This window comes from Pan paniscus, chromosome X, assembly GCF_029289425.2.
Source record: "Pan paniscus chromosome X, NHGRI_mPanPan1-v2.0_pri, whole genome shotgun sequence".
Classification (NCBI taxonomy): Eukaryota; Metazoa; Chordata; class Mammalia; order Primates; family Hominidae; genus Pan; species Pan paniscus.
This window is the reverse complement of record NC_073272.2, coordinates 15042008-15114096: the sequence shown is the minus strand read 5'-3', so window position 1 is coordinate 15114096 and position 72089 is coordinate 15042008. Positions and strand designations below refer to the sequence as shown.

The 72089-nt window shown below is 39.2% G+C and overlaps 1 protein-coding gene and 1 long non-coding RNA gene across 2 annotated transcripts; both read left to right on the top strand.

The window, feature by feature from the left end:
• The first annotated feature begins 13952 nt into the window (after positions 1–13952).
• Positions 13953–16792, top strand: ATXN3L (ataxin 3 like). The gene is made up of 2 exons (XM_008973934.2): positions 13953–14312; positions 14577–16792. Exons 1-2 carry the CDS (start codon positions 14064–14066, stop codon positions 15144–15146), a joined length of 819 nt encoding a protein of 272 aa, XP_008972182.1. The 5' UTR covers positions 13953–14063; the 3' UTR covers positions 15147–16792.
• Positions 16793–30267: 13475 nt separating this feature from the next.
• Positions 30268–67913, top strand: LOC130541159 (uncharacterized). The gene is made up of 2 exons (XR_008955205.1): positions 30268–30706; positions 66626–67913. It is a non-coding gene; the product is annotated as an uncharacterized LOC130541159 (long non-coding RNA).
• Positions 67914–72089: the final 4176 nt, after the last annotated feature.

Sequence of the window (72089 nt, the reverse complement as noted above, 5' to 3'; positions counted from 1 at the left end):
CACTTGTAAGAGAAACTTTCCTCTCTTGAAGTGATACCTACAAAAATCTCAGTATTACAGTGATGGACAATATGATAAATTACCTGGATACTCGCATATCCATATATCACTACAATTGATAAATACACATTATGTCTAAACAAGAACACAGTAAAATCTCACTCTTACTAGTAATGTTAGGGAAAAAGTAATTTCTTAACTGCATGCATGACAAACACAAGGTTACAAGAAGAGTCTCAAAAAAATCATTAATCACCTACATATCTGAAAATAGGAAGGTTGCTAATGTGTTAATATCACATAATCTTGTACCTGTATACTAGGAAAGAACTTAACAGGATACCTGCAGGAATACATGGTAGACAAGTGTTAAGGACGCCATCCTCACTTACATGGAAATATAAAGATCTAATGGTCTGACTCTGGGAAACACACTTTCTCAATTAGCAGGTTACAGCACGGTTCCATATTAATGGAAATTGATTGTGAGCTCATTACAGAAAACTAAAAAACACATTGCTCAAGTGTGTTTAAGGAAACAATTTGTTTTACATAAAAAAAGACAAGACACAAATAATTCTGGGCACTTCCATCAGCAGGGAACCTTCAACACTACTTGGATTTGCCATGACTTCAATGTCAACAATGTAGTGGCACCATCATCTCTTGATGATGTTGAAGTCTCACGGTCAATAACGTGGTGGGAAACAGTAGGAAAACTTACCTGGATACCTGCATATCCCTCCCTCACTATAAGACTAAACACATTATAACTAAACTCTAAAATAATGACTAATGCTTAACTGCGTTGGTTGGGAAAATATAATTCCTTAACTAAATACCTGCACAAAATATGGCAACACAAAAATTAGGAAAACCATCTACAGTTACCTACATTTCTGTAGATCACATTTTTGTAGGGTGTTTAAGGCCCACATCATAATTGGCTTGGATACCAGCAATGTCCCATTGTTGATCATGATGAGGTTTCCCATGACCCCTTGACGGGAACCTGAAACCACATTATGACAAATGTGTCTGTGGACACAACTCTTCCACCAGAACCCTGCAAATAACTTGTTGACTGTCATCATTGCAGAAGACATAAATCTACATGGAATTTTGCAGTATTCCCAAGGTCTACAACCTTGAAGGACACACCATTTTTTCTTGACTACCTATCTGCAAGGATACCACAGTTACTACTATGAAGCACACCACGTTGTTATCTGTGTACATGCAAATCATTTGATACTCACAGCGTAAACCTAAGTTTTCTCTAAATTAAAAACAATATAACATGGTCACTAGAACTAGAAATACTGTCATTACTTACAAAAATCACTGTTATAAAAGCACATGGTAAACAGTTCACGTAAACAGACATCACTTACCTAGATATATGAAGATCAAATGGTCTGTGATGGGGTTAAAGTGAACATCATTACTTACCACAGATACCAGAAATGTGGCCTGATAATGACCCCTGTTCATTGGGATTTCCTCCAGGAATCTGAAAAACATATTATGACATATGTGTAAAAAACACGTAACATGTTCTAGCAGTACAACTTGCTAATAGCTTTGGTTGCATTTATCACTATGGAAAACATGAACTCTATCTGGATACTTTTAGTATTCCAGGACCAAAACTATTGTCAGACACCTTCAAAATTTCCATGTTTACTACAGCAGATGGGAATATCTCATGATAATCTGAATATGTGCAATCCAACAACGCTCACAGGGCAAAACAAATGTTTTCTTAAAATATAAAGAGGACTAATTTAACGGGCGTGAGATGGTATCTAATTGTGGTTTTGATTATTCCTCAAGGATCTAGAACCAGAAATACCATTTGACCCAGCCATCCCATTACTGGGTGTATACCCAAAGGATTATAAATCATTCTACTATAAAGACACATGCACACGTATGTTTATTGCAGCAATATTCACAATAGCAAAGACTTGGAACCAACCCAAATGCCCATCAATGATAGACTGGATAAAGAAAATGTGGCACATATACACCATGGAATACTATGCAGCCATAAAAAAGAATGAGTTCATGTCCTTTGCAGGGACATGGATGAATCTGGAAACCATCATTCTCAGCAAACTAACACAGGAACATAAAACCAAACACCACATGTTCTCACTCATAAGTGGGAGTTGAACAATGAGAACACATGGGCAGAAAGAGGGGAACATCACACACCGGGGCCTGTCAGGGGGTGGGGGGCTACAGGAGGGATAGCATTAGGAGAAATACCTAATGTAGATGACGGGTTGATGGGTGCAGCAAACCACCAAGGCACATGCATACCTATGTAACAAACCTGCACTTTCTGCACATGTATCCGAGAACTTAAAATATAATTTAAAAAAAAGATAACTGAATTTTCAAAAAAATTTATATATATATATATATATATAGAGAGAGAGAGAGAGAGAGAGAGAGAGAGAGAGAGAGGAAAAACCCTTGGCTTTGAGAAGTGATAAGGACTCTACATTTTTTTTGGTTTTTTTAGACAGAGTTTCGCTCTGTCCCAGGCTAGAGTGCAGTGGCGCTATCTCGGCTCACTGCAAGCTCCGCCTCCCGGGTTCATGCCATTCTCCTGCCTTAGCCTCCAGAGTAGCTGGGACTACAGGCGCCCGCCACCATGCCCGGCTAATTTTTTGTATTTTCAGTAGAGACGGGGTTTCACTGTGTTAGCCAGGATGGTCTCGATCTCCTGACCTTGTGATCCACCAGCCTCGGCCTCCCAAAGTGCCAGGATTACAGGCGTGGGCCACTGCGCTCAGCCAGGACTCTACATTTCTTACCGGAATATCTGAAAGAAATCATAGTAATGACAAGTGTAAGAGCCACGTTCATCTCTTATCAAGAAATACGATATTCATAGGCTGTTTTTTGGTTTAGGTTCACATCAGCACTTAGTAACATAAGTATCTGCCACTGAAAACCAAGGTTAGATTAATCTTCATCTCTGTAATAGGATCTCAAAAACACACTATGAAAAATATGTTTCAGGACACAAGTTTGTACATCAGAAAAACAGCAGATAAACTTAGCAACTTCCACAATTATGAGACATATCAAATCTACCTGCACAACTTCAGTGATACATGGTCAAAATCTATGCAGAAATCCATTATTTCTTGACTGGACACCAGGAGAAATCCTATTGGCAGAACAGGGGTGGGGAACACAGTGATAAATACCTGGCTGGTTACCTGCAATCCCTCAACACTCTCAGGGTTCAGCATATACTTTTGGTGAAACAGAAAATGTGAAAACTCGGCCTACCTGGGATTGGTAAGGACTCAATCATTTCTCTCCCAAATACCTGGGAAAGAAATCACGATGGGAAGACATGTAGGGACACATCATCACAGAACTAGGTCTCTGTAACAGTCCCACGCTGCAGGCTGTGGCACTTACCTCACCCAGCAATGTCCCACATTACCTAGGATTGAAAGGCCTGCTGTGATGCCCTGACACACATCTGAAAGACATATTATGGAAACTGCTTGGTCCACAACCTATGCTACAAGGACAATCACAAATACTCTTGTTCACTGGCATCATTTCACGACTCATCAAGGCTACCTGGATAACAGAAGAACTCTGAGGCTACAGTCTACAAGGGATACCTGCAGAAACACCACAGTCCACATCGGGGTGACAGACAATATGATCAACTACCTGGGCATTGGCATATCTGTCTATTGCGTGGAGTGTGAAATTTGCAAAAAACAAACAAACAAAGCCTTACCTCTGAATAAGCAAACAGTAAAATCTCATGCTTACTGGCATTGGGAATCACTAATTATTTTTTCCCAATGACACATATGCCAAACACAAGGTTACTCTACCAGACTCAAAACCGTCATTAATTTTATCTACATGCAGGAAACACAAAATGTCTTTCACGAGATAATGTCACAACATCTCCTACCTCTCTACAGGAAGAGAACTTTACGGGACTCCTGCAGGAAACCATGGGAAAAACAGTGTGTCAAGGAGAGTGCCCTCTTTGTCCAGGAAATCTGAAGTTCAGGTGGTCTGTACTGGCATAGGGCTCATGTGATCAATTAACCAGTTACAATCCAGGGCCCCTGAATGGCCGTTCTCAGGCTGGCCTTGATCTCATGACTAGCAGCAGCAGAAGAAATGCATCTGACAGGTGTTTTCTGGGATGCCACTTGGCGTACCTGAAAGACGAAAAAGATATGCACTACACAGCCTGGTCACTGCCATCATCTGGGAACCATCGACCTTACCTAGATCCTGGCAGAACTCCAACTTCCACCCCACTGCTGGCACCATTATTGACTCTGGACTGAGGATGTGTCAGAACTATCATTCCATCCTGTGGTCTGGTAGAGTAGGATAATTTACCTGGACACCCACATCTCCCTCAGTCAACACGGACTCAGGTTCAAGGCACATTTTCCTAAAGTTGAACATAGCAAGGACTAATGCTTACCAGTCTTGGTTGGCAAAGCATCGTTTCTTAACTGAATAACTGCAGAAAATAAAGAACAGAAAATGAGCCGAGGAACCCATGGCAGGACAGGGACAAGAGCCAGAAAGCCATCCGCATTTACCTGTGTATGGGAAGATCGGATAGTCTGTGGCCTGCTGAGGCCCACGCCGTCACCCACCTAAATACAGGCACAGTCCTCCGCTCAAGCACGAAGAGGTTTCCTGTGACCTTTCCACGGGAACCTAAAACCACATATGTGACCAATGTGTCTATGGACACAGCATTTCCACCAGGACCATGAAAACCGCCTGCTCACGATCATCATTGTGGGAGCCAAAATTGTACCTGGATGTTTGCAGGCCCTCCAAGGTCTAGGCCATTGCAGGACATGCTATTTTCTCTGGCCCGCTTCTCTGCAAAGCCACCATGGTTACTCCTGTGATGCACAGTGCCATGTGAGTTCCCTGGGCACGTGCCAATCAATCAGCACTCACAGGGTACATACCTCATACGTTCTCTCCTGGACTGAAAACAACAGGATCACATGGCAATGAGAACGGGGAGCTACTACCCTTTCTTACCAGAACACCCATAAACCCATCACATGGTAAACCGTTCAGGGAAAGGAACCTCACTGACCTAATACATTAAGATCAAATGGTCTGTGTTGAGTTTACAGCACATACCATCACTTACCCAGATAGCAGACACGTCCCCTGATCGTGTCTCTGGTTAGTCAGGATTTCCTCCCGGGAACCTGGAAAGCATAAACTGAGATATATGCCTCAGAAACACACAAGCTGTTCTAACAGGACACCTGCAAATCACGATGCTCACATCCATCACTGAAAGACTCTTACCTGGATGCTGACAGGGCCCCCAAGCTCAGGGCCGTGGTCCCAGAAGACAGCATTTCTCTCTACAGGACACCTGCAAAATGTCTACGGTCACTGCTGTGGCTGGGAAAGCCAGATCATTACCTGGTATTTGCTGTCCCACTGCACTCACAGGGTTAGTCATTGTCTCTGAAATATGCAGAGGGAAAACTCACAGTTTACTATGCCAGGGAGTCTTACCATTTTTTCCTAGGACAACTGAAGTGAAATCATGGGAACAACAGGAAGGATGGACACCATCATCACTTTCCTAGACTGCTGAACCTCACGTGGCCCGTGCGTTGCTTTCAGTCCTCATCAGTGCTGACCTCCAGACCTGTATCATACTCATTGTGATGTCACGGTCAGGGGCTGAAATAGGCATGAAACATATACGTAGAAGGACACAGGGTTTTCCACCAGGACTCCTGCAAAGAACCTTGAGTTCTTCCAGCTTTATGGGACACACCACTCGACCTGGATACTTGCAGTAATCCTAGATCGACCCTGATAGCAGAAAACCACCGTTTCACAACTGGACACTTCCACAAATCCTAGGGGCAGTATAGGGGTGGGTAATACAGTGATAAATACCTGGTTACTTGCAATCCCTCAACACTCACAGGGTCAGCATACACTTTCGGTGAAAGAGAAAATTAGAAAACCTAGCCTATCTGAGATTGGTTAAGACTCAATCATTTCTCACCTGAATACCTGGGAAAAAATCATGGCGGGATGACGTTTAGGGACACATCATCACTAAACTAGTCTCTGTGACAGTCCCACGCTGCGGGCTGTAGTTAAGGCCCGCATCAGCACTTACCTCTGCCAGCAATGTCCCATGTTACCTAGCTTTGACAGGCTTGCTGCGATATGTTAATGTAAATCTGAAATATATATTGTGAACAGTGTGACTGGTACACGTATCATTCTACCTATATACCTCCAATCTTTTCTGGTCCCTTTTATTATTTTTGTAAACATCAAAGGTACCTCAACACTTGTAGAAATTTGAGGAAAACGCCTTTTAAGAATCCTTGTACTTTCTTGATTAGATCCCTGCATAATTCCAGTTGTTAATTTCATGGTTTTGGACAATACTGTTAATCCAGATGCCTGTGGATTTGTGTAGCTCTGTAAGTGTTCAATACTCATTATCTGTCAAGACACGCAATAAATTCTCTTGATTATTTGTATTACTAGAGGCATATTTATTTTTAACTGCATAAATGTGAAAAACAAGTTTAATATTGTGTAAAACATTAATAAAGTTGATATCCGAAAATACCAAGGTGTTTTACATGTTAATACAACCTTATCTGGTAGCTGTATACTAGCCCAAAAACCTGAATGGATTACCTACAAAATACACAGTAGCTTAAGCATTAGGGATCCCTTTTTACCTACCTAGAAAATCCAACGCTCTGCATTGTGTAATTACCCCCATTACAGGACGCAAACAGTTATCACTACCTGTTTACAAGCAATGTTTCATTACTGAGCATTATGTGATTCACCTCATAGTTTTGACAAGAACCTGAAACATCATATAAGACAAATGTGTTTAAGGTCACAACTTGTTCTCCCCGGGCACTTGCCTACAACCTTGTATGCTTCCATGATTTTGGAATACACATCAACTCTACCCAGATACTTGCTTCAATTCAAGGTCAACATATCTTTGTTAGAGACACCATCATGGGTGGTGATAACTGCACAGCTGATAATATCCCATGGTTGCTACCCTGATGGGGAGCCACAAGGTATTTTCAAGGACACATGGAAATCATTGACCACTCACCTGGTTAAATGTAAATTTTCTGTGAAATACAAACTCTGTGATAACACATCTGCTAGAATTAATAAAATGCTATCATGTTTTGCCTGACTACGTACCAAAAATCAAATGGTAGAACTTACCTAGATATATAAAAATCAGATGATTCATGATTGGTTAGGGTGTGCATCATCACTTACTTAGAGCAGAAATGTTTTTATTAACATCCACTTTTAGTTTCATAACAATCAGTTCACAGGAACCTGAAACACAATGTGAATATGTGTTAAAGGATGCCATGTTTTCCAGGAGGACACTTGCAAATAACCTTGGAGAGTTCCGTCCTTATGAGACAAATCATCTGTACCTGGACATTTGCGGTATTCCAAGGACAACACTGTTGTCATATCAAACTATCATTTCTTGAGAGGAAGCCTAAAAAATTACGTGGTTTCTACTGTAGTGAAAATCACCATGATCATTGCCTGGATACATGCAATCCCTCAAACTCAAGAGAGTCTGCCATACATGTTCCCTAATATATGAAAAGTAAAGACTCACGGTTTCTAGAACTGATACAGGTTCTATGATTTCTTTCCTGAACCCCTGCCAAAAAATCATGGAAAAGGCAATAAAGAAGTGCTTGGGGCGCTGTCATCACTTACCTATGCACATGATGATCAGATGGGCTGTGCTGTGCTGTGCTTTTGTCCCACACCATCTCTTGCCTTGATACCGGCAACATCCCATCTTTCACAGACTCCCTGATTACCTTTCGCAGACTCACTATGATGTCTTGACTTGGATCTGAAAAACACATTGTGGAAAATGCATCTGGTATTGTGGAAAATGTGCTTGGTAAGTATCTTCAGATACCTGAACACCTGCAAAGTCCTTTGGTCACCTGTATCATTTCAGGACCCATCCATGCTACCTGGATGCCTGCTGAATTCCAAGTTCAAACCAAGGTAAGAAACTCCTTCATCTCTTGAAGACATATCTGCAAAATGACCAATAACCTGGTGATAGATAAGACTATAAATTACCTGGATACCTGCATATTCATCTGTTGCTCGGAGTGATAAATATGCATTATCTCTAAATAAGAATACAGGAGAATCTCATGTTTACTAGTATTGTTAGGAACTAATTCTCTAACTGCACACATGTCGAAAACAATGTTAATATATGTGTCTTAAGGATATCACTAACTGCTCAGGTATCTGAAAATTAGAAGCTCTCTCATGAGTCAATGTCATATGATCACTTACCTGGACACCAGCAACGTCTCCTGTTAACAAACATATTTAGGTCCTTTGTGATCTCTGGATAGGCATCTGAAAAGCATAATTTGAGATATGTGTTGAAGAACACAACCTTTTCTATCAGGATGCCTGAAAATAACCTTGATAACTGCCATCATGCAGAAACCATCTACTCTACCTGAATATCTGAAGTACTCCAAGGAAGTGCTGTTGCCAGATAAAAACATCATTTCCTGACTATACTCTCAAAATTCCCATGGCTACTAGTGGAGGAGGAGCACCACGATAGTTATCTAGACATGTGCAGTTCTTCATCACTAAAAGGGTTGAGCATACATTCTCGACAGAATAAAAAAGTGAAAATTCATGGTTCCTCATATTGTTAAGGGCTATCTCATGCTTAGCTGAATAGTTGCGATAAACACATAGTCAAAAAAATGTGACACCATCATTACCTATATACACGAAGATCAGATGGCCTAAGATCAGATGGCCTGTACTGTGGTTTAGGCTCACATCAGCACTTACCTGGGCACCAGGTGAATCCCTGTGAATGACCATTTTGAAGTTCATCATGTTCTCTGGACTGAAACCTGAAGAACAAATTTTTACAAATGTTCCTATGCACACAATTTTTTCCTCCTGAACAGCTATGGACAAAGTTGGTGGCTTCCTCCATTGCAGGACCCATCAATTCTACCTGATTACTTGTAGTATTCTATGGTCTGCACTACTGTTAGTGAAAACACTTTCTGTTCACTGCACACTTCCAGAAGTCCCGGGGTTACATCTGACAAGCAGGACATCATAAGAATTACTTAGATATCTGCAAATCCAACACTCACTAGGCTAAACATAAGTTTACATTAATATATAAAACAAACTTAACATAGTTAATAGTAATAGTAACGAGATTATCATTTCGTACTTGAATACTTTAAAAAAAAACAAAAGCTGACAACACTAAGTAGAAGCCAACAATACCACTATGGCTCACATCATCACTTACCTGGACACCAGCAACGTCCCATGTTAACCACCATCTTTAGGTTCCCCATGCTCTCTTGACAGGAACATGAAAAACACTTTAGAAAATACATGTTAAAGGACACAATTTATTTTCTATGAGGATGCTGTCAACTAACCTTAGTTACTTCCAATATTACTGGACACATCAACTCTACTTGAATATTTGTAGTACATCAAGGTAAACACCATTTCAGATAAGACCATAATTTCTTGACTGGATAACTGCAAAGATCCCATGATTACGAATGCCGTGGGAAACACAATGGTAATTGCTATGACAATCCCTCAATACTCACAAAGCTAAAGAAATTTTCCCTAAAAGGTAAAAAGAAAGAACTCATGGGTTCTATTACTAGTAAGAACTTTTCATCACTGAATACATAAAGAAAAAAGAAACGAACACAGTAACAAGTATTTGGGACATCATTAATCACTTACCTAGATATAGGAAAATCAAGTAGACTTGCTGTGATTTAAACTTACCACATCAGTTACCTATATTCCAGCAGTGTCCCACATCAACTACCACTGTTGGGCTCACCATAATCTCCTGACAGAATCCTGAAAAACACATTATGAAAAATGTTATATTTGATATACATCTGATTATACCTGGTCACCTGCACATTCCCCTGGTCATTTCTGTCATTTTGGGACCCATCAACATTACTTGAACATTTGCAGAACTCCAATGTCAAAATCTAGTAAGAGACACTTTCCTCTCTTACATGGATACCTGCAGAAATCCCATGGTCATTATGTGGTGATGAAAAATAGGATAAATTAGCTGGATACCTACATGTCCATCTAACACTAGGATTATTAAATACACATTAGCTCTACATAACAATACAGTAAAATCTCATGCTTATTTATACTGTTAGACAAAACTAATTTCCTCTATGCAAACCAGCCAAAAAACAAGATTAGTATCAGAGTTCTCAGCACCATTGTTAATTACCAGGATATCTCAAAATAGGAAGGTCTCTACTACATAAAAGTCGTATTAGTTCTTACCTCTATACTAGTAAAGCCCTTGCCTGATAGCTGAAAATAAAAACATGGTAATACAAGTACTAGGGACACCATCATCACTGACCTAGGTATGTGCAGATTAGATGTTCTGTAGTGTGAAAGACCCACATCAACACCTACCATGTTAACAACCATTGTTAGGTTCACCACCATCTCTTGACAGGAATTTGAAAAACATGTTTTGAAATATGTGTGAAAAGACACTTTTTTAAGCATGATGCTTGCAAATAACTTTTGTCACTTCCATCATTATGGGACATATACACTCTAGCTGGATATTTGCACTACTCAAGGTGAACAATGTTGCCAGATGAAGCCACTGTTTCTTGACTGGATATCTGCAAAAATCCCATGGTTACTACTGTGGTGAGGAACACTATGAAAATTATCTGGATACGGCAATGACTCAATGCCCACGGGGTTAACGATACATTTTCTAAAATATGTAAAACTAAGAACTCATGGTTCCTAACACTGGTAAGGACTATGGTTTCTTACCTCAATATCTTCAAAACAAACAAGCGAGCAAACATTGTAACAACTGTTAGGGGCACTTTCATCACTTACCTTCTTATGCCAAGGTCAAATATTTTCAGCTGTGCATTAAGCACACCTCATCACTTACCACATACTCATAATGTCCACCATTAATGGCCATTGTTAAGCTCACTATAATCTCATGAAAGGAACCTGAAAAGCATACACCTCTTATAATACCTGGACACCTGCAAATACCCTTGATCACTTCTTTTTGTGACTCATCAATGCTACATCGATAGTTCCAGAGGTGTGAAGTTAAACCCTAATAAAGACACCTCTCTCCTTTGAAGAAATACCTGCAAAAATCCCATGGTCACTAGTGGGGTGACAGACAGTGTGATATCTTACCTGGATACCTGCAGGTTTCTCAATTGCTACTAGGGTTAAGTACAAATTGTCACTAAAATTTTTTTTTAAATCTCATGCTTACTCTTACTAGGGGAGCAGGTTCATTTCTTCCCTGCAAACCTGTACCAAACCAGGTAACTATTACAGTTATGATCACCATCATCAATTTCCCAGATATCTGAAATTCAGGTCTCTAGTGTATAAATGCCACATGGTTTCTCACCTTTATATTAGCACTGACCTTACCTGAATGCCTCTTGATAAAAACAACATTCTTGTAACCACAGTATTACAGGCACCATCAACGCTTACCGAGATAACTGAAACCTGAAGCTCTCCAAAGTGTAAAGGCTCACACCATCTTTTCCCTCTCTTTTAGCTAAGTCCATGTTCACTATCATTGTTAGTTTCACCACCATCCACTGACAGCACCTAAAAAACCCATAAAGGCAGCCCATGGTTAGAGATACGTCTTTTTCTATTTAGACCATGACACATCTCATGAGAATCACTAGCAGTAGGAGAACCATCAACTTTACCTTGATACTTGCAGAATATCCAGGTCAAAACCATGGATATGTCATAATCTCTTGACTGGGTACCTGTAAAAATACCATAGTCAATACTGAGATGAGAAACAGTACGATAATTTACTTGGAAACTTACAAATCCCTCAGTCATAGCCAGATTTCAAAACATTATCTCTGCACTAGTAAGCAGTAAGGGTGTATTCTTAAATAGGAATTATGGGAACACTATAATTTCTTACCTGAATATCTGCAAAAAACCATAAAAACACGGTAACACAAATGTTAGAGGTATCATCATCACTTATGTAAACTTCTGAAGGTCACAATGTCTACCGTGTGATAAGACCCACATCATCACTTGCCTGGATACCAGCAAAGCTCCATGTTAATCCCCGTTGTTAGGGTTACCTTGATCTTTAGACTGAAACCTGAAAAAACATATTGTGACAGATGTGTTTAAGAATGCAACTTTTTCTAGCAGAACATCTGCAAATAACTTTTGTCACTTCCATCTTTACAAACCCATTAATGCTACCTGGATATTGGCAGAACCTGAAGGTCAACACATTGGTACAGGCACCATCATTTATTGTCTGGGCATCTATAAAAATCTCAAGGTCATTACTGTGGTGAAGAAAGTTATGATCACTTGCCTAGATACCTGAAAATCCCTCATTCACTCCTAAAGTTAAACACACAATATCTCTAAACTAGAAAACTGGTTAAGCTAAAGCTCATGGATTCCAATACTTACTGGTAGAGCCCGTATCATTTTTTTTTACCCGAATACCTGCAAAACACATGATACCAACACATGTTGAGGACATCATCATCACTTACCTCGATGTCTGAAGAGCAGATGGTCTGTACTGTGTTTAAGGTCCACATAATCACTTAGCTAGATTCCATGAAATTCCTACAAAAATGACCAATATGAGTTTCACCATTATCTCTTGATAGGAGCTTGCAAAACCATATGGCAGCAGTAGTGGTTAGGGATACATCTTCTATACGCACCTCAAAAAATCCCATGGTGACTAGTATTATTAGGGGAACCATGAACTCTACCTGAATCCTAAGGTTCTGAGGCCAGTGTTGTAGTTAGAGACACCATCATCTCTTGACTACCTGCTGAGAAAACATATGGTGGCAACCCTGGTCAGGATACATGTCCTTCCATCTGGACCCCTGATAATTCCATGCATACACTCACTATAATCGTTAGGGCAACCACTAAGTGTACTTGGACACTCAAGAGAAGTCCAAGGTCAACATAGTAGTTTCACACACTGTCTGTTCACTGGACTCCTGCAAAAATCCCATAGTTACTACTGTGGTGAGGAACTCTGTGATATCTTACCCAGATACCTGCTAATATCTTTGTCACTACTAAGTTTGAGAAAGATTGTCTCTGAACTAGAAAACAGTAAAATCTAATGGTTACTACTTTTGTTAGGCACACACATTTCTTACCTGAACACCTGTAAAAACACATGGATAAGAAAAGAGTTCAGGACATCATCATCAGTTTTCTAGATGTCTGAAGATCATTTGGTCACTCATGTTTTTCAGGTCCACATAATCTCTAACTAGGATACCAGCAAAGTCCCATCTTCATTGCCACTGTGAGTTTTATTGTCATCTATTGACTGGAACCTACAAAATTCTATGGCTATTATTGTGGTCAGTGACATCATGATAACTTAGCCAGACAGTTCCAAAATTCCATGGTGTCCATTCGGTTAAAGCCCATGTTATTTCTCTCCCAGTTACCTGCCAAATCTTCTGTTTAGTGCTGTGGTAAATTTCACATTTATTTACTTACTAAAACCATGCTGACAAGCATAATTAGAGAGACATTATTTTTATAGGACATCTGAAATTCCAACGGGCACTACTATGGTGCAAGTCACCATTATCATCTATGGGATAACTCCAAAATCCCATATTCACTTTAGGTTTACCATCAGCTTTTGACTGGATACTGGCAAAACCACCTTGGTCACAATAGTGCTTTGTGACATACCATCTCTTACCTGAATACCTGCAGAAACCCATGGTCTTCATAAGGTTTGAAAACCTAACATCTGTTACATGGCTATCCACAAACTGCCCAGGTAACTGCCATAGCTGGGCATACAACATCTTCCGGCATACCTACAGAAACTCATGGATACAATTAACATGGATTTCATCTTTCATGAGAAACAGGAAGGTTTCCTGTGTGCTCAGCACTGTCTGAACAATCTATTGCAAGGAGAATATTTTAGCCCTGTGGAATTAGCCTCAATTGCACATCAGCTAGATGAAGAAGAGAGGATGAGAATGGCAGAAGGAGGAGTCACCAGTGAAGAGTATCTCGCATTTTTACAGCAGCCTTCAGAAAACATGGATGATACCGGTTTCTTCTCCATTCAGGTAATAAGCAATGCCTTGAAGTTCTGGGGTTTAGAGATCATCCATTTCAATAATCCTGAATATCAGAAGCTCGGCATTGATCCTATAAATGAAAGATCTTTTATATGTAATTATAAACAACACTGGTTTACTATTAGAAAATTCGGAAAACACTGGTTTAACCTGAATTCTCTCTTGGCGGGTCCAGAATTAATATCAGATACATGCCTTGCAAATTTCTTGGCTCGATTACAACAACAAGCATATTCTGTATTTGTTGTCAAGGGTGATCTGCCAGACTGTGAAGCTGACCAACTCCTGCAGATCATCAGTGTCGAAGAGATGGATACACCAAAACTTAATAGAAAAAAATTAGTAAAAGAAAAAGAGCATAGAGTCTATAAAACAGTCCTTGAAAAAGTATCAGAAGAAAGTGATGAGTCTGGAACATCAGACCAAGATGAGGAGGATTTTCAGAGGGCCCTTGAACTAAGCCGCCAAGAAACCAATAGAGAAGATGAAGATCTCCGCAGGACTATTGAGCTAAGCATGCAAGGTAGTTCCGGAAACACATCGCAAGATCTTCCAAAGACATCACGTGTAACTCCTGCTTCAGAACAGCCGAAGAAAATAAAAGAAGACTATTTTGAAAAGCATCAGCAGGAACAGAAGCAGCAGCAACAACAGTCAGATCTGCCAGGCCACAGTTCATACCTACACGAAAGGCCAACAACAAGTTCGAGAGCAATTGAGAGTGATCTCAGTGATGACATCAATGAAGACACAATACAGGCCGCTGTCGACACCGTTTTAGAAATTATGAGAAAGAATTTGAAAATCAAAGGGGAAAAATAATGCCTTTAAAAATAATTTAGATAGTCATACTTTCCAACATTATCCTGTGTGATTATACTGTAGGATCCATTTTGGTCATCTGTCAAAGAGATGAGGAAATAAGGCTTTTAGACAGTTTGCAAACAAAATGACGAGAGAGATGTGGGACTAAATAATGATCGTTCAACTACTAGCCAAGGAGACATTCAGCAATTAATTAAATTTAAATTAGCTTTCAAAATGTTCCTTTGATTTTTGAGCCTGCAATATCTAATGTGTCTAAAATTGGGTCATTTTTCATGGATCTTTTTGTATACCAACTAATTAGCTCTTGCCATAGAACTTTTTCCATATAGTCTCTTCTATTGTAGATAATGTGGCTCATTTTGGTTGCTTTTATTTCTCATGAAACAATTTAACCTTTCAGGGAAGTGTCTCTTGTCTGTGTTGATCATAGTAACGGTTTTAGAAGGATAAACAGTCTCCCTCCAACTATGTACTGTGCGCTTAAGTATATTCTTATGTTATTTCCTCTGATCACAATTTCTGCTACCTGGTCCTTAATTATTTTCCACAAGTCTTTCGAAATATGGTAATATTTTCTGAGGTTTTGCTTTTTACGCCCTCTGTGGTAAGATCATTATTTCATGACTCTGGTGCATTACTCTTTCTTTGTTTGGGGGTGAGGTGATGGGGGCAAAGACGCTCTGTCGCCCAGTCTGGACTGCAGTGGCCCAACCTCGGCTCACTGCAACATCTGCCTTCTGGGTTCAAGTGATTCTCGTGCCTCAGCCTCCCGACTAGCTGGGACTACAGGCATGTAGTACTTTTTTGTACTTTTAGTAGAGACAGGGCTTCACTATGTTGGCTAGGCTGGTCTCGAACTCCTGACCTAAAGTGATCTGCCCGCCTCGGCCTCCGAAAGTGTAGGGATTAAAGCGTGAGTCACTGGGCCAGCCGCTGGTGCATTCTTATACTCTGAAATCAGTCCTGCACAAATATTTGAGAATGAGCGACTTTTTAAATGGGGAAAAAAAAAGGTAACATCAAGATTTCAGGATATATTATTGCTTATCTAGGTATCTAAAAAATCATATGGTCTGTAATATGTTTAAGGACCACATCATGTCTTACCTGGGTATCAAGAAATCCCATGTTTGCGCCTACTGTTAAATTCATCATCACCTATTGACTACAACCTGCAAAATCCCATGGTTAGGGACACCATGATCACTTATTTAGAAATCCCCAAAATCTAATCATGTCTACTTGGTTAAAGCCCACATTATTTCTTTCCTCAATTCTTGCGAAATCCTATATTCATAAGAGCGGTTAAGACTGTCTTCATTATGTTGCTGGAATTTGCAAAAAAACCATGGTGACAACCATAATTAGACACACACCACCTGTTACCAAGATATGGGCACTACTCGTGGGCATTACCACGGCTTAGGCCAACATCATTCCCTACTGGATATCTTCAAAAACTTATATTCACCAGAGCTTTAAGTGAGATACTTGTAAAATACCTTGGCACTTGGTTACAATTTGTGACACATCATCTCTCATGTGGATGCCTACAGAAGCCCAGGAGATCAACCAGATATAGAAATACCTACCAGACATGGAGACCTACAAATTAACCAAATTAAATGCCATTGCTAAGGACACATCATTTCTTTCCTGGGTGACTGAAAAACTGTTAAATACCTTGGGACTACCATTTCTAGTGACACATTATTACTCAACTGGTTATCTGCAAAATCCCGTGGTCACCACATGTTTAGACATTTTTAGAGACACCATCATATCTTCTCTGGCAGCTTGCAAAATCAGATGTGTAGAAGACACATGTGTAGAAGGAAATGGGGTTTTCCACCAGCACTCCTACAAATAACCTTGATGATTTCCATCTTTTGGGGACACACCCACTCGACCTGGATACTTGCAGTAATCTCAGGTCGACCCTGATAGCAGAAAACCACCGTTTCTCGACTGTTCACCTGTAGACATCCTAGGGGCAGCATGGGGGCGGGGAATACAGTGATAAATACCTGACTCCCTGCAATCCCTCTACACTCACAGGTTTCAGCATACACTTTTGTTGAAACAGAAAATGGGAAAACCTGGCCAATCTGGGATTGGTAAGCACTCAATCATTTCTCAGCTGAGTACCTGTGAAAGAAATCACGGCGGGAAGACGTGTGGGGACATCTCATCAGTGAACCAGATCCCTGGGACAGTCCCATGGTGCGTGCTGTGGTTTATGCGTGCATCAGCAATACCTCAGCCAGACTCTCAAAAAAAGAAAAAAAACTATGAAAACACAGAAAAAAATAGTCATAAATCCAACAAATACATAAAGCCAGAGCTCTTAGCTGGACACTTATAAAATACTTTGGTTACGGTAGTGGCAGTTACTTACAATTTATGACATATCATCTCTCATGTGGATGCCTACAGAAGCCCATGAGATCTATCAGATTTAGAAAAACCTACCATACATGGAGACCTACAAATTACCCAGATTAAATGCCATTGCTAGGGACATACCATTTCTTTCCTGGGTAACTGCTGAATACCTTGGTACTACAATTTCTAGGAACACATTATTCCTTAATTGGATATCTGCAAAATCCCACGGTCACCACATTTTTAGAGACACAATCATCTCTTACCTGGTGATTTGCAAAATTCCTTGTTCAGTATCACGGTTAGGATCTCTGTGATCTCTTAATTACTGGCTTACAAAATTTCATCATAACTTTCATGGTTAAGGGGACCACCATCTTTTTACTAGACCCCTGACAATCTCATGATCTCATGGTTATTTTGTGATTAGGTTCGCCATCATATCTGGAATACCACAAAATGTCATATTCACTAACATGGGAAGCGGCATCATCAGCTCCTTCATGCCTACCTGAGCAAACTCAATTTTGGTAGTCAAGTTAGGGTCACCATCCTCACTTATCTCGATATCTAGAAAATATCATGGTCACCCCCATGGTGAAGTTTATCATCATTTCTTAACTCTGTAACTTCAGTATTCTATGTTCACTTCCTAAGCAGAAACACTCATTTGTTACCTGGATATTTTAAAAATTCCAGACATTACCATGGAGATGGTCATTGTCACCTTTCATTCTATAGCTAAAAAATCCCATGGGCACTACCATGGTCAGGGACGGGCCCATCATCTGTTTTTGCATTCCTTCAAAATACCATGGTCACTACAATGATGAGAGCCATGATCATCTCGTACCTGAATCACTACCAAATCCGAGAGTCCATAAATCGCCTGGAGAGACCTCAATGCTGTCCTCATGCTCTGACTTCTGCCTGCCTGAACCTGAAACTGCAAGTGTGATCAATGGCTCAACGGACACAGCTTTTCCATCAGGATCCTGCAAACCGCCTGCTCAGTATAATCACTGTGGGAGTCAAAAATGTATTTGGATGCTTGCGGGCCCTCCAGGGTCTAGGCCATTGTAGGACACACTATTTTTCCCTGGCCGGTTTCCCTGCAAATCCACCACAGTTACTCCTGTGATGCACAATGCCACATGAGTTCCCTGGGTATGTGACAATCAATCAGCCCTCACAGACCACATACATCATACATTCTTTCCAGGGTAGAAATCAATAGGATCACATGGCGAGGAGAACGGAGAGCCGCTACCCTTTCTTACCAAAATACCTGTTAACCCATCACATGATAAACCCTTCAGGCAGAGGAACCTTGCTTACCTAGGTATGTGGAGATCGCCTGGTGTGTGGTGAGTTTACCATGAACACCATCACTTACCCAGATAGCAGACATGTTCCCTGATCCTGACTCCTGTTTATCGGGATTTCCTTGTGGGACCCTGGAAAACCTACACTGAGATATATGCCTCAGAAACACACAAAGTGTTCTAACAGGACACATGCAAATCACAATGCTTGCATCCATCGTTGAAGGACTCTTACTTGGATGCTGGTGGGACCCCCTAAGCTCAGGGCCGCAGGCCCAGAAAACAGCATTTCTCTCTACAAGACACCTGCAAAATGTCCAGCATAATCGCTGTGGCTGGGAACCCCAAGATCATTACCTGGTATTTGCAGTCCCACTGTGCTCACTGGGTTAGACGTTGTCTCTGAAATATGCAGAGGGAAATCTCACGGTTTCTAGTGTGCCAGGGACATTTGTCATTTCTGACTAGGACACCTGAGGTGAAATCATGGGAACAACAGGAAGTATGGACACCATCCTCACTTACCTATACACCTGAACTTCAAGTGGCCCATGTGTTGCTTTGGGTCCTCATGCAGCCTTGACCTGCAGAGCAGCCCTGCTTCCTGATAGGGACCCATGTTGGATTCACTGTGATGTCATAGCAGGAATCTGAAAGAGGCACCAATACATATGTGTAAAAAGACAGGGGGTTTTCTGCAAAGACTCCCACAAAGTCCCATGTTTATTTCCATCTTTATGGGACACACCCACTCGATGTGTATAGTTGCAGTAATCTCAGGTCGACCCTGACAGCAGAAAACTACTGTTTCTCAACTGCACATCTCTAGAAATCGGAGCGGCAGCACAGAAGTGGGGAACACAGCGATAAATACCTGGCTCCCTGCAATCCCTCAACACTCACAGGGTTCAGCATATACTTTTATAAAATGGGAAAACCCGGCCTATCTGGGAGTGGTGAAAACGGAATCATTTCTCATCTGAATACATGGAAAAGAAATCATGGCGGGAAGATGTGTAGGGGCACATCATCATTGAACTAAGCCTCTGTGACAGTACGATGCTGCGGGCTGTGGTTTAGGCCTGTGTCAGCACTTACCTCAGCCAGCAATGCTCCACGTTACCTAGCTTCGAAAGGCCTGCTGTGATGCCCTGACATTCATCTGAAAGACATATTGGGGAAACTCTGCTTGGTACACAACCTATGCTACGAGGACACCCACAAATACTCTTGTTCATTGGTATCATTTCGCAACTCATCCAGGTTACCCAGATAACTGAAAATATCTAAGCCAGAGCCTCCGAGGGATACCTGGAGAAACAGCACAGTCCACATCGGGGTGACACACAATATGATCAACTACCTGGGCACTGGCATATCTGTTTCTCACGTGGAGGGTCAGATTTACCAGAAAAAAAAAAAATAAAAGCCCTTACCTCTGAATAAGCAAACAGTAAAATCTCATGCTTACTGGCATTGGGAATCACTAATTATTTTTTTCCCAATGACACATATGCCAAACACAAGGTTACTCTACCAGACTTAAACCATCATTAACTATCTACATGCAGGAAATTCAGAATGTCTTTCATGAGGTAATGCCACAACATCTCCTACCTCTCTACAGGAAGAGAACTTTACGGGACTCCTGCAGGAAACCATGGGAAAAACACTGTGTCAAGGAGAGTGCCCTCTTTGTCCAGGAAATCTGAAGTTCAGGTGGTCTGTATTGGCATAGGACTGGTGTCATCCATTACCTGGTTACTATCCGGGGCCTCTGAATGGCCATTCTCAGACCCACCTTGATCTCATGACTAGCAGCAGCAGAAGAAATGCATCTGACAGGTGTTTTCCGGGATGCCACTTGGCATACCTGAAAGACAAAAAAGACACGCACCACACAGGCTGGTCACTGCCATCATCTGGGAACCATCAACCTTACCTAGATCCTGGCAGAACTCCAACGTCCACCCCACTGTTGGCTCCACTATCGGCTCTGGACTGAGGATGTGTCAGAACTATCATTCCATTCTGTGGTCTGGTAGAGTAGGATAATTCACCTGGACACCCGCATCTACCACAGTCAACACGGACTCAGGTTCAAGGCACATTATCCTAAAGTTGAACACAGCAAGGACTAATGCTTACTAGCCTTGGTTGGCAGAGCATTGTTTCTTAACTGAATAACTGCAGAAAATAAAAAACAGAAAATGAGCTGAGAAAACCCATGGCAGGACAGGAAAAATAGCAGGAGTGACATCGGTGATTACCTGTGTATCGGAAGACTGGATCGTCCATGGCCTGCTTACGCCCATACTGTCTCCTCTCTGGATACGGGCAGAGTGCCCCTGCTCGAGCATAATGAGGGTTCCCTTGACTTCTGGAAGGGAATGTGAAACCACATGTGTTACAATCTGCCTACAGACACAGCTTTTTCACCAGGACCCAGAAAACCACCTGCTCACTAACATCATTGTGGGAGCCAAAAATCTACCTGGATGCTTGTGGTCGCTCCAAGGGGTAGGACATCATAGGACACTTCATTTTCTCTGGCCGTCTTCTCTGCACATCCACCTTAGTTACTCCTGTGATGCACAGTGCCACTGGAGTTCCCTGGTTACATGCCAATCCATCAGCACTCACAGGGTACTTACCTCATATGTTCTCTCCAAGATAGAAAACAATAGGATTACATGGCAAGGAGAACAAGGAGCCACTACCCTTTCTTACCGGAATACCCATAAACGCATCACATGGTAAACTGTTCAGGGAAAGGAACCTCACTGACCTACAAACGTGAAGATCAGGTTGTCCGTGGTGAGTTTATGGTGCACACAATCACTTACCCAGATAGCAGACACGTCCCCTGCTCATGACCCCCGTTCTTCAGGATTTTCTCCCGGGAACCTGGAAAACATATACTGAGATATATGCCTCAGAAACACACAAGGTGTTCTACCAGGACACCTGCAAATCACGATGCTCACATCCATCACTGAAGGACTCTTACCTGAATGCTAGTGGGGCCCCCCAAGCTCAGGGCGGTGGTCCCAGAAGACAGCATTTCTCTCTACAGGACACCTGCAAAATGTCCACGGTCACTGCTGTGGGAAGGAACACCGGATAATTACCAAGTATTCAAAGTTCCACTGCGAACACGGGGTTAGGCATTGTCTCTGAAATATGCAGAGGGAAAACTCACGGTTTCGAATATGTCAGGGACTCTTATCATTTCTGACCGGGACACCTGAAGTGAAATCGGGAACAACAGGGAGGCCTACACCATCATCACCATCATCACTTACCAAGACAAGACTCAATCATTTCTCACCTGAATAAGTATGAAGGAAATAATGGTGGTAAGGCCTGTAGGGACACATCATCACTCAACTGTGTCTCTGTGACAGTCCCACGGTGCAGGCTGTGGTTTAGGCCCACATCAGCACTTACCTCAGCCAGACTCTGTTTCAAAAAGAAAGAAAACAATAGATAACATGAAAGTCTTACATCCAAGAAATAAATAAAGCTACAGCTTTAAGCTGGATACTTATAAAACACCTAGGTTACAATGGTGGCAATTGGTTGCAATTTGTGTCACGTCATCTCTCATGTGGATGCCTACAGAAGCCCGTGAGATCTACCAGATTTAGAGAAGCCTACCATACATGAAGACCTACAAATTACCCAGATTAAATGCCACTGCTAGGGACACATCATTTCTTTCCAGGGTAACTGTAAAATCCCTTGGTACTACCATTACTAGTAACACATTATTCCTTGATTGGATATCCTCAAAATTCCATGGTCACCATATTTTTAGAGATACCATCATCTCTTACCTGGTTACTTGCAAAATCCCCTGCTCCTTACTGTGGTTATTATCAGCATCATCTCTTAATTACTGACCTACAAATTTCGTCATAACCTTCACAGTTAAGGGCACCATCATGTCTTTACTAGACCCCTGACAATCTCCTGGTCATTTTGTGGTTAGGTTCGCCATCATGTCTGGAATAGCAAAAAATGCCATGTTCACTAACATGGTAAGAAACATCTTCAGCTCCTATGTGCTTACCTGAGGAAATCCAATTTTGGTACTCGAGTTAGGGCCATCATCCTCTCTTATCTGGATATCTAGAAAACACCATGCTCACCCCCACTGTTAGGTTTATCATCATTTCCTACCTTTATAACTTCAGTATCCCATGTTCAATTCCTAAGTAGAAACACTCATTTCTTACCTGGATATTCACAAATTCCCGTAGACATTACCCTGGATATGGCCACTGTCATCTTTTCACTCTATAGCTACAAAATCCCATGGGCACTATCATGGTTACGGACATGTCTATCATCTGTTTTTTGGATTCCTGCGAAATACTATGGTCACTACAATGATGAGGGCCATGATCATCCCATACCTGAATCACTACCAAATCCTATGGTCCCTGAATCTCCTGGAGAGACCTCAAGGCTCCTCCCACTCTGACTTCTGCCTGGCTCACCAGCCTCAGTGCTTGCTGTTTCCCTATCCCCCTTTATTATATCAACGTTCTAAGCAGTTTAAGTTCCGTAACATTCCTTTTTCTCCTGGTTAGCTGTAACACAGTGTTCACGCCTGTCCTTACCATCTAATGAGAACTGATTATTGTCATTTCCTTGTAACTTAGTGTTCCTTGTCCTTAAAATTGGCCATGGTGGGAGTACCAACTAGGATTTTTATTCTAGGAGAGCGAGTTATTAAGCTCTCCTGGATGTGCTGATGAATAAAGTAATAAATAAAAAGAAGTACTACTGAATAGTAACACCTCAATCTTCTCTTTTTTCATTAACTTGATCTGACTTTTGTGGATGAATGTGTCAGTTCACTCCATACCTGGCTTAAAATCTATCGTCTTTCCAAATATTTATACTTAATGAATAAAATGGGTATACACTTTTATTACAAATTAGGTAATATTATATTAATGCTGTCCAAGGACTTACATAATCTCAATATGTCCAAAGTTCATAAACTTGCTGAAAAAGAAAAACAATAATTAAGTAATTATTTTTATACAACTGCTGGAAAAAAACTCGTATTTTAAAAATTAGATGTATTACTAGACCTAGCAAATGAAAATCATTGAGATATACATACTCACTGATATATGTATGTGACGTGTACATATATACACCACACACACACACACACACACACATCCTTACCTCACCCATTTGCCAGAGCAAATCTTTTCTTTTTTTTTGCCATGTAAATTTCTTCCTGCACTCTTTGTGGAAACCTAAATTTCCATCAGTGACCGCATTTAGATTCCATGAGATTCTTAGTCACGAATTCCTTTGAAAACCAAGTAAAATGTCAAGAGAGAGAAGCAGCACCCTATAGCCCCTCTTTTTAGTTCCACAGTGTGGGAGCCAATTTTCTTGTAATTCTGGAGAGGAAAAAAATCACCATGTGGCTATAATTCTGATGACTGTTTTTTTAGATTGCCCAGAGACTAGCAGATGCAGAATGAAATAAATAAAGGCTATTTTTTTCATGTTTGAGGTGGTTTCCAATTAATACTTCTTTATTTCTCTTTGCCACTCCACTTTTCCCCAATCTTTCCTGATAATAGAGTACAAATAACCTAAATGTTCTATGGTGATTGTAGATACAAAACTGATATATCATTAGGCAATTTTTCCTTTTTAAAGAAAATGTTCTATTTTTTCATGATTATTCTTAGCTACTACCTACTTCTACTCACCAAAGTCAACCATCAGCCATGAGAAAGAATATTGCGGCCACAATTAAAACAATGGCAGGGGCATGAACAACACCTGAGAATGCTGCTCTGTCTCCTATATCTACTTCTCATTCAACCCAACCCTTTACTTTTTGAAAATGAAAAATATTACCTTTTTTTCTAGTAATGATCTTGTTAACTTTCATTGATTGACTTCCCATGGAATTATTTCCTGGCTGGCAGGGAATTAAATGTGATTTAAAATTATAATGTACTACCAAGTGAGTTTTTATGTCCAAAGTTCATGAAATCATATTCATTAGGGGCTTTTCCTTTATATTCTGACTTACATGAAGGCAACGTTTTGCAGTCATATGTATTAGTAAGGTGGTGATAGGGTAACTGAAGAGCTTACCTCTCTGTGTTTATCAACATCTGGCGACAAGAGACATCTGACCTCTGGTTTAGGCTAAGCAGAGGACAAAGTCTGGCATTTGGGCTTTCAGTTATGCCACACCCTGACTTAGCAAGGCCCTTTGCCTTTAGTAGCCTTGTACCTTCCCTCAGAGCATGATTTAGATGACTTCCAAAATTAATTCTATATTTTATGTCTCATGTCTTGCCTATTATGTCTGGATATAATTGCAATACTATATAACTGTTATTTTTATATATGATATATGCAGTGGACCCTTGAAGAATAAGGGTTGCTATGCAGGTCCACTTTTATGCAGATTTCCTTCTGCCTCTGCCACCCCAAGGCAGCGAGATCAACCTATCCTCTTCCTCCTCCTCCTTTGTCTACTTAACACAAAGACAGTGAGGATGAAGAACTTTATCATGAGCCACTTCCACTTAATGGTAAATATATTCTTTCTTCCTTATGATTTTCTTTTCTCTAGCTTACTTTATTGTAAGAATACAGTGTATAATACATATAACATGCAAAATAAGTGTTAACCAACTGTTTATGTTACCAGTTAGGCTTCTGGTCACCAGTAGGCTTTTAGTAGGTAAATTTGGAGGGAGTCAAAAGTTACACACATTTTCGGCTGTGTGGGGGCCGGTATTCCTAACACTCATGTTGTTCAAAGGTGAACTGTATTATATAACGTATATCCTATATATACCAGTATAGATATTAATAACAATTATTTTATTTTATATAAGCTTGGAACTCCTGGGATACTAAAATTACTATTTTTGAACCTAAAAAAAAAATCAACCACCCCCCGAAACAGGCTTCCACTACTAAGCTATACTATTTATCTTAAATATGAAACACTATTATATCTTACCCATTTTTAGAAGCAGACACTACAACAATCAAATTTTCTGGGCACAGTGAAAAATATCATTATCTGCATACATGGATTTGTATATAATTTAACGGATATTTACAAAGCCCAGTATTGTTAGGTATGATGAGAAGTCAAAGATTTGTGGTTTGTTTTTCATATAGCTGGTGGTATTTTTTGTTTTTGTTGTTGAATTTTGCTGTTTCAATATACCAGTGTGCTTCAGGCACTTTTCTTCTCTGTTTTGTTTGTTTGTTTGTTTTTTGGTTTGTTTCTTTCATACAGAAAAATGTTGCCACTTATCAAGGGGAATGATTAAACATATGAAGTAGTCATATGATGAAGTATTTAAAATCATTAAATATCATACTTTAGAAAATATCAAATATCAACTCAAGTGTATGCTGCTTGGGTAATGGGTACACCAAAATCTCAGAAATCACCACTAAAGAACTTACTCATGTAACCCAACCACCACCTGTTCCCCAAAAATCTATTGAAATAAAAAATATTAGCTTATCAAATCTGAAAAAGAAAGAAAATATCAACTGACCTCCTAAAATGCCCATGAAATGATACTGAGGGGAGGGGAAAAGATAAAGGTGATGTACACAGAATAAATGCAATTACACTTAAAATGCATTTACATGCAAAAAAAAAAAATAAGTAGCAAAGAAATACACTAAACAGTTATCTCTGAGAGTATAATAATGAGTGATTTTTATATTTCTCTGTAGACGCTGTGTAAGTTGTAAATTTATACAAGGCACATATTTGACTAATTAACAGGAACAGGATAAAATTATCTTCAAAGCATCATTCTGTTCTCTTCTTGACTCTTTCTCTGACAAGAACAAGATTGTCTGGTGAGGCTGTTATGAGGATGAAATTGGAGAGCATCTGTAAACCATATGTGAAGCTCAATAGGTCAAAAGAGCTTGGTTCTCATTCTTCCACTAAGGCTATTTTTGAAAATTTATCTGTACCTTTAATTTGTAGTTTCCTTGTATTATTACTATAACACAAGATTTGCTCTGTATTATTACTATAACACAAGGAAACTACAAATTAAAGGTACAGATAATATTTTTGTTTGTATAAGCTGCACACTAAACCACTATAATTGTGCAAAGGTGTTTAACTCTTAGGACTCCAGCACCCATAGGCCTCCACTCCAATAAGGAGATTATACTGTGAATTACTGACCTGTAAGCTTCGTGGGGCAGGATTCCAAGACTAACTTCCTTGGTCAAATGAGAAAATAGTCCAGAGAAAAATATTATCTTTGTAATACAGAAATTAATAAAGAGATAAAAATAATGAGATCTTTAGGATCCTAGTATAGACAAAGAAGCCATGGTGGCTAATTTCTCAGATTCTAGCAGGGCTTCTTTACCTCCGCCCTACTGACAATTTGGGCCAGATAACTTTTTGTGGATAATTATTTGTTATGGGAACTGTCCTGTGTGTTGTAGGATGTTTAGCAGCATCCCTGGCCTCTACCCACAAGACATCAATAGCAATCACTTCTCTAGGTGTGACAATTAGAAATGTCTCCAGACATTGCCAAATGTCCCTGCAGGAGTAAAACTGCCCCTAGTTGAGAATCATTGGATTATAGAAAGAAGGAAAATAAAAATCATGATGTTCTTTCATTTTCTCCAATCATCCGACCAACAACATTGCTAATGGTAATCTAGAGACAGTTCATAACAAAACAGGCTTAATTTAGAAAGATATAGTTATGGATTCAGCCACTTTGATTAAAAAGTTGTAATTCTTGTCTTTAGTCCACTGCCCATTCATCCTAGGGAGAAGATTTTATCAAGTACTAGTAAGTAGTAGGCCTTAGGCTACAATCTACCAACATGTGTCTAATTCAAGGGCAAAGAGTTGGAAACTCATAAGGTGGAGAGGAGGTCTACTTATAAGCCAAAGAAAGCACATTCCAGAGTTACTTTACTTAAGAATTAACAACTACAATACAGAGAATTTGTGAAAAACCCATTCTGCCACTGAGAAGGCCACTGGGATTTGATACAGTGGAAATGAAATCTGGTTCAAACCATAAGGCCATATCTCCCTAAAAGATTCCCCTTTTGAAAACTGCATTTAATTTGACTAACTACTCAACAAAATATTATATTCATAGAATGCAATTCTAGCAGAAAAGTTGGTTTGATGAAAGAATCAGTGGCGTCTGGCTGTAATCAATATGCATGATTGCCATGAACCATAGATAGGCTAATTCCACTTAGATTTAAGCACCCTTCCTCTAGTTGTATACCGGTCATGCTTCCTGATTAGCTCTGATATGCAAAGAGCTTAGAAGTCAACATTCCTGTTCTCACAGCAAGAAAAATGCTGAACAAGCTAACAATCAACAACTTTTCTTAAATGTACCAGAGAATTGAGGTCACAGGGCAAACTGCCACCCCCAAAACTGCAGAGATGTGTAAATACAAAGAATTACAGTTTACCAAGAGCAGAGGCTTCTGGAACCAGTAACTGGTAGGAACACTTAAACAGTAATTGATAAACTGCTGAAGGCTGAGTGCAGACTAACTTGAGATTTAAAAACTCCTGATGGCCCAGTTTTAGGAAGCTCCACACTTTTGTGGGATTTACCACTAGGTGCCCCACCAAAAGTAAAAATCATATGGGAGAGAAATCTCCTCTGCTTTGAGAAAGAGGAAAGAAGAAGTGCCATTTTGAAATAAGCCCAGGGTTTTCTGTGCCACTAGGAGCCCCATAAGAGTAAAAATCATATGGGAGACAAATCTCCTTTGCTTTGAGCAAGAGGAAAGAAGAAGTGCCATTTTGAAATAAGCCCAGAGTTTTCTGTTCTCTGTCACAAGAGTTACATCAAGGGAAATTACCAGAGTCTTATGTGACCAAGAAGAAGGGCAACTAGACAATGCTAGTTCCCCCAGCCTTCGTGTCTCACATAATGATAAGGAAAAAAAAAAGGCTGAGAAATGCTGAATGTCACAGCTCAGGAACTCAGACCCACTAAAAATAGCTGAGATTTAATTATAAGATTATAGAGTGCTTACCCTCCTTAAAGTCTTACCACCACATCAGCAAGGCTCCAGTAAAAAAAACGGTGGATTACAACTGAGAGAACTGAAAGACATAATCTATTTAAGAAAGAGTTCTTAGCGGAACCTAAAGGCACCATGGAAGCAGGGAATAAAAGGAAACTATAGAAAACTGGAGCCTCTGGCATATATGCGTTACAATTAACATTAAACGTAGCCTAGCTCCTAGCCAGATCAACATAAAGCCTTATATTAAAAGCCCAATTAACTCAGTTTCTATTACCAGATATAGCATGATCACTTCCAACAAAAAAAAATTATGAGATATGCTAAGGGAAGGAAAAAATAAAGTCTGAAGAGACAAAGCAAGCATCAGTATCTGACTCAAATATATTCAGATTTTGGAATTATCAGATAAGAAACTTAAACAACTATTATTGATATATTAAGGGCTCTGTGGTATAATAAAGAATTTGGCCAGGCATGGTAGCTCAGACCTGTAATCCCAGCACTTTGGGAGGCTGAGACGGGAGGATCACTTGGGCCCAGCAGTTTGAGATCAGCCTGGGCAACATAGTGAGATCACATCTCTACAAAAAATCGAACAATTAGCCAGGCAAGGTGGTATGTACCCATAGTCCCAGCTACTTGGGAGGCTGAGGTGGGAGGATCGCTTGAGCCCAAGAGGTGGAGGTTGCAGTGAGCCAAGATTGCCTTACTGTGCTCCAGCCTGGGCAACAGAGCAAGACCTTGTCTTTAAAAAAAAAAAAAAAAAAAAAGTTTATCTGGCCTTTGATCTTAGTTCCTGACAAAGAACTTCAAACATCCTGGGAATTTCCTGAGAGATAGAAATTATTTGTCATGCTAATGAGGTAACTCATGACAGACTCCTAGTTAGCTTCAGGATGGGAGATGGACACCAGAAAGACCAAACACACGATTAGAAGGCTGGAACTTTGGGCCAGTTTTACCTGCATGGAAAAGAGGGCTAGAGACTGAGCTCAATTATGTGGCCAATTGCATATCCAATCATGCCTGTGTAATCATATTCCACATAAAAAATGTGTACACTGAAACTCAGTGGAGTTTTCTGGTTGGTGAACATACTGGTGTACAGGGAGGATGATGCACTCAGATTCCTTGGGAAGAGAGTATGAAAATTTTGCATCCAGAGCCCTTCCAGATCTTGTCCTAAGTGTATACTTTATAATAAAACTCTACATGTAGAGTTTTACACATAGTCTACTTTCAGTGAGTTCTGAGCCATATCGAATTATCAAAACTGAGGTAGTTATGGGAACTCCCAAATTTATAATCAGTCAGAGGTGCAGGGAGCCTGGGGACTGGGGACTCCACTTGTGGCTGGCATCTGGAATAAGAAGCAGTCTTGTGGAGGACTGAGCCATTAATTTGTGGAATTTGGTGCTAACTCTAGGTCATTAGTGCCAGAATTGAATTGTAGTACTCCAGGTAGTCAAAACAGAAAAAGCCTGATACGGTTTGGCTGTGTCCCCACCCAAATGTAATCTTGAATTGTAGCTCCCACAATTCCCATGTGTCATAGGAGGGACCCAGTGGGAGGTAACTGAATCATGGGGGCGGGCCTTTCCCATGCTGTTCTTGTGATAGTGACTAAGTCTCACGAGATCTGATGGTTTTATAAAGAGGAGTTCCCCTGCACAAGCTCCCTCTCTTGCCTGCCACCATCTAAGAAGTCCCTTTGGTCTTCCTTTGTCTTCCGCCGTGATTGTGAGGCCTCCCCAGCCATGTGGAACTGTGAGTCCATTAATCTCTTGCCTTTATAAATTACCCAGTCTCAGATATGTCTTTAATAGCAGTGTGAGAACAGACTAATACGAAGCCCTAGTGGAAACAATAGACAACATGAAGGCACAGGTGGGTAATGTAAGCATAGAGATGAAAACCCTAAGAAAGAATCAAAAGGAAATGCTAGAAATAAAAAAACATTGTGACAGAAATGAAGAAATGAAGAATGTATTTAAAGGCTCATCAGCAGGTTGGAAATGTCTGGGGAAAGAATTAATGAGCTTGGTGATAGGTCAACAGAAACTTTCCAAACTGGAAGGCAAAGAGAAAAAAAGAATGGGAAAAATAACGAAATATCCAAGAAGTGTATAATCATTACAAAAGGTGTAACATATACATAATGGGAATACTAAAAGGAAAAGAAAGAGAAAGAAGAACAGAAGAAATATTTGAAGTAATAATAGCTCAGAATTTTCTGAAATTATTGAAACACATCAAAACACAGATCCAGGAAGGTTAGACAACACCAAGCAAGACAAATCCAAAAAATCGACATCTAGGCATTTCACATTCAAATTGCAGAAAATCAAAAGCTAAGAGAAAATCTTGAAAGAAATGAGAGAGTTGGGGGAAGCATTACCTATAAAGCAACAAGGATAAGAATTACATCAGACTTCTCATCGGGGACCATGCAAGCAAGAAGAGAATAAAGTGAAATATTGAAAGTGTTGAAAGAAAAATAAAGAAAAACACAAGCTTAAAATTCTTCATCCAGTGAAGTTATCCTTCTAAAGTGAAGAAGGAAAAAAAGACTTTCTCAGACAAAAACTGAGGTAATTTGTTGCCAGTAGACTTGCCTTGCACGAAATACTCAAATAAGTTCCTCAGAGAGAAGGAAATTGATATAGGTCAGAAATTCAGATCTGATCTGAAAGAAAGAAAGGAAGGAAGAACATTAGCAGGGAATCAACAAGATTTAAACAAGATCTTTCATTTTTCATATTTTAAATTGATTTAATAAATAACTGTTCAAAGTAAGAGTAATAGCAACAATGTATTGGGTAGTTATAACTTATGGATGAGTGAAATGAATGACAGCAATGGTACAAGGAATGGAAGAAAGTAATTGGAAATGCTTTGTTATAAGGTATCTGCATTACCCGTGAAGCATTATAGTATTATTTGAAAGTGTACTTAGATTAGTTGTAAATATATATTGCAAACTCTAAGACAAACACTAAAACATTTTTTCAAAGAAATATCATTGATATGCTAAGAGAAGAGAGAAAATGGGTTCATATAAAATGCTCAGTTAAAACCAGAGAAGGCAGGAAAATGGGGGCGGGGGGTGGGAGTGATAAAAATGAAACAAAGAAAAAGTGCAACAAATAGAAAACGGTTACAAACATTGTAGATACTAATCCAACTATATTACTACTCACTGTGAATAATAGTTTAAATCACCAATTAAAAGGCAGAGACTGTCAGAGTGTATAGAAAAAACAAGACCCAACTATATAATTCCTATTATATTTAATGAAGCCCACTATATATATAAAGACACAGCTACATTAAAAGTAAAGGGATAGAGAAAGATATACCATGATAACACAAATCAAATGAAAGCTATAGTAGCAATACCAATTTCAGACAAAGCAGACCAGAAAATTATCAGGGATAAGGAAGGGTATGATACAATTATACAGGGGCCAATTCTCCAAGAAGACATAGCAATCCTCAACATGTATGTACCTAACAACAGATCATCAAAGTATGTGAGGCAAAACTGATAGAACTTCAAGGAGAAATAGACAAATCTATTATTATAGCCGGAAACTTCAAAACTTCTCTATCAGTAATTGACAGATACAGCAGGCAGAAAATCAGTAAGGCATCGTTGAACTGAAGAACACCATCAATTAACTGGATCTAACTGACATCCGTAGATTTAGAATACTTCCTCCAACAAAGCAGAATACAAATTCTTCTCAAGCTCACATGGAACATTCAGCTTCCAACATTCAGAACATGCATTCTGGGCCATAAAACATCCTAACAAACTTAAAAAAGATATCATACAAAGTTTGCTCTCAGGTCACAATGGAATTAAGTTGGAAATCAATAATAGAAAGATAGCTGAAAATTTTCAAAATATTTGAATATTAAGCATACTTCTAAACATATGTGTCAAGTATCAAGAAAAATTTTAAAATATTTTGAACTAAATGAAAATGAAAATACAACTTTTCAAAACTTGTTGAATGCAGCAAAAGTAGTGGTTAGAGAGAAATTTATAGCCGTGAATGCATATTATTAGAAAAGAGAAAAGATCTAAACAGCAATCTAAGTTTCCACCTTAGGAAACTAGAGAAGAGCAATATAAACCTGAAGCAAGCAGAAAACAAGAAGTAACAGAAATTACAGCACAAATCAATGAAACTGAAAACAGGAAAACAATACAGAATATCAACAAAATCAAAAGCTGCTTCTTAGAAAAGATCAATAAAATTGATAAACATCTAGCTTGACTAATCAAGACAAAAAGAAGACACAAATTACTAACATCAGAAATGAAAGAGGGGCCATCACTGCTGATCTCATAGACATTAAAAGGATAATAAAGGAATATTATAAATAACTCTATGCCCACAAATTTGATAACTTAGATGAAATACACAAATTCCCTGAAAGATATAAGCTACCAAAATACACACAAAAAGAAATAGATAGTTTTAACTGCCCAAAACTGGAAACAACAAGATGTCTTTCAATAGGTGAATAAACAAAATTTAGTACATCCATACAATGGATAATTATTCAGTGATGAAAAAAAAAGAGCTACCAAGATGTAAGAAGACACAAAGGAAACTTAAAAGCATATTCCTAAGTGAAAAAAAAGCCAGTCTGAAAAGGCTACCTACTGTATGATTCCAACTATATGACATTCTGGAATAGGCAAAATTATGGAGACAGTCAAAAGTTCAGTGGTTGCCAGGGGATTGGGATGGGGGTGGGTGGAAGGAAAGCTATAAATAGGTGAAGTACAGGAAAATTTTAGTGTGGTGAAACTATTCCATATAATACTATAATGGTGGATATATGATGTTATGCATTTATCAAAACCCATAGAACTGTACAACACAAAGAGTGAAACTTAAGGTTAACTACAGATTTTATTTAATAATAATGTACAATATTGGTTCATTAATTGTAACAGATGTACCACACTAATGCAAGATGTTAATAATAGGGTTTTTTCCTGCTTGGTGTATAAATAGCCTTTTATCAGCCCTTGTTAGGTTTCTGAGATCGCAGGAAGCCTAAGTGTCCCCTTTCCTCTCTTGGTTTTTTCTCCTCCCATCTCATGGCAGGTAGCTGTGCTTATTTTTTGCATTCAGCATTGGCCACCACTATTCCTTCCTGTGCTCACTTCAGACACTGCTTATCAATTATGGCCCTCTCTTTCACTAAGCCTGAACATAGTCTTAGATCTTTATCACCGTAATTTTTAATTAGTTGGAGTTTGGCACAATGAATGATTACTATTTTCTATGTCTACACTAGGAGTTTACAATTCATTCCACAGTAGAGATGTAACCGCCTCAAATTTCTTCTTGAACCTTTATATATATATTTTTTAGGGCAAATTGCCAATGTTTGTTTTTATGGAAAAAGGTTTTTCTTCTTAACTCAATTTTTCCCCTAACACACTTCATAAAAATGGAATTTTTATGAGTAATAATTGACATTTTCCTTCTTACACATGTGCTCATACTGGAAGCTCTCAAAATGCTTGAAAATAATAACTTTTCTTCTAGTTTTATGGTATAAAGAAGAGGTCAAGAAACTTTTCTTGTAAAGGGCCATATAGTAAATATTTTTGGCTTTTCAGGCCTCTGTCACCACTACTCAGTTCTGCCACAACATGAAAACTACACAGATAATGTGTAAACAAATGGGCAGGGCTGAGCTTCAATTGCCCTCAACTGTAACCTGCTCTAAGATGTGCTGTTTATTAGCTTTCTTCCCTTCCTTGTCACATTTCCCCTACCAGAGCTCTGTAGGATCACCTCCTAAATAAACTGCTTGCACTAGAATCCAATCTCTCAGGGTTGGTATCTAGGGAAACCTGAACTCAGGTAGCTGCCAAAGAAAAAGCATTCGTAGAAGCCTTTTTAATACTTTTATTAATACATGGCAAATACAGTTGAGACGAAGACTGATGGTGAGAGAAATTGTGAATATAAAAAGAGAAGACAGATGTAAGAGTACTGGGAAAAGATAAAGCACTCCACAAATACAGGGTGAGAGCATTAATATTATGGCTGTCATTAGAGTCGGAGCCAGGAAATTGCTCTATAAAACACTGCCAGCTCACAGCTACCTATAATCATGGAGGCAAGCAGCAGTATGAATAATATAAAGCAAAAGATGATTGGAAAATTAATGACAACGGCTTTGAAGAACATTATTTGAAATTTAAGCTGCATTTTTCATATCTTATTATGGATTTCTTTCAAATTTACAGTAAAGTTTGTAGAGTAGCATAATATTCATATATGCATTTGCTGGAATGAAAAAATGACAACATTGGGTAGTATTTGTTTTAGATCTCTTAAAAAAGCAAAACATTATAAACACAGTTGAATATTGTTTTGTAATCTTAATCTAATTCCTTCCCTCTTTTCTCAGAGGCAGCCATACTCATTAAATTGATATGTATTCTCCATGTTGATGGTTTTATGATTTTATTTCATATATATATTTCTATAAGCAATATACAAGTTTTTGTGATTTTAAGATTTATACAAATAGTATCATGCTGCAGAAAGCATTCTGTAATTTAGCTGTGTTCACTCGACATTATCACTGAGACCCATCCATGCTGATATGTATTGGTTAAATAAATTCACTTATCCTTAGGGAGATCCTCCCTTTACTCTGAAAGGAGCTATCTTGGGGAACCTTTAATAAAATAGATCAGTGGTTCTCAACTGGTGGTTACTTTTGACCCCAGTGACATGTGGCAATGTCTGGAGTGAGGCCAGACATGCTGCTAAACATCCTACAATGCACAGGACGACTCCTACAACAAAGAATTATCTGATCCAAAATGTTAATTGTGCTGAGGCCGAGAAACCCTGATACAGATGAAAACTCTACATTCTTGAAGAATTCCTGGATATGAGGAAGTAACTCAATGCAGACCCTTCAAGCTGAAATAGCATATGTTCTGCTTGATGGATCACCAGAACTGTGCCTTTATTGCATTAGAGAGTATTTTCTTCTTTCATGTGGATTTTAGACTGTTCTATGCTTATTTTGGAGAACTGTGTGTACATGAATGTGTATTTTGTGTGTATACAAATATTATGGTGGGGCTGGGCACAGTGGCTCACATCTATATGTAATCGCAGCACTTTGGGAGGCCGAGGCGGGTGGATCACTTGAGGTCAGGAGTTCAAGATCAGCCTGGCCAGCATGGTGAAACCCCATCTCTACTAAAAATACAAAAAATTAGTCAGGTGTGGTGGTGCACACCTGTAATTTCAGCTACTCAGGAGGGTGAGGCAGGAGAATTGCTTGAACCCAGGAGGTGGAGGTTGCAGTGAGCCAATATCGCACCACTGCACTCCAGCCTGGGTGACAAAGCGAGACTCCATCTCAAAAACAAAAAACAAAAACTAAAACAAACAAACAAACAAACAAAAACAAATATTATGGTGGGGGTGGGCACATGCTTGATCATCTCTTTTCCTTATGCTGATGGTAAAATGTAATGAAGAACTAAACTAAACTTGATGTAGCAAAAACTAACCATACTTTAGGGTCTCATACATGGTGTTAAAGATAATTTTTTTAATGGTAAAATCATGACTCTCCTATATAACACATACGAACACGTGTTCAAGATTTTATTTAACTCATTAATAAGGAAAACGCTGAGGTATCAGCCAGTTCAAAGGAGAATACAAAGAACAAACACAGTTATAGATGAGAAATAGGGAAATGAATACGCAAATTGAGACAAAACGAGCCTTTTTTCACAGTAGGAGAGAGAAGTCAATTGAACCTCTATCCCTCTACTGGATAGGAAACAATCTGATGTCTATAAACAAGCGTTTTGCATTGATATCAATAATCAATAATTTACAGCATTGTAAAATAGCTCCCATAGAATCAGATAACCCAGAAAGATGGGTGTCCTCTATGCTGGACAATGCATAGTTTCCCTCTAAAGCACAGTTTTTTCTTACAATGAGGTAATTATAAGACTGTGTAAGCCAGACTTTGGAAAATATACTGCCTACGATTGTGATTATCTTGTTCAAGCTATGAAGCCCAGATCAATCTTTGAGTGGCTAGACTACAGGATTCCTACCACCCCACATCTGGGAAGAGGAAAATTCCAGGCAGGAAAATAAAGCCCAGCTTAGGCTTGAGAGAATTTGAAAGACTCCTTTTTTTAAGCTGGGGGGCATGGAACCTGAACTCCAAGATAAGGAGATACCTGGAGTTACCTGTTTCCTTTTGAGCTGCCTCCCTGCCACGTGATGGACTGCTGGTAATTAGGCAGGGTTTCATATTTTGGGTTTGGGCTTGTTAGCTCTAAAGATCTACTGCTCTTGGCTGTTGGAAGTTATTCTCTGTTTTCAGTTTCCTTTTTCTGGAACCTTCAAGATATGTTTTGTAAGGAGTATGGTTTCATCACAGTTTAGATATGGAAAATCTGGAGAGGGACTAACCTTGTCACAGTAGGGATGCATCAAGAGTTGTCACCAGGGGAGGAGAGTGGTGTCCATCAACATTCCTGTCCAGAAGAAAGACAAAGAAGCAGGTGTAAAAGATGGTGACCAGTCCTGAGTATTTATGAGGCATTACCCTGGGACCTTAGAAATTGTTGGGGAAACAATTTAAATACGGCCAGTTTCCAGTAGTTTTGCTGATTTGAACTTGTGCCATACGAGTTTGGGTTTGAAATGCAAGTATGAGTTAATTTTGTTGTCACAGACTGATAAAGCCTGTGACTTGGGTTAACAGTTGTAGGAACATTTTATAAAATTATGAATGCCTGGAAATAACAGTAATAAAGATGATGGGATAAAAATATGACATCTTTTAGATGGAAAAATTGGATGTTAATTTGGTTTGGAAAAGGTGAGCAATATTTAATAAGCAATGAGACTAAATCTACAGTGAGAAAAATTTAAGATCACGGTGACTCAGTTTTCCAGAGGGCTTAATCACCTACAATCTGAATTACTAGACTTAATGCACCTGAATCAGAATTCTTGCATAAGCCTGTTACAGGAAATGTCGGATATATACGTCTACGTTTGTGCAACATATTTAGATATAGGCAATTTTTTTCATGTTTAGTTCTATAATCTTAAATCTGAGATCATTCACTTTCTTGAGTAATTTATTAAGTAAGAATTAGTAATATCCTAAACTTAAATATTATACTGCCCAGTCTAAATGTCAAGGACTGGTAGATATGTCATTAGCTCTCAAATGGAATTTGCACCAGAAAGGCAGTGTGCCTGGTAGAAAGGTCTGGAACCTTGGTTTCAAATTTCAGCCCTGGCACTTACTAGCTGTAAAATCTTGAACAATTTGAATCTCATTGGGTTTTTACTTAATCATCTATAAAATGTGGGAGTTAACCAGATGATCCTTAAGGGCTTATAAAACCCTGTAATTCTATAAATAAATCACTGTACAGAATCCTTCCAATTTTGCGTATGGCAGGGGAACAGACCTAACAACATGGAAAGGGAAGAGCCAGTACCTTTCACTTTTTCCCTCCAAAATTACTGACTAATCATCAAGGTTTTTCCTTTTGAATGGTTTCTGAGATGTCTTCAAATGTTGCCTTTTGTTCTTTTTATACCCAAACTCCTTCACATATGAAGAGTAGAATAGCTAAGTAAATTAAAATAATGATGAGAAAACATTTGCATTTATTAAAACTATTAAAAATCAAAAAGAAGTCAAATCTCAAGCTAGCAAAACTGTAAAAAATAGCAACAAAATCCTTTTAGAAGACATTCTGATACACTTATCAAGTATCATAAATTTGTTTGACTCAGTAAACCCTCTATTTCTAATTTATATTATAGAACTATTGTATTTCTCCAATTCTAAGGCAGTTTCAATTTTAAGATACAATATTAATTTAATAATATATTTTAAAGAAAAAATTACTAATATCTTTATACTAAAATGTATCCTGATACATATTAAAAGAAAAAAATATGTATCTTGGAATTGAGGAAATATGAAAATTTAAAAGGAGAAAAATCCACATGTATGAAGACATTTACAGCAGTTATTTAAAATCATTTAAAAAAAAACAGCGTTGCAGCCTGGCCAACATGGTGAAACCCCGTTTCTATTAAAAATACAAAAAAATTAGCGGGGCATGGTGGTGCGTACCTGTAGTAACAGCTACTCGGAAGGCTGAGGCAGGGGAATCACTTGAACCCAGGAGGCGGAGGTTGCTGTGAGCCAAGATAACGCCACTGCACTCCAGCCTGGGCGACAGAACAAGACCCTATCTCAAAAATAAATAAATAAACAGCATTGACATCCAATAATAAGGAAATGATTAAAGTATATATATATATAAAATGTATAAATACAATGAGACGTAACACAGCTATTAAAACTTTTATGATACAAATATAAAATCAAGAGAAAGTGTTTCTAAAATAATGTAGCATAATGTTTAACATATATAAATGCATAAAATATATAGTGCCTCATCAACTTAGAAACAATATGTTCATATGAATAAAGGAACTCCAAACAAATGAAAATCATAATGTTGCTGAGATATTGGAATTACATATGTAATTTTAAATGTCCCTCATATATTTTAAAAGCACTTTAATCACAAATTAAAGTTCCCATAAAGGTTCCTTTTTAAATTGTATATATTTAAGGTATACAACATGTTTTGATATACATATACACAATGAAGTGATTATTATAGCCAAGCAAATTGACATATCCATCATCTCATCTCACATGGTTATCCTTCCTTCCGTCTTTTTTCTGTGGTAAAAGTATCAAAAACCTACTCTCTGAGCAAATTTCCAGTATACAATACAATATTATTAACTACAGTCTTCAATTTGTACATTAGATCTCTAGATTTATTCATCCTACATCATTGCAACTTTGTAATGTTTGACCAGATCTTCCAATTTCCCCTGCCCCACCAAACATTTTTATCTTGACAGCCTATCTCTTCCCCGTGTTTTTCTTTGGGTCCGGTTTTCTCCCCTCCCTGACATAGCAAGTAATTTAACATTTAGCTGGGCAGCCAAGAAGCAGCCATGGTGGGTGTGATTATCGGTAATAACAGGTAATGTGTTTACACAATCATTTCCGTTCAGTTTCATGAGTAAAGAGTATAATGAGGTAGAGCCAATAAAACAGTCACTTTTGTCTCGACCCAAGAATCCTGCCTAGACTTGCAGGAACTAAATACTTTCCAAGGGAAGGGACTGGAGAGAATGCAGCATTGTGATTACCAGCAACAAACAGCAGCTTTGGGATGCTGGTACTTCTCTCTCCTCACATGGATGCTACCGCTCTTCCTAGTTTAAAATGATGGCAGCCCTGAAGAATTTATGCCCTGCTACATTATAGCATAGAATGAATATATAGGGGTACTTCCATAATTGAGTTTGCATATAAATGTGATCTGCCTCAGAAAATTCAAACTATGAAAACCTAATGTGAAAGTAGGTGAAATATTTGTATTTCAGAAGCCACTCCACCCAGGGGTCCAAGAGTCATGTCCTATTTTCTCTACGTTCTCATTTCTTACTCGACAAACTCAATCAAACTGGCTTCTGCCCCAACCACTGCATGAAAATGGCTCATACTAGAATATTAATAACGTCTTGACTCTATATTTTAAAAATTGTAAAGTTTAAAAATTTTTAAACTTGTATTTTGAAATCATTTCAAATGTGTAGATGTGCAAGAACAGTACAAAGAACTCCCATATGCCCTTTATCCAGCTTCACCAGTTATTAATGTTTTGCCACATTTGCTCTCTCTCTCATATATATATACACATATGGGTAAATGTGTATATCTGTATGTATATATGTGTATATATGTATACAGTATATGGGTGTGTCCCTTTCCCCAGTGGTACTTCAGTATTTTCTAAGAACAATGCCATTCTCTAATGTAACCACAGTGCAATTCTCAAATTTAGAAAATTTAATAGTGATATAAATATTACTATTATCTAGCATATTTATTTTAACGAATCTCAACAATTTTTAAGGGAACTAAATTATTTTTATTAAAAAGTATTTTTAAAAAATGAAATAGATTAATATTCAAATTATTTTTAACATTTGCAGGGCTTTTAAACCATATTTACAGTAATTATTCAGATTTCCTAATTTAATTGAATTTTACACTCACCACCAGGACTTGTACCACGTACTTCTACTTCCAAAGTCTTTATTTTTCCAGCTGCAGTGGCTCACACCTGTAATCCTAACACTTCGAGAGTCTGAGGAGGGCGGATCACTTGAGGTCAGGAGTTCAAGACCAGCCTGGCCAACATGGTGAAACCCAATCTCTATTAAAAATACAAAAAAACTAGCCAGGTGTGGTGGTGCACGCCTGTAATCCCAGCTACTTAGGAGGGTGAGGAGGGAGGATCACCTGAACCAGGGAAGCAGAGGTTGCAGTGAGCCGAGATGGCACCACGGTATCCCAGCCTGGGCAACAAAACAAGATTCAGTCTCAAAAAAAGAAAAAAAGAAAAAGAAAAAAAAGAAAAGAAAGTCTTTATTTTGATTAATCTTTTGGTCATGTATAGTACATCTGTGAATAAATTTTTTCAGAGCCCATATATAAGCAATAATTATTTCTGTGGCTTTCACATGTGACTTGATATAGAATTACACACAGCCGTCTCTTTCAAAATATATATATGTTGCTTCGTGTATCCTGTATCATGTGACACTCAGGCAAAGTCTGATTATGTACTTCGTGGATAATCTTTCCTTTTTTCTGGAAATCTATGGCATTCTTTTCCTTTCAAATTTAAAACGTTATTGTTCCCACTCAGGTACCGGGCAATTTTTGTCAACTTTGCTTTGACCATGACAGGGCCTTTTCATCTGAAGATGAAACATTTTTCTCGAGCTCAAGCAACATGTCGGTAATCCATATATTGGATCTCTAGTGTCTGTCTCATATGCTTTCTCTTAGGCTCTCAGACTACATAGGTCTGACGAAAAATGTGGCATACTTTTGAGTTTGAAACTTCCTAATATAGTTCATCTCCTGCTAAAAGCTGGAGCAGTTAATACTGTGACTGGCAGCTACCTTGCCCTCCTTTCTAATGTACGATGTAAACTAAATGTGTTCAAGTGACAGAAAGGTTTCTGTTTCGTTTTTTTTTTTTTTTTTTTTTTTGAGATGGAGTCTCGCTCTGTCTCCCAGGCTGAAGTAGAGCATCAGCGCCATCTTGGCTCACTGCGGCCTCTGCCTCCTGGGCTTAAGTGGCCCTCCCATCTCGGCTTCCCCAGTAGCTGGGACTATAGGCACACACCACCATGCCTGTCTAATTTTTGTATTTTTTGTAGAGATGGGGTTTCACCATGTTGCCCAGGCTGGTCTTGAGCTCCTGGGCTCAAGCCATCTGCCCACCTCAACCTCCCCAAGTGCCGGGATTACCGGCTGAGGAACCACGCCCGGCCAAGTTTTTGAGGCTTCTTATTTTATAGAGTTGGGTGAGGGTTGAAGCTACCAACCATGTTTCTTCAGATAGGGAGCTTTCAGATACCTCTGATAGAGATGACCAGCAGCAGTCCACTCCCTCAGCCACATCTGAGTAGGCGGACGGTTTTATGCGGGTGCACAGGTAAACTGCCATGTTGATCTCCGTGAGCCAGACGCTCCAGTCATGCAGTGCCCCGATGTCACGCAAGCACTTGAAATGCACGCAGGCGCAGAAAGTGGCGGGGGGGCGCGGGGGGGATGTCACGCAAGCACTTGAAATGCACGCAGGCGCAGAAAGTGGCGGGGGGGGGCTCGGAGGGGCACGGGGGAGCACGGGGTGGGGGCAGAGCGGCCTGTGGCACGAGGACATGGCCGGACTCTGCAGCCTATGGAGCTGACGAGGTGACAGTGGGCTGCAAGAGGAGCGCCTCAGTTCACCACCACGCCCCACAGTCCAGGACCCACTGCATTTCAGTGCCGTGTCCTATTAGACAGTTTTGAATAATACAGGACAGTTGTTTTGTGCCAGGTACTTCCATTTGGGGTTGTCTGATGTTTTCTCTTGATTAGAATCAGGTTATGAATTTTTGGTAGGAGAACTTTATAAGTGAAGTTGTGTCCTTATCAGCGTATTGTATCAGGAGGCACACATCACCACTTTGGTATTGATGAATCATTTGGTTAAGGTGGTGTCCTCCAGATTTGTCCACTGTAAAGGTACCTTTTCCCCATTTGCAATTAATAGGACCATTAATAAGGAGACATTTTGAGACTGAAAACCATAGCTTCTTTGGTTCCTGTTGTCCCTGTCTACTTCACGGGCACTTTTATGACAATATGTTAAGGGCCAACCTTTTTAGCTTCATCCCACCTTGCTCTTTTTCTAAATGTCCTCTCTCAGCTAGTGGTATCATCATCTGCCCAGAGTCCCCAGATAAAAATATCAGGTATTTTTAACTTCTCCTTTTCCCCACACCCAAGTAAGCAACAAGTCCTGATTCTGTCTCAGAAACATCTCCCAAATCAGGCACCTCCTCTACTTAAACACTTAAACAACAGCCTCCAAACCAGCCTCTGTACTTTCAGAATATTCTGTCTATTCTAGGCCATCCTCCATGCTATGCCTAGAATTATTTCCCCTGAACCTAAACCTAATGAGGTCACTCCTTGCCCTGCTTAAAATCTCTTATCTATTATTATCTGTTTGTTGATCTCACTTTATATATATATATATATATATATATATATATATATATATATATACACACACATATATACAGAAAATAAATGTTCAGGATCTATAGAATATCATCCAAGGCTCCATAGTTTGTCCCCAAGCTACCTCCTCATCCTCCTAATCCAGGCGCCCCCCTTTTCCCCGAAACTCTGGTCAAAATGAATCATCACTCCCCAAACATTTCAAGTTCATTCAAAACCTTATGTCTCAGACCCTGTTATTCCCTCAATTTGGGATGCCCTTCCTTCATTTATTCCTGTCACGCTCTCACTTGGTCTTTTCAGACCTCTAGGAGATATAACTTTGTCTTTGAAGATTCTCCTATCCCCTTCCTCACAGCAGTTAGTCGTCCTCTGTCTAGGCCTATAAACTCCTCAATTATCAAAACTATTTCTCACTCAATATTGTACCTCCAAAACCTAGACAGTTCATAGTTGGTATTTAAGAAATGTTTTTTGAGTAAGTGAAGAATAGTGCAGCTGACAGTAAGCCTCAACAGTTGTCTGAAGAAACATGACACTGAATATAAAGCTTTGTATATAACTGCATGAAAAATATATTTGTATCACAAAAACTATAACAATATATCTAGCCTCAAATGCATGTCAGCTTCCATTTCCAAACTTGCTTAATTTACGACTTAGTAGGCTTAACATCATTAAATAAGTTCAGGACGAGCAAGTAAATTTCCTCTTCACATAAACATATACTAACTGATTGACCGAGAGACTATTTTGAGTAAGATTCAAGTTCCGTTTTAAGGATTCTTCCCTTGATAGTAAATGTTAGCTTTTAAAATGTATGAGTCTTACCAAGTTGAATAAAACTTAGTTTCAGCCAGGTGCAGTGGCTCACACCTGTAATCCCAGTACATTGGGAGGCCGACGTGGGTGGATCCCTTGAGACCAGGAGTTCAAGACCAGCCTGGGCAACATGATGAGACCCCATCTCTACAGAAAATTTTAAAAATTAGCCAGGCATGGTGTCGTGTGCCTGTGGTCCTAGATACTTGAGAGGTTGAGGAGGAAGAATCACTTGAGCCCACGAGTTCAAGGCTGCTGTGAGCCACGTTCGCGTCCCTGAATTCCAGCGTGGGTGACAGAGCAAGACCCTGTTTCAAAAACAAACAAACAAACAAAAAACAAAAACAACTTAGTTTCTAACCTCAGTAATAAACCAAGATTTATTTATAAAAGTAGGAGAATAATACCTGTCTCCCAGAAGGATATTGAGAGATACTGATTAAATTGAATAAGAAAAACATGTCTGAAAACAATTTGAATTGTAAAACAGCATACTAATATAACGTACTTTCTGACTCTCCAGTGAGTGTTGGCTATGATGATGTTAATGTTTTGCACTTAAAATATCCCCAGTTCTCTCTTTCCACTGTATTGTTATGATATTCTAGAGTAGCGCTTCTCAAATTTCAATGTACATACAAATCAGCGGAGATTCTTGTTAAAATGTAAATTCTTATTCGGTAAGGCTGGGTTAAGACCCAAGATTCTACATATCTATGAAGCTCCTGAAGGCTGCTAGTCCGGCTTGTTTGAGGACCCCACTTTGAGGAGCAGAAGCCTTAATCAGAGGTTCCCAACGTTAGGTTCATCCAAAGAGTTTTCTAAAAGGTGTACCTAATCAGAATTTCCAAGGAAGAGGGTCCAGTTGGCTGTATGTCTAATCACTCTTCTTCTCCACGTGATTCTTAGGTGACCAGAACAATACCAGTAAATGGATAGTTACGGGGTTCAGGATATGCTACCCCCAAAAATGGCACCTTGGCATTTGAAATAATAGCAGAAGCAGGAAGGTTTCTCTTAGCTTTCTTTCACCGTTCTCCCCTGAAGCAGGCCATAAAAGAATTATCTGATCTTCCTCTAAAGTAGGCCATAAAACTTTCATTCCGGAAGTGTCCTTTCTATACCTGAGGAAAGGAATGTCCCTATCTCTGAAGGCAAAGGAACACAAAAAAGAATCTGAACAAACATGCCTTGCTAAGTTCCCTCTAGTTTATTACCATTAGACTGTCAACCTTAAATAATGAGACTCAGAAAATATAATCAACTGTGCTTATTCGAGTTTATTTGAGTGCAAAGCTTGAGGATGGACACCCAGAAACACTGACTATAAAAGAATGGGTCAGCGTTCCAAAGTGGGGAAGTTAAGGTTTCACTTATATAGGCAGTTAACAGAGTTGCAACATTTTCCATACAAGGTCAATATATATGGTATAGCAGTTTGGTTGGTTATAGTTTGCTACATTCCAAGGTAGGTTGCTTTAGCATTCTGTGAGGAGGGGTGATGATCTGAAGGGGGTCTTATCTCTGGTGCCACAAGGCCTTTCCTAATGATTTGCAGGAAAAAGTAGAAGTTGCAGCTGCATGCTACATGACTCATGCCACATAGTCACATTCCTCTCAAAGCTCAAAATAATTTAAAGTTCCAACAGCTTTAAGTCTGAATGATTTAATTTTACAAGATCGTACCCTTTTGTCCCCCAATAATACTTATGCACAACTATCTATAAAAAGTTTGCCCTGTTTCTTTGAGTATTCATTTCTGAAGACTCCCATGTCGTGTAAAATTTATATTAAACAGATTTGTATGGTTTTCTCTCATTAATCTGTCTTGTATTATAGATGCCACAGCCATGACCCTTACAATGGGTGAGAATTTTTTTCTACCCTACAATGAATATTTGAATGTTCTACAATCTAGGTACTCAAACTGTGACCCAAGTGCTGGTAGCATTGGCATCAACTGGAAGCTTGTTAGAAATGTAGAATCTCAGATCTCACCCCAGAATGGACTATGGACTCAGAATCTGCATTTTAATAAGATTCACAATTCACAGGTAACGTGTGTAATGTGTATGTTAATTCTAAGAAGCACTATTTTTAATTACATCTTATGTTCAAAATTCATTATTTCTCTCACTGTTTCAGAATCACCAAGAACCATAAACCGAGGATACTGCGTGTGTGTGTGTGTGTGTGTGTGTGTGTGTGTATGTAAGGGTAGTTATTTTAACAGATGTCACCCGAGCCTTTGGAGCAGCTTTACTTAGGATTACATTGATTGAGTGCTTTAGGTGTAGAGAATGAAACTCTGAGGACATGATCTGAAAGGAGATAGTGAAACAAGGAAATAGTTCAAATTCTTTGTATGTAACATGAACTGGAATTGAAAGCTGAAATAGGAGAAGAGATGAAGGTCAGAGTCCTTTCTTTAATATATGAATACATAATAATCATATTTTAAATGATTGCTTTTTAGTATAGAGATTTATACTTCCTCTTCCCTTGTCATTCCAAATGTTCATTCACTAAATTGTACTCTCATATGAAAATGCTTGGGATATTTGAGGAAATTGAGTTAATCAAGTTTTGGGAATTCAAGTCAGTTTCAGGTCAATTACAAAGAGGTGGGTGGGGGTGATCTTAGCTGATGTCTGATGAACACCAGCTAGTTAATTCTATATAATCATACATAAAACAAACAGATTTTTATTCATAGTAGTTTGTAATGTATTCATATCCAGATTGCCCTGATCACAAATAAATTGGTCAAAGTGCTAGAAATATTACATAAGAAATAATTTAAAATGTTCCATATGTACTGAAATATGTTGAGAAAATTTCTACCAAAGCCCAAGTTGTGTCCTAGTAGTAAAGTAGAAATACTGTTGTTGAAACATTGAGTGTATCATGGCTTGGAGCCCTGAGAAAGTTGCAATTTCCAAAATTGCTTGATTCGCTGAGTTAATTTAGTTATTAGAATAACCTGAGTCATTGCTAGAACTTTAACTAGAATAATGCATCTCGATTGAGGTTTTTTCCTCCTTTACCTTCCACTTTCAGGAAAAAGAAAGAATGTTATGACTAGCAAAGTTATTTTCCAGAGAGTTATTCCTAAAAACATATTTCAGATGACATTAACACCTAGTATGGAGTATTTTCCAAATAGTAAACAATGAAAATATCCCTGTTATTAGGAGAAAAATAGTACTTTATTTTAAGACGTACAGCATTTATCTTTACCAGTTAAGGTAAAAGTATGCGATAACACATAAACCCCAAATCTCAGTGGCTTAAGAAAATAGAAGTGTATTTCCTTTTCATGTAAGGTCCAAAAGAGGTATTCCTGATAGATGGGTAACATTCCTCCAAGCGATAATTTTGGTACCCAGGCTTCTTGCATCTTGTGGCTTTGCATTTTTTAACATAGGACTTACAAGGTCACGGTGACACAGGATTTTTCACAGCCCCTTTGCCAGACTTGCAGCAGGGGGCACACCCTCTACACGGCCCACCGGGCCACATCTGGCTTGCATTCCGGCCTGTAACTCCTGCAGCTGCACAACTGCATCCTCAGCCCCTAGGGGGAGGGAACACATGAGTGAGTGAGTGTGGGGTCCAGCTGGCCACTCCAAGTGCCGACACAGAAGCAAGTTCCATGCAGGCCTGCCGCCAGACCAGGCATGTTGCCCCAAGGGGAATGTGGTGGTACCCAGGCAGGGGTGCCCGTGACCCCAAAGCCCCAGAGTGGCTGTTACAGTGTGCTAATTAGCTCTTTTTGTTCTGCTGTTCACAGCCAGACGGACTGCAGTATGTTAGCAGCTAGTCAGCCTATTGTCCCCCTCTGGCCCACAGCTCCAGGACCAGCATGGCTCTGGGACTGGTTTGGCCCTGCCATTGCTTCTGTTTTGTGTGGCACTGCCCCCCCACTGGTGAGGGCAGAGGGCCAGTGCCACAGCCTTTCTGGGTACCCACATTCAGTGGGTCTAGATCTCTTGTCCCGCATCCAAGAAGAATGAGGTCACGCTGACCGTTGAAGGGTGATGAGGGCAGAGAATTTTATTGAGTGACGAAACAGCTCTCAGTGGAGAGGGGATGGGAAGATTGAGTTGTCTCTTCCCTGAAGTCAGGTCGTCTCTCCCCCAAAATCAGGTCATCTCTCCCCTGAAGTCAGTTGGCCTCTCCCCCAAAGTCAGGTCACCTTTCCCCCAAAGTGAAATCATCTCTTCCTCAAAGTCAGGTCATCTCTTACCCCAGTGTGGCTGAGTCTGGATTTTTTATAGGCACAGGATAGGGGAGGGGCAGGCCGTAGGTAGCATTGGAAAAGGCAACATTCAGTTGGTGTGTGAGTATGCAAAAACAGTTAAAACAAAGGCACCAATCAAAGGTGGGCACAGTGTAAAAACAATAAGGGAAGAGTAGGTATATGTAAAATCGGTGAAAGGTGGGGATAAATCAAAGGAAAGCACACCAAATGGGACGACAGGTTCTCAATCTGGTCTGTGGATTTGACTTGTAACTTGGCCTTCAGGCTTTAAACTGTCTTTGGCTTGAAGGTGGGGTTTCACTAGGGACCTGCTCCTGTCTGCCTAGGCATTTGTCTGCCTCCTGCTGCTATCAGCAGCCAATAAGAAAGAACATGGAGGATGGTGCCTGGAGGTTTTTAATGGGCTAGACCTGAAAGTCACTCATTTTACTTCTGTCGGCATTCCATTGACCAGGATGCAGTCACATGACCACACTTAACTGCAAGGACAGCTGGGAAATGTAGCCTGGCTGGGTGCCCAGGAGGCAGAGGAGAGGGTTTTTTTTCAACAACTAGCTAGTCTATGCCAAGAAGATCTGTTCTTCTGTGCCTCCTTTATCAATTTTTGAAGCCCTAGTCAGTGAAAAGTTATGGTCATAATTATGAATCCACTACTGAATTCATAACTATAAAACAAAAACCTCACTGAATTAATGCATGGTATTAACCAAAGTATGAAACCAAGGGTTGAAAACAATTTTTTAAGTTCATCTTGAGCTGGATAAAAATTAAATTGAAATATGCCTGTTTCTGGAGACTTGCAGCTAATTCAAATGTCACTGTCATTATCATGTGGAGAGCTGTCACTTTACTTCATCTGGAAGAGTCACTTGGTACCATGGATCCTTAGAAATGCTATGTGCATAAATAAATGTTGCCTCCAATTGCTTGACAAAGGCAAGCGGCCCAAAGAAAAAGCCACTCAGGTGGAGACAATTAAATGTGATTGCAATTGAATGACTCAGCTGGGGATGGGGAATCACAAGACCTAGGAGAGAAGGAATTGTGTAGGAGTGGAATTGTGTGATCAAACCTAGGAAACAGTTGGCTAATCTCAGAGCAATCAGTCTAAAGGCTTTTCATGTAAATGTAGAATCAGAGATTTGAGGAAAACACAAGGGTCTAGAAAAGCAGGCCCTATATAGCAGTAGCCAAATGGAGTAAAAAAAGACAAACAACTGAAACAGTTTCTTCTTTATGACATGGGTAGCATGTCCATTAAATTTCTAAAGCTGCACACACCTCTTTGTTTGTGATGAAAGAGGTCAGGAAATCTCATGGACTGTGCATAAATGAAAGAAAGTGCCTGGCAAGTCATCTTATTTCCTCTTTTAGTGTTATCTCCAGATGCCCTCCTGTGAGGTGACTTAATAAGGCAGCCCTTCCTGAAAGAGGAAGCACACAATGATAACAGCTGCCATTACTGAGCATACAGCATTGTAAACCAAAAATCAAGCCATGCAATAGACTGATGGGCCCTCCCCTTGGCCAAGGGCATTCCAAAGTTAACCTAAAAAACCAGTTCAGGCCGTGATGGGAAGTAGGGGTCGGACATGCCTCATTACACCCTCCTCCCATTGGAATCTGGGCACAGCTGACCAGCATTAACATTAAAACAGAGCCCTTAAGACTGATAGAACAGTCAAAAAGAGTTTGACTCTTTTTGTTGACGGCATGGACCAGGTACACAACTAGGTACTTACCCATGTTATCCCCATTTCAGGCAATGATTACTTTTGAAAGCAGCTAACTTGCTAATTATATTTCTTATTTTTCCTGATAGTGCTAAATAAATAAGATATATCAAAACCATTTAAAAATAGCAATTCTGGAGAGATAGCTTCCCTTCCTCTGTAAGTGTGATAGAAGATGGTTCGTCAAAGATGGATATATTTAGAAATATAAACTAAACTTGCTGGTAGAAATATTAAAAATATTTAAATGGGTCAACTTGAATTAAGCAGTTTTTGCTACTCTCAGGAGTTATTTTCTAAAGAATTCATTAGTGACGAAAAAATATTGTGAGAGAAGTGCTGAAAAAATATTGTGAGAGAAGTTATCACTCAAGCTCTATGTATTTATTCCTATATAGGGCTAGGCACTAGGCTTATATGAGATTAAAAGCATGGTCGTAGCTTGTCTGGAGTCTTCAATTTGGGGAAGAAAAAAAGGTAGTATTCAAATATTAAAATCACTTGGGGAGTTTTAAAAGATACTGTGAGACACTAGTGAGACCCCAGCCCCAGCCAGTTTTTTGGGTTCTTGACACTGTCACAAGAAAGAATTTGGGGATAAGTTGGAATGATGTGAAAGACAGGAAGCTTTTATTGCAAAGCAAAGGTACACACTTAAGAGAGAAGTGTGGGCCTGCTCATAAGAATGAGTTGCCCACAATGGAGTATGGGTTTCTAATTTTTGGGGTTTTTTTTAAATTAAGGGGTAAAATAATCATTAGATATTCTGGAAAAGAAGGGGATTTCAGCCCTGCCCCAACTCCCCATTACTGCCCCCTTTCTCCCTTATGTTGGTTTGCCCAGAAGAGTCATGGACACGTCACCCTGACCAAGATTTTTGTCATTTTCTCTCCCCTATTTGGGGTTTTCTGTTATCCTGTGATTTCTTTGCCTAGTTCTTGATTTAGCTGTTGTCTGGGTTTTTCCATCCTCCTGCAACTGCCCAGTGCTATTCCTATCTCACAAGGTAGGTAGCCAAGGTTGAGACCCTCTGCTGATGGACATATAAGAAGTGTTCAAAGTATAGGGGAGAGGAGAGGTAGTTGGTCTGGGGGTGATAGGGTATGATGGCTTTGAGCTACGATTTGAAGGATGAATAGGAGTTTTCCAGGTATGGAAATCAGGGAAGTCATTTTGGGAAATGATATATGTGAAGATGTGAGGACAGGAGAGAGCATAGCATTTTGAGGGCATTACTATTAATGAGTACTGCTGGGATGTAATATGTAATGGGAAAGGATGGGGGCAGATGAGTCAGAAGCCAGATCCAAGGTGTGTTTAGTCCATGCTAATAAGGTTAGGTTTTATTTCATAGGCAATGGAGAGCTATTGAGGAATTTTGAGCAAGATGAGATCTGAGAAAATGAGGATACTGTTTATTGAAATAATCAAATACCCTGCATGCTTTTATGTCATGTTTCATGTTCAAGTGAAGAAGAAAATGTCCTTTAAAAACTATGTCTTGTACAAAAACAAAAGACAATACAATGAGTTTGGTTCTATATTCATTAAATTCTGTTGGATGAAAATGTGACAATTATGCAGGCACAAATCTCATGAGATCCCTCAAATGCTCCCACATCCATGCCCCTAGACTGGAACATACCTGGAGAACTGGCAGGGTCAGGGGAACTGGGATGATCAGTTCTCCCTACCATTCTTCAACTTCAAGAGTTCCTGCATCCTGCCTCTATCTGACTCTCTCTCATTTATTTCACTGCTATTAAATTCTCTCCTGCTATCTTCTGTTTAAATGATTGAGAGAATCTGATTGACATGACTAATGTTAAATAAGATAATATATCATTCTGATTGAGAGCTTGGACTCTAAGGTCAGATCATCTCCGCCATTGACCAGCCGCGTAATATAGGAGGCACCTCTATTAGTCAGGAGAGGATAGGCTATGCTGGAGTGACAAACAGCCCCAAATGTTTGTTTATCTCTTAACACGACATGTACATTGCAAGGCAGCTGGGAGCTCTTCGTGTTTCCTTACTCTGAGATCCGGGCTGCTAATGCAGCCACCATCTTCAATGTTGTCAGTTGCTGTGGCAGAAGGGAAAAGAGAGCCCTGGAGAGTCGTGGAGCTTCAATCAGTGCTCAGCCTGGAAATGAGACTCGTCACTTCCATATTCAGTGGGCCATATTCAGTGAATATGGTGTCAGCCAAAGACAAGGTGCAAGCCTAGCATGTTCTCTGAAAGTGGAGGAATAGAAATATTTGGTGAAAAAGTACTGTGAATTCCACAGCATTTTATCTAATCTCTCTAATCTTTGATTCCTTCATTTGAATCATGTGGATAGGAGCAGCACATACCCCAGAGAGCTGTTGCAAGTATTAGATAGGTGAATGAATGTAAAGCACTTAGGATAACGCCCAGTAGTGGTCAGCTCTCCATCAGTGTTCAGTGTTATTACTCTGTGATACAGAAAAGGAACAGGAGGGTGGCAAATAAGAGAGAAATAAAAGTTTTAAGATTTTTTTTGGACAATTATGCAGAGGATGAGTTAGAATAAGGAGATTAGATAGAATAAGGAGAGTTGCCTGGTATTTCTCATTCCTTCAGGACTTGTATATTGATGTTCTGATTGCATTTATAGCATTGATAGGTGAGCCTATGCCTTATTTTTCATGGATGTTGGTCCTAGATCTCCAATTTAGATTTTTATCTGCTCAAGTGTCAGGCCTGTTTGAGCAAATATGTTGAGGCTTGAACCCATGAGGCGCAAGGAGTATAGGCTACAATAGAGGAAAAGAACATTAAACCAGTAAGCCTTAAATACAACAGATATAGGAAGTGATGGGGAGAAAATGTCTTGTCTCTCCTTTGACAAAACTTAAAACATCTACCCTGTAGTCATGAACTTGTCTGGAGGACTCTAACAAGTTTATTAATCCTTGGCTCCAGGGAAGACCATTTAAATGTGTTTAAGGATGATCCTGTGCCCTTGCTGGCTGGCAAGGGTGGGCATTCAGACCCCAAAGTTTTAAGGACCTGACTTTGATGATTGTAAGAGAAACACATTATCAATGATTCATGTAATTTCTGCCTCAGCTGTGGAGACAGAAGGATGGAGAGAATAATTAAGGGTGGTCTTGCCTCTAAAGAGGAGTCAGGTATTATCACATCACTGTCATAGAGGCAGAAGAATGGAGAACATGTTTAAGGATGGCCTTACCTCTAAATTGGAGTCATTCCATTGTCATGTTCACTCTCAAGCTGAACAGTGAAAAACAGCACACCCACAGCATTTGCTAAATAAAGGCCAAGAAAATTATCATGCAATTCATCCATCTTCTATCTCTGGCTTCCCTGGGAGGCCCCTTTCCAATCCAGAGAATAGATTTGTTATACATCATGCAGACAATACTATAAAATTAATAAATCAGGATGTTGATTATCTTTAAAAATAATGAATATATTACTCTTCTAATTTCCCCCCAAGCCTAGAATTTTAAAAATAAAATTAGTACAAGGAAAAAAACTCATTTAAATGGAGAATGGGAAGATTAGAATGCGAGAGGAAATTATGTTGTTGCCAAAGATGAGTCCTGGCAGACCCTCCGGCTGCCCTTCAATGACAGGCCACAGGCATGCAACACTCCAGCATACTGAATGTTATTCTATATTTGGATATTTTTAAAAGGCAGTTCCTTTCTGCTGGAGATCAACCCCTCTCACATAAATACAAATCCATATTCAATCACAGTACAAGCCAGTTCTAGATCTTATGTCTGGTATTTACCAGGGGTTGCAAATATTTGGAAACATGACATTGACAAGGAGTATGCAGGTATTGGGGTTTAGGTAACAGCACGGGTCTGAAGGCCTTGGAGACCCAGATCCTCATGGTGGCTCTGCAACCCAAGGACAATGACTCTTATCTATGTATTTACATCACACCTTTTTTTTTTTTTTTTTGACAGAGTCTCATTTTGTCACCCAGGCTGCTGGAATGCAGTGGTATGATCTCGGCTCCCCACAGCCTCTGCCTCCTGAGCTCAAGCGATTCTTGTGCCTCAGCCACCCAAGTAGATGGGATTATAGGCGTGTGCCACCACGTCCGGCTAATTTTTGTATTTTTAGTAGAGACCAGATTTCACCATGTTGGCCAGGCTGGTCTCAAACTCCTGGCTTCAAGCAATCTGCCTGCCTTGGCCTCCCAAAGTTACATCCCACCTTTTAAGCACACACACACACACACACACATACACACACATGTACGTGTATGCACATGCACACACACGATGGTTTTCAATAAAAGAAACATAAAATTGGGTTCATACAATGGCAGTGGGAAACTAAAATCAAGAAAAGGCAGAGAAGCCAAATATGCAAGCCACAAAAGTTAATATAGTTACTGTCAATACAGATAAAAATCAATGTGGGCAGAAATGTAAAGCAGGGCCATTACACATAACTCTTCTTATTTTTCAGAGGCACAGTTTCTCTTAATACTAAAATTTAAACCCTTTATTTGGGAAACCTTGGACTATATGTTACACAGTAATTTAAACCATTTTACAAAAATCAAGGATGTTATTGTTAAATGGCTAGTAAGCCTGAATATAGGCCGAGAGCATGCTCTAAAACAGAGATCGTTAGCTTGGGATTCACAGATTTCGAGTCTGTAGGTGGAATCCACGGTATCTATGGGCTTGGATGGAAAAAAAAAATTGCATCCTTACTTTCATCAACCCCTAACTGACATTTAGCATTTCTTTCTAGCGTGCATGAAGCCTACACAGAATTTTATCAATACTTATAACTTTTTCACCGATAGAAACCACAGATTTTTTAAAAATTACAATAGAGTTGCAGATATTTCAAAAATTCATTTGTTCTCATTGACACTTTGAAATTACAATTGCTAGTAGACCTCAGGCAGCTCTTGTTTGTAATGCTTTCTCTAAGAAGCATACATGTTGCTATATTAAAGTTTTAAAGTATTTTGATAACTGAATTTTAGTAAAAGTGGTTTTCTTTGTAAGCTCATGCCTTTTCATTTATGGATTTAAACACTTGCTCTGGGGAGAGTCCATAGGCTTCACCAGATCACCAGTAGGCTCTGTGGCATAGAAAAAGATCTGACATTTGCTCCAAGGTATAACTTGGAGAAGAAAATTTTGGATAGGCGGTAAGAGCTTAACCTAACATGGTATAGAACTTTATAATGAGCTGACTTGACATAAGTAGAGGCTTAGCAAACCTAGAAAAGGGTTAAAATAGTATGTCTCTTAAATTATATACCACTTTCTGTTCAAAAATTTCATGATCCTGTGTATCTGCTACAATTATGAAGAGTGACCAGTGAGTGAGATTCAAGGGGCCCTACACTCTGCTTTTAAAATTGTATTCTATTCATTGAATGACTAAAAATAGAATGTCTATTTTATTTACCTCGTATAAGTGTGGCCTTTTCTCTCTTTATCTGAAATCATTTCCTTCTGGATTAAGATCTCCAGGGGCAACCAATTTGTTGAATTATGAGAAAATAGCCCCAGAGTGGGCCAGATTCTGATATTGGATATTATATGCCATCTAGGACCTTTTATTATATCTCTAATTGTCTCAAGTATCCTTCAGTTAGATTCTGGCACTCATTTGGAAGGATGGAATGTACCAGTGCTTCTGTTTACCTGGCCTTCTTTCCTTCAGACCTCCTAAGACTGCTCTACCCTAACATCTACTCAAGCCAGGCCTCCAATACTACACGCTATTGTCATAGAGCATTTTTCCAATGTCGAACATTCTTTGTCTTTTAAAGTATTATAATCCTGACTCTACCCTGTTTAAGTGTGCAGGAAATATTTAACTACCGAAGTACAACATACATAAGGAAAAATGTGCAGCTTCTAAGTTTACAACTTGATGAATTTTTACAAAGTGAGCATACCTGTGTAAACACTACTCAGACAGAGAAACTGAATATTGCCTACACCCCAAAAGCTCTCTTTTGATCCCTGTCATCATACCCCCACTCCCACACCACCAAGGATAACCACGAAGCTGACTTCTAACAGCACAGATTGGTTTTGCTTAGTTTTTTATACTTTAGAGAAACAAAATCATGAAGTATTCCATTTGTCTCTGGATTTTTTCACTCAACACCATACGAGATTCAAGTTACTGGAAATTTTTAAACTCAAAAGTTCAGTTCTTGTTTATTCCTTTTGAGGTTTAGCATATGGTATGGGGAAAAGAACAAAAATATCTCTTTTAGGAAAGTTGACTCTCAGGGGGCCTAAGAATCCAGCCCTCATAGTTTAGATAACACTATGTTTTAGTTGTTGTGTGTTTTCTTTTCCTTAGAAATTGACCTCTGGTTATAATTCTGCTTCCTGTCAAAAGTTAGGGTTGACTACAGTAAGCCTGTGTGCTCAGATATGTTGGATGCCTTGCAGAGAAATTGTATCAGAACTCTTTTTTTTTTTTTTTTGAGATGGGGTCTCACTCTGTTGCCCAGGCTGGAGTGCAGAAGTGTGATCACGGCTCACTGCAGCCTCGACCTCCCTGGGCTCAGGTGATCCTCCCACCTCAGCTGTCCAAGTAGCTGAGCCTACAGTGTGTGCCACCATGCCGGCTAATTTTTTGTATTTTTTGTGGAGACGAGCTTTCCTCGTGTTTCCCAGTCTGGTCTCTAACTCCTGGGCTCAAGTGATCCGCCTGCCTCAGCCTCCCAAAGTGCTGGGATTACATGCGTGAGACACCACGCCCAGCCTATCTGAACTCTTGAAAGCAATCCTACTCGGAAGTTACACTTTACTGACATTCAAGGCCAACCAGAACATCATCCACACGTTTAGAGTTAATCAGAAAGTGTTAAATATATTTACTCATTTAAAATTCCTTTTTGTTGCTGCTTTTCTGTATTACATGCTTTAAAGTGCAGATAAGTGGAATCAACATGGTACTGTGGGACAATGCAGAACCAGGGATAGCAGACAATTTTTTTTGTTGTTCTGACCACAGGCTTATACAGTTGTGTTGCACCAATTAAGCCTCAATAGCCTTCATCTCTCAGGCTCGGTTTGAGGATCAGAATGAGAAGACGTATGATGTGTATGAGACACAGCACAAACTGTACTGTGTCCCACAGTGGTAAGCTCTCCCCACATCACTACACTCACATGCTCTATGCTTGCTTTTCTTATTCATGGTAGATTTTATTCTTTCTATGTGCCTACCATAACTTTTCCATGACTTTCTCTCTGCCTGATTGCCTATATTCCTGTCCTGCCTGTCCTTAGAGACCTAGCCCAAACTCCAGCATTTCCATGGTCTCTGCCATATGTGCCCACTCCTTTCTCTTTCTTTCTTGGACTCCGCTTGTCCTTATGGTCAAGGTTACACTGCTTTGTTTGGTGTTTCCAGTCTTCCTTCTTTCCTCAAATAGGTTATAAATTCTGTGGGGAAAAAAATAAATGTCTTTTCTGAGGAGCCCACCATCTTAAAAAAGGACATGGTTGGCATTGCATAATGTGTGTTTTTCTTCTTTTTCAAACGTGGGACAAAATCAGTCAACTTTTATAGGCTGGTGTGAGCTAGCTCCAGCACTCCAGTAAGCAAAATGCTATAAATAAGAAGTTTCTTTAAAATAAACATTGTACACTTCTTCCTGATTCATAAGAGAACCTCATATTTGGTTGGGTAAAAAGTCATCCTGTTACTTCTCAATCTCTCAAAAGAAGGTTGGATGTGAACATTTTTCAAAAAATAGGTTTACATGGACAGATGCTAGAAGCCAATGCCTGTCTTGCTCTGTCTGTCAAGCACGGCAAATACCATAAAGTGATAAATCTGTATCATGTGTGACTTGGTGGCACCTTAGTTAAAAATGCTACTCTTCTAACCATAGAACTGTGCTGCAGCTTTAATTTTAAATATGAAAATGTTCCCACAGTGGAAAATGTGTCCCCAACCTCCTGAAGCTTTGAAAAGAAAGCCATCAATCAACAAGGCACATGAGAATGGTCTTCAAAGTTGTAGATTCATCAGAGCCCCAGGGTGGTGTGACAGGGGGTCAGGGTACCAGGGTGGCTTCATAAAGGGAAAAGTACACAAAGCAACCAAAGACCCTATACATTCCTTGAATTTTTTGAGAGATTATGTACTAAAGTCTCAACAATATGCTTATAATCCTACAGTAATCATCTGGCTAGCAGAAAGACACATCCTCTTAAGTAACCATATGAAATACATTTTTAAACAATCCATGTCTATGTAGAGAAAAAAATTGGTTTAGTGAAGTCAACAGAAGGTTCTCAAAAGCCTCAAAAAACATTTATCTGAGATGCAATAAATTTGGACTCTTAGCCTCAAGTCAGTTCTTTGGAGGTTTATTACTACTAGGTCACAAGGAAAGAGCGAGGTGAAATGCACAGGAACATCTCTATGAATAGCCGTATTAAGGAATAATGGAACTAGGTACATGTCTAGCTAGGTCCTGATCGTTTGTTTCCTAACTCAGGGAGAGCCAGAAACTGACCTACATACCAATCATTTATTTTCTTTATTTTCCTGAATTAAAAATGGAGTCACTGTACAAAAGTGGTTAGTTTCCACAGGGGAAAAGAAAATCAAGGAAATGATACAAATGGTTTGCATTTAAAGGATCTTTGTTAAAAAAAATGAAAAGGAATTCTCTGGGACTACAGAACTCAAAATAAAGTATGTGGGCACTTTTGGTGGAAGGCACAGGGGTTTGACAGCTGCAAGTGGACTTAGGAAGTACCTGACACAGTTGGTTTTATGGTAAGGCTGAATGGGATTTGGTTCCTTGCCTTACAATTGGGTGCTGCAGGTAGGTGGTCCTCCTGATTGCTTAGTCTCTCTGTTCTCACTGCTTAGAATTTTGCTTCTGCTTTGAACATTATATGAGATAATGACTATAGTTAAGATAATGACTGTAAAAGGCCAGTTAAGACCAGTGTCATTCTTTCCTCATCCTTCTTTCACTTGGCAAGTGAGGAAACAGACCCAGAAATATGAAGAATTAAGTCCAAGGGCACACACCCAGCTGATTCCCACCAGTACAGGGGTATATCAGCCCTCTGCAGTGCTATTTTCATGATGGATTTCGAATGACAAGAAAGATAATCTCTGTTTGCAGATGACATGGTTATATAGAGAGAAAATCTTAAAGATTACACATTCAAACCTGTTAGAAACTACTAAACTAATTCAGCAGTTGCACGATATGAAATCAGCACAAAAATTAATATATTTCTTTACACTAATAATGAACAAACTGAAAAAAATAATTGAAAAACCCAGTTAACAATAGCCACTAAAAGAATGAAATACTTGAAAATAGGCAGATGACTGCAGCCCTGGTCCACAGCCCAGTTCCACAGGAGCCTCATGAATGCTCCTGAGCTGGAACTACCCATCTAAGGTACTCTTGAATTCCTAACCCACAGAAACTGTGAAATAAAAAATGTTGACTGATTTAAGCTGCTAAGATTTCAGGTAGTTTGTTATATGTCAATAGATAACTAGTAGGTAACCACAGCGTTAAATGGAATGAGGATATTTAAACGTAACTATAGAGAACCAACCCTGTTTTTCAACTCTGTTGTTTTACATTTATCGGGAAAAGAAACTCAGAATTCATCGTTAAAAGTGCTTTTTCAATGTACATAAGGGGGGTTTTTACTTTTATTATTATTTTAAATTGACGTATAATTGTACATATAGTACAATGTGATATTTTGATACATGTATACAATGTATAATGATCAAACCAGGGTAATTAGCATATCTATCATCTCAAATACTCATCATTTATTTGTGTGAGAACATTCAAAATCCGCTTTTCTATCTAGCTGAAAATATACAATAAATTGTTGTTCATCATAGCCACCCCCAATAGTGCTACAGAAGACTAGAACTTATTCCTCCTATCTGGCGGTACTTTTCTATCTGTTAACCATCCTTTGTGGTTGTTTTTATAGAGATGAGAATACCATAATCAGATATCAGGCTTGAACATGCAGAGGATTAAATAGAATCTTATCAGAATGTGGCCATGGATGCTTGAGAGACCAAAACATTATAAGAGATTTTGAATAATCGAACAAATGGTGGCCTCATATGCCCTAGCAGTATTTCCATTTTATATTCTAGATACACAGATTATATGCTGTATTCCTCATTGGCATTGCATGCCCCAGATCACAGAACATTGCCTCCCCTCATCATGATTTGGGAACATTCTATTTCACTGCAATTACAGTTTCCAGGAATGACAGCTGCTGAATAATTACAGGAAAATTACTTTAGTTCTCTATAGAATTTACAAGTTCCCGAACCTGACATTTATTGAGATGGTAACTCTCAATGTGTAGAGCCAGGTTAAAGATAAAAATTAAAAAAAAATCTATTTTTATTTAAAAAAATACACACATATGTAAAATACTTCTTTTGGATTTCTTGGCTGCCTTACAGCATCAGACATGGGAAAAATTCGTATTCTCTGAATTATCTATGTAACCATTTCTTTTTGTTTTATTCATCTATGATTGTAATTTTTAAAAATATGTAATTTATAGATCCTCCCTAGAAGGAAAGGTTAGAATAGATGATAAATAATTTCAAAAGTCCATTTTAGCTTTAAGAATGTAAGCGTATCTAAGAAAAAGTGCCTTGGGGGGCCAAAATGAGGAGTCTTAGGGCTTGTCTAGAGTCCTTGGATCAGCTAAGGCATGTCCTTCTGGGCGGGAGCCAACTCTCTCCTAAACAGCCACCTTGAGTAAAATGTCAGTTATCTTGTGAAGGATGGAATGAGTGATAAGAATGCCCTGGAGCCCAGGCTATTTGGGATAGGGAGATAGGATTTTCTGAGTAAATATCAAAGAGAACCCTTGGGCAGAACCCTTGGTGTGTGGTCAATCCATGAAGGTGTCACAGAGTTGCAATAGAAATGTGTGTAAGGAGTGGGGAGGCGGGGTCCCAAAAGGAGGATTCCTCTTTGGGGGTCACTTTATATAAGTACATAGATCTTAACAAGGAGACAGTAAAGCCTGGACAAATGGAAAGGAATGTTACCAGGCTCCCTTCCATCACCATGTGGCATGTTTGAGAAATCAGAGCCTTAGAGGCCTACAGTAGAGCTGAGTCTCAATCAAAATGCAATTGAGAAAAGGAGAAACACACCTGTTATTTTAATCTTAATATTGAATATAGAGACCCAGTTAAATAGGCATTAAAGGACTGAAAAGAGAAGGTGGGAACATGGAGGTAACAGAGGTAGCTGCTACTACTGAAGACAACAGCCACTCCCAGGCCTGCGGGGAAAAAAAAAATGGAAGAACTTGGGGTTAACAGAACCTAAAATCTATGAGGAGAACCCTCGAAGGGCTGGGGCCCAGGCCTCTGAGGAAGTAGCTCTCACTCAATCAGCTGGTGCTGGTACCTTTAAGGGTTGAAAAATAATGCTGGTAATAATAATAATAATTTAGGTAGCAGTTTGATGTTTTAGTTCTACAAAAAAAAAGTGAGAAGTGCCTTTTCCTAGACGGAAACAAACATTTTCTTTTGCTATAAAGGGAATGGGAAGTAGCATTAGGACCTCAAACCACGGAAGTTCAGAATGGTTTAAGTGTTTGTAAGGAACGGAAAAAACTAAGCATGGTCATGGAGGAATTTTAAGGAAATAGAAACTATTGCTTCACCTCCTTTTTCCTGGAATGTGTCAGTGTGTATTGCCATATAAATATATTAATAAATATGCATGTAATATCTGTGTTAAAGGTTCCATTAGTTCCTACTTATCTACCCCCATTCACTCAAATCCAAAAGACATATGGACATCAACTTCCTGTTTCACTTAGTGAAATCGGGAAACTCTTATTCATTTTTCATAACATTTTATTTATTATTATTATTGTATTATTATTGTTTTGAGACAGAGTCTCACTCTGTCGCTGAGGCTGGAGTGCAGTGGCATGATCTCAGCTCACTATATATAGTATATAGTAAAACCCTTTCTCTACTAAGAGAAAGACAGAGTCTTGCTCTGTTGCCCAGGCTAGAGTGCAGTGGCATGATCTCAGCTTACTGCAACCTCTGCCTTAGTGGTTCAAGTGATTCTCGTGCCTCAGCCTCCCAAGTAGCTGGAATTACAGATACCCACCACCATGCTCGCTAATTTTTGTATTTTTAGTAGAAACGGGGTTTCGCCATGTTGGCCAGGCTGGTCTTGAACTCCTGACCTCAAGTGATCCACTCGCCTCGGCCTCTGAAAGTGCTGGGATTACAGAAGAGAACCACCATACCCGGCCTAAAGGTGCTTTTATGACCCTAAATAGGATAAATCATAAAGGACACATTCGAAGCTTCAAACACGGGATTAAAATTTGGATAAAATGAAAAAAATGAAAGAATATTGTAAAAGGTTCTAAATTATATTCTTGGTTTTGTTTTAGCCAATGGCATCCTCTTTTGAACTACTGGATCTTCTTTTTAATATTTATGTTTTAAGAAGGGTTCCTGTTTGGATGAAGTACAACTGGAAAACCATGTGGTTACAACAAAACTTCTCTGGAGGTCGTGTACTTAATTTCAAGACAAGTTCCTCAGAGAAAATCGCCTTTTGAGCTTTGAGCTTCTAGTCTTAAAGATTCAAATTATGATAATAATATCACAGATGCACATAATAATATGTTGAGAAAATTGCTCCCACTTTATTCTGGACTGTTTCAGAAGTAGTCTCTACCAGTAATCTTTTTATTCATAGTTAGGCTCACAGCTAGTTTCATGTCACATGTCCTCTTCGGGCAAACCCAGGAAATAATTCTAAATCCTGTAACTTCTGAGTAGTAAGGTTGGATTGTGTTTCATCATAATGCCTAGCATTTATCATATCCAGAGGATGTATAAACTGGTTCTACAAAAAAGACGTGACACACCTTGTGAATAAGCGCTTTCCTCATGTACAGCCTGTTGAACTGATGCTGTTAATGGGAAGGTAGATTTAGAATCCATTGAGCTCAAACCAAAAAAATACTGCAAAATATTCTCTTACAATTTTCCCTTTGCAGTTTTCCAGCTGGGATCTTTGCCTGTTGTTTATATGGTAAAGCTCCTGAAAGCATTTCCATCTCAAGCTTCTTCCCTTTCAATTTGATCCTAGATTTTCCAAAAAGAAACCTTTCCAAGAGTCACAGATGTAAAATAACCAGTCATCCTCATGTCCTGGGACTTGAGACTTTCAGTGCTTAAACTGGGCAAGTCGCTGGCAAACTAGGATGAGTTTGTTATAGGGGCACATGATGGTGGCTTCCATGCAGGCTTTGAGTAAAAACTTCTTCAGCATGTCTCCTTATTGCCTGGGTTCAGTCTCTCTGTATAGCAATATCTTTTAACAGTTGTTATATAAAAGCACGTAATTTTCTTTTTATCCAAATATATGTTTTAATTGTTTAACACAGGGATCATCAAACCCTGCCCTTACCTGGTTTTCACAGACAGGGGCCAGGGTCTTGCTCTGTCACCCAGGCTGCAGTGCAATGGCATAATCATAGCTCACTGCAGCCTCAAACCCCTGGGCTCAGGCTTTCCTCCCGCCTCAGCCTCCAGAATTGCTGGGACTACAGGTGTGTGCCAACGCACTGGCAAATTGTTTTTATTTTTTACTTTTGTACAGACAGGGTCTTGCTGTGTTGCTCAGGCTGGTCTCAAACTCCTGGCTTCAAGCAATCGTCCTGTCTCAGCCTTCCAAAGTGTTGGGATTACAGGCATGAGCCACTGTGCCTGGCCCTATTTTTCACATTTTTAAATGATATATTTTTTTAAAGATTTTGCAATTTTCTTTTCTGTGGCTTACCTTAAAAGCCTAAAATAATTGCTATCTGCCTCTTTACAGAAAAATTTGCTGATCTCCAGTATAAGATATATTTAGCTATAGAAAACAGCCAAAACACTAGGCCCATTTTCCTGATATGATCAAATTTATGTCTGAATTACAAATTGCCAAAAAAACCTTTATAAATTCTTTTTCATTTTGCCATACAGTGCTTTATAAATTTATGAAAAATATACAATGTTAAACAGTTTAATATTTTTCTAAGTTCATAATTATGACTCATTTTTCTAAGTTGAACAGAAACAGTAGAAATCATAACCAAGCCCCCTCATTTTACAGGTGAATAAACTGAGGCTGGGAAGAGTAAAGGAAGAGCTCACCCACAGAGCTCACCCACAGCTGGTGGGGAAAGAGCCAGAACTAAGAACCCCACCTGGATCCCAGCATTCTTGCATTATAGTTCCCCAGGAGGACTTTATCATACAGGATGGCAATTTAAAAAGTGAATCATTGCTAAATTGTTACATACCAAACTTATTCTCCTGGGCTATTCCTGCCTTCCACCTCCCCTCAAGGCCAACACAGGGAAATGTCCCTACTATCTCTATGGGGCAATATTTTCCCAGTTTACCTGCCAATTCTGTTGCCTATGATGGTCTGTGATTTAGATCTGAGTTTTCAGCCAGCCTTCCCACCATGGCAGTATGTTTGAATTGCCTGGCGTGTGTGTGTGTGTGTGTGTGTGTGTGTGGTTGTTGTTGTTTTGTTTTAATATCAATACCTGGGCCTTATCCTCTTATATTCTCATTCAACCAGTCTGAGCAGGGCCTAAGAAATGAGTATGCCTTTAGGGCCCAATTGATTCTAATAGGGACCACTGTGTTAGACTACATAACACTGTGTTTTACAGGAAGCAAAAATATTTTTACAAATGGTAAAGTGTCTTCATCAGAGAGTGAAGTGAATTTGAAAGTGCTTTAGGCTTGATGAATTCCGATACAATAGGGTAATTTTGATCAAAAACTTTTAAGAACAAAAGTGTATATCATGTAGACCATAACTTAAGATAGTTGAAGGTAAACTGAGACAATTAATTTGGTCTCCATTTTATATTCTTCTTTATAAAGTCCATTATAATCACCTGCAATTTTTTTTTACTGGCATACAAAATCTACTTTAACCTGTGGAAAAGATAGTTATCAAAATTGTATACTAATGGATATAACAACCAGTGACCAATAATCTTTAGTGCTTTGGATCTGGAGTGGTTTGGTCAACATGTAGTTACTTGGATAGAATAACTTGCACCTAAGGAAAACAATATGTTTCTCTAGATGTATCTATCTATCTAGGCATATATATATGTATACATACAATTACAAATATTTTGATTTGTAAATATTGAGCTGAAAAAAAATTTAAGCCAGGCGAACATGATATTAAACACAAAGCTAATACAACATGTGATTTTAAATGTAAATTTGATTTTATATATAATATATAATGTTATATATAATATATATAATTGAACAACATATAGTGTGTCCCAGTGTGTCATTTTCCAAGAAGTTATAAATATTTCCAAGTGAGGAGGAAGAATTCTTCAATCAAATTTTATGCCATTTGGAGCATATTCAAGACTCAGCTGAGCGTGAAGTAAAAGACATATTGTTGGCTGTAAGAAAGTCAAATTACTGCATGTAGGAAAATTTTTACCCCTCAGTGCTCAATATACAATTTTCTTAAACTTTACACCCACTGCTTAGATAAAATCTTTCAATATTGCAGCCAAGGATGAGAAATTTTAATTTCGGCCCTGTTCTGTGTCAAGAACTGTTCAATATTCTAAATCAATATAGTGATCATGGGGCTATAAGTCCCTCGAGGTGCCCATTTATCAATAGCAATTTGACTCAGTAAGAATTTGTAAACTAGCTTCACAAAGAAGGCCACAGACTAGAGTTCCTCAGCCTTGGCACTGTTGACATTTTGAGCCAAATAAGTCTTTATCGTAGGTGCTGTCCTGTGCATCGTAGCATCTTTAGCAGCATCCCTGGACTTGATCCACTAAATGCCAGTGGCACCCCCTCACCCAATTGTGACCACAAAAAATGACTCCAAACATTGCCACGATTCCTGGGGGGCAAAATCACCTCCAGTTGAGAGCCATTGCTATAGAGCATAGAACACTGGTCTCAAACTTCAGAGATGGGAAAAATTTAGGACAATAAGAATGTAAAGTGACTTTTTCACTAAACCTCTTTTTTCCCTTTCAGTATAAAATAATAAGATGGCTGATCCTGCAAAGAGGCGCGGTGACATCAACAGTGACTCAGTCTCTATGATGGTATTAGTAACTGGCAGCTGACTCTCCTATTTATCATCAAGTTATGTTCCAAATAAGACTTTCAAGTCTGAGAAAAATGACAAATCCCTTCCAGGCATGGTTCAAGTTAAAGCTGAAACTGTGTCTTCGTTTCAGCTCAAGAGAGGTTTTGATTGTGTCGTGGCTTTTCCTTGTGTACTGGTTGAGGAACTGTGCCTTGGAGGGGCGGGGAGTCTTGAGAATGGATCAACTGATGGAGGGGGAGTGGAAGACATTGGTTGCCCAAGAAAATATGTCAACATCTGTCCATCACTGCAACTCCGGCCTGATTATCATTTTTTCTGCTTCTGTAAGCACCAATGAGACAATGCCACTGAGCCACATTCTTTGTTGCCTGCAGTATTTCCCACCACTGCGCCACCTCTGATATGCTAATGAGGAAGCCCAGGGTTTTGTGTGGCTGAAAAGCCTTTCAGGCACAATCAGTGGGTCAACAATCTCAACTCTGTACAGCGGCTCAGCCTGCTCTGTGAGAGGCTCCTCTTTCGGAGGGGTCCTTCCTCACACCTTTTCTGTGAGTGTGTCTGTGCTTAAGGAAGGGCAATTAACCATCTGGCTGCTTGTCCCCTGGAGAAATTGACAGAACATCAAACAGAATAAACTCATACCTTGAAAACTGCCAAGTGGCACATGACTGTCCAGTTCACTGTGGGGAGAAGCCACTAACCAATGGTCTGAATCTAAAAATGACCCAGTGGCACCGGTTTGTAGTAAAACTTTGATGATAGAACTCCATGCAAATTCTGACTCCATAATGCTGGTTCTTGATGTAAATCTCCCAATGTAACTGTCGAGGTTTAAAAATATCTTACGTAGGTGTTCAGAATCATAAGGTCATAGAATTATAAAATGTTAACCGGCAGAAGTATTTTCATCTTTGTCATACGAAAAAGAGTAATTTGCTCATACTAAGTCTTCAATATTTATGTATTGGATTGCAATTAACAGGAATCAAAGGAATCTTATAAGGATCATTTATCTAGAATTATCTCTATTTTCTAGAATCACTTAATGATCATTGTCTTTATTCAGCCTAAGTAACATTGAAATTTTTCTTCATTCAAATAAATTCATATTCATAAAGCCTTTCCTCACTTTTCATTTCATATTCTGTTTCTACTAGTATTGTTAACCATTGCAAAGAAATACTGTTGCCCTCCATTAAAACCTGAACTGCCTGCTGTCTATGGTTTATTTATCTAACAAAGATTTATTGTGGTGCCAGACATTGTAATAGGCCATAAAGACACAAAAAAGAAAAATAGATAGTTTCCGACCTCAGGAAAAACTTAGTCACACGAGGGAGACAGTATATAATACAATGTGGTTAGTACCTGATGAAACAGTGCACATGGTGCCATGGGAACACAAAAGTCAGCCACAGGGAAGTCAAGGAAGGCTTCCTGGAGGACAGTGAACCGAATCTTAAACTGAATAATATGTAGTGAGGAAAAGCGAGGGTAAATGGAATTTTATGAAATTTGTCAGAAGAGGTTAACCATTGTAACAAACAGCCCTGGAATTTCAGTGGCAAACACAACCAAGATTTATTTCTTGCCTATGTCACAGTCTAATGAGGTTGTCAGGGGATGTCAGAAAGTGTGGTACTGTGTTCTATGAAGTCTTTCAGAGACCTGGTTCCTTCCATTAGCAACTCCCCCATCTTCTAAGACTGCACTGGATTCTTGGTTTCCTCTTCCCCAGATAGTTTGGCACCAGGAGTGTCCTCAGTAAGATAGATCTGCTTCCTGCTCTCATGGAACTACTCTAGTGAAGAAACACACAAATCAATACATAAGGAAAATAGGCCTTACTTAGATAGGATGGTCAGGGAAAGCCTCTTTGGAAAGATGACGTTTGAGCTGATATGTAAATGACAAGAAGGAGCTATCCACAAGAATGTGGAGGAGGAGGGACATTCCAGGCACAGAGTTAAGTTAGAGTCAAGGTTCTTAGTTAAGAATAAGCCAGGTAAGTGTCAGGATAGAAAAATGTCCAGTGTAGCTGAGGATAGTGGGCCAATGGGTGAATGGACAGATGAGGTCTCAGAGGTCAGCAGAAGTTAGCTCATGAAGGACATTATAAACTAGATTAAGAAGGATGGATTTTTAATCTAAGTGCAATGAAAAGTTATTAGAGAGATTTGAGCCCAGAACTAATGTGATTTATATTTTTACAAAACAATTCATGTGGAAGCAGAGAAAACTAGTTAGGAGGCTTTTGTACTAGCCCCAGTTGACAAAGGGTGGTGATACCAGTGGAGATGGGGAAAAACTGAAAGGTTTGAGAGGTGTTTTGAAAATAGAATTCACGGGACTTGCTGTTCCAGAAGTATCAGGTGTGGAAGGTGAGGGAAGCTATAAGACAGTAATCAAGAACAATTACTTGAGCACTAAGTGGGTGGTAAAACCATTTACTGAGATGTGTGTATTTCTAGGGGAGCTATATGAGATACATGAGACTGGAAAAAACCTGATTGGCAAAAGAGAGAATTCTCTTGGGTCATGTTGAGTTCGAGATGCTTATTAAGCTTCCACATAGTGATATCTAGTTGGCTGTTGGATACAGGAATCTAGAATCCTGGGGGTGAATATTTTAAAGATATTGGACATGACGAGTTTGCCCAGTTAGAGTGTGGACAAAAGATACGAGACCCAGGATAGACCCCTGAGGCGCTCAACATTTAGAGGTGCAGGCAGAGGCAAAAGACCCATCAAAGGAGCATGAAAAGAAATTGTGAGGTAGGAGGAAGCCACCAGGGTGCTGGTGAGGAGACAAGGGAAATGGGTAAAGTTCTAGGCAACAGAGAAAGGGGATATTTCAATTTTATTTCTTTAACTTCTGCATCCTCCAAATCCAGTAAGCCATTTTAAATATGATTTCCAATGAGAATATATCTGGTCAAATTAATATACTCACCAACAGCGTCCCCACAATGAACTTTTGGCCCAAGATTCATTTGTCAAGGAGATGCGGAATCAGTGGAATGGACAATAGAACGTGGACTCTGAAGCAACCTTCCCAAAAATACAGTCATTTTTGAGATGGAGACATCGAAGCCAAGGAAATTCATTTCCAGCTTCACGTCTGAAGGTTTGAGATCACATTTCAGCACTAACAATTGTGTATCTCTAGGGGAACTATATGAGGTTTCTGAGCCTCAGTTTCATTTTCTATATAATGGGTGTAATAACCAGTGTGTATTTGTGATTACTCTCATCCCTCTGAGTAGATACAATCTTTCTGTACAATAATAAGACTTCACGCTTTCCTATCTTAGAAACCCCTTTAAAACTCCTCCCCAGACCTTCCCCTAGGTACTACTTGCTGCATTAGGTGCTGCTCTGTGTCTAAGAACTGCTGACTTTGTTTGTCTGCAGTTACTCATTATAATGTCATTACCTACCAAGGAAGGAGTATTGTTGCCTGGGCTGCTAGCCTCTGCTTCATTTGGTCATGCTTGAACTCTCTTCTTAGCTCACATCTCCTTTCTAGTCACAAGGATGTAAAATTGTCTTCAGTTTCCTCCCACCCATTCTTATTTTATAAATTATTCGAGAAGGCGTTGGTGACCTTTACATGTGGCTCCAAATGCACTGGCTTCACACATGGTTTCTTGCACTAGCCTTGCATCTTCATGTCCTTCAAGTCAATCATTTCCTTCCACCATCCATACTGTCCAATCAACCTCAACACCACCTAACTCACATGGTGCTTGAAGGAATCAAATAGTTTAGCACACATGTTGTGAACTTCATCTACAAAGGCAAAAGAGTTTTCTTGGTACTCTTGTAGCTAGATCTTTAAGCCTTTAAAAATAGACAAATGGGGACTAAAATCAAAAAGGGCTTATGTAAGTGGATTAAAGCATTTGTTCTGATTGATGCAGACATTTAAAAATGCATTATTCTAAAGAACACAATTCTAGCTCTGTGGAAGTGCTATTGAATTTCAGTCCTCCATGCCTTATGATTTTTGTAACATTCTGTTTTAGAGTCCAACAATAGACTCTGAATTTTCCCAGAGACATGAAAAGTGGTCTGTAAACAAAATGACCATTGTTCTAGAAATCAAATCATCACCAATTAATAGAACAAGGACATCATTTTTCACCCATGATTGCATTAGCTCATTAGCTCAGGCTGCCATAAAAAGCTACCATAGACTAGGTAGCTTAAATGACAGAAATTCATTTTTTTGCAGTTCCTGAGGCTGGAAAATCCAGGTTCAAGGTGACAGCCAATTCTGTTTCTGGTGAGGGCCCTCTTGCTGGCTTGGAAACAGCCAACTTCTCACTATGTCCTCACGTGGCCTTTCCTCAGTGCATGTGCATGTCGTATGTATGTGAAGGAGATCTCTCTCTCTCTTCTTCTTCCTATAAGGCCACCAATTCTATTGGATTAGGACCCCACCCTTATGACCTCATTTAACCTTAATTACCTCCTAAAAGCCTTACCTTCAAATCTAATCACATTGGTGGCTAGGGCTTAAACATATGAATTTTGGGGAAAGAGCCATAATTTAGTCCATAGCACTGGTAAACACTGCTCAGAGTTCATTGCAAAGGGCACTTTTGTACACTGCTCGTGGGGGTAAATCTGGTGTAGTCATTATGGAGGGAAATGAGGTGACGAGTACCAGTGGTCTTAAAATGGTCTCTGATGCGATAATTCCTCATTTACACCCTTAAGGAAATAATCAGAGCTGTATATACAGATTTTTGAATACATCTTTTTCTAAACCTACTATTTATAAATGCAAAGGCCTAAAAATAACCCTTTTATGTTCAACAATGGGATAATAAACACATAAATTCAGAGGCAATAATATGGTGCCAATGTGGTAGAGTGAGGAGAAATAATCTTTTTTGAAAAATCTTTAATGCCATGAGAACATATTTAGGATAATATTTAGAGGGGAAATAGGATACTTAAAGGAATCATTTAGAATAAATTAATATTTTTAATGCATATATAAATTTGATATGCATTTACATAATATCGGAAGAATAGACATATAAATAGTAACTGGTTATGACTGCTTGGTGGGATTTAGCGTGGTTTTTTTTTCTTCAAAGTTTTTTGTGTTTCCAAACTATTGACAGTTCGCATTTATTATCAGTATACTGAGGAAAAAAAGCCATTTAAAAAATAGCTCTAGGAAACTATTCAAATCTAAAGCTTAAGCATTTATATTTCATGCTGCTTATGAGAAGACCAGGGACATGTAGCAGTTGCTTGTTTTTTTCTTTGTAATTCTAGTCATTCTATGTGACTCCCCTGTAGCAGGCAGAATAATGGTCCCCTAAAGATTTCTACACTCTAGCCCCTAGAACTTGTGAATGTGTTACATGG

Bases quoted from the DNA above. Each gene is read 5' to 3' on its own strand.
- ATXN3L (XM_008973934.2), top strand. From the start codon at position 14,064: ATGGATACAATTAACATGGATTTCATCTTTCATGAGAAACAGGAAGGT. The intron at 14,313-14,576 runs GTAATAAGCAAT...TTTGTTGTCAAG, and splicing joins CCGGTTTCTTCTCCATTCAG to GGTGATCTGCCAGACTGTGA.